Raw genomic sequence first — 72089 nt, forward strand, 5'->3', positions numbered from 1 at the left:
TTTAAACACCCTTCAATATATGCGCGTCGTTAATTTCGCAACCAAATAAAAAAGTCAATTTTTTTTATATTTTAAATGAGTTCTTCTATATTTAGGCATTTAATTTAATTTAGTTTAAGTATAATTATGTACGGTTACCACATTATTGTATTTGTATGTTTACATTTGCTTAAAATGTATTGTTAGTTTCTTGAAATTTAAAAATATTTGCTTAAAATTATAATTACAGTGAAGATTACAAGAGCGTAGAAGTACATGAGCGATTTAGTTTCAGTTTTAATTGTAAAAAATATATATATTTATTTATTAATCGTAAAATATGGAAACATGAGTGTGTGTGTGAGTTTGTAATTAATTTGTGGATAGTTAACGAGCTAAATTAATAAAAAAGCAACAACAAACACTATGCGTTCAGCATATTTATTTGCCATTTGTTTACACATACAACTATTATTTATTCATATATAACTGTAAATCTGTATATATTTTTTCCAGTTCAATATTTCTACAGTTGAATTAGAAAGCTCTAGAACTAAACATAATCTTTACGAATATAATACTCTTGGACTTTTCGGGGCAATTGTAAAGCACTTTCACAATCGACACTATTTTCCACACATTTTGGTTTTTGTTTTTCCGCTTATTATTGTTATTTTGCATATTATTATTTTTGTTTTTGTAAACTAAACAACAACTACGGCACAACACGCGTTTACTCCTTTTCGCTGCGTATTTGCATGATCTTCTTCTTCACCAGCGTGCGCACCTGTTGCGCGGTCGATTGCTGCACAGTTTGTTGTTGTTGTTGCTGCTGTTGTCCACCACCAGCACCGCCGCCACCACCACTGGACGTGGCTATCGTTTGGGTGATGGTCATCACTTCACCTTGCCCCGCACCCGATGAGTTCGCTATGCTGGATGTGCTCATACCTTGTTGTTGTTGCTGTTGTATGCTTTGTTGTTGCACGACTGCCACCAAATTACCGCCGGCCGTTTGCAGACGCACCGGACTGGCATTTTGCCGTTGGCCCTGCTGTGCAGCCACTTGTTGTTGTATTAGATGTATTGTCTGTTGTGTCTGCGATTGATTGCCACCGGCGGTGCCCACCTTTATGGTGCCGGCAATGTTTTGGCCGCTGGTGACATGTGCGCGCAAATTGCCGGCAGCGAGTGCTGCTTGTGCGGAAGCGGCGGAAACCACCTGTTGTGGGGGGGGGACGGGAGAGAGAAAGCTTTATTAATTTTTTCAATTAAATTTATTTTTTTAATAAAATTTTATTTTAATTTTTATTATAATTTGTTGTTGTTGTTTTCTGTTTGTTGGCGTATTATACTTTTGTATCTTTAAAAGTGAAACTTATTAAGGTGTGGTAGTAAATTATGAATTAAAACCAAAAAGCTACAATGTCGCCACCTGTTTGAAAATTGTATTAAAAAAATGTATGAAAAAATAGTAGAATACTTTACAAAGGAAAAATGCTTGTGGCAGTTAAATATAAATTAAAACCGAAAAGATACAAGGTTACCACCTGTTTGAAAATTGTATGAAAAAAATGTATGAAGAAGAAATAGTAGAATATTTTACAAGAAAAAATACTACGTAAGAAATGGTGGAAATAAAATTCCAAAAACATTGTTCGCGGCGTTGCCACCCACTTGACAAGCTTAATTTCATAAAACTGAGTTGCCACATGTTTGAAAATTTAATATCAATTTTTTTTTATATAGACAATTAATAGCGTTTAAGAAAATTGTATGTACCAAAATTTTATAATATATAGGATAAACTGATTGACGAGCGTTGCCACCTATTTACGATTTTTCATTACATTTAATTTATAAGATAGAAGCATTATAACAAAAAAGTATCAAACTAATATTTTTGTTTGGAAAACTTGTTTAAGGTGTTGCCACCTGTTCGAAATCTTATATCGATTAGGTCTTAGTTGCTGATTTTGTAAACACCAAACAAAAAACATGAGAAAAAAATTTTAAGGTGTTGCCACCTATTCGAAATTTTAATTCAATAAGGGTAGAATTTTTGTTTTTGATCTCGACCGAATGCCGTTCCTGGCATATTTTTTCTAGTAATACTTTTTAACTACTTAATTTTTTAATAATTTCTAGTGTTCTACATATTATATAGATAATAAATTATGGAAAAGGTGTTACCCGACTTCCTTTCATCGCTTCGCTTACATTTCTTCTCACCTGAATGGTTTGGCGCTGATTCGACTGCGATGCCACCGACACAGGTATTACACGCCCCACACTGGTCTTGCTCAACACCAGGCCCGTGGCGGCCAGCGAACCCTGCTGACCTTGACGCATCACATGCTGTATTTGCTGCACTGTGACCGAACTGGGTAGCGATTTCGTATTCTGTATGTGCACCAATTGCGTCTGTACGCCACCAGCGCCCTTCGGCTGCTGCACCACGGTTGCGCCGGATGACGATTGCCCCACTGAAGTGGTCACCTGCTGACCACCCTGCGCGCCCGTGGCGATCTGCGTCATGCGATTGATTTTGCGCGGCATATTCAACGGTTGCATGTGCAGCTGACGCATTTGCGCCTGATTCGCCATAGATGTGGTGACCTTTATCTGACCGCCGGGTTTGAGGTGCGACAACGCCATATTTACAGTGGTGCCTTGTTGTTGGCCACCACCAGTGGAGACGGTGACGCCGCCGCCACCTTGCTGCACTATACCGGCGCCGGATGAGGTCTTCACCAGCGTTGCTATTTGCTGCGCGGTCACTTGTTGCACCTGTTGTTGCTGCTGCTGTTGCGCTTGCAGTTGTTGTTGCGCGCCACCGCCTTGTGTTTGTTGCTGTTGCAGTTGTACTGTGGTGCCTTGCGCAGTGGTGGCCGTCGTATTGAATATTTGGCCCTGCTGTAACACTTGCGCCTTCTGATGCGCGCCGATCACCTGTCGCTTGACCAGCACCATGTCGTCGCCCACTTGACGTGCGATAGTCTGCTTGCCGGCCACCTGCTTAATGAATTGCGTGCGTCCCTGGTGCGCCACTTGTACTGTGGCCACGGAGGCAGCAACGCCGCCACTCGGCGCGGCAACCATATTCGATGAGGATACCGTGGCAACGGCGACCTTTTGACCTTGCACCTGCATCGTGGCCTGGCCACCGGCGGTCTGTACGAGACTGCCTTGTATAATGGTGCCGGCGGCATTAACGAGCGCTGTTTGACCGCTGGCCGTTTGTACAAGTGTTTGACCACCGCCTTGTCCGGACGTGGTTTGCAACACCTTGAGCTGTTGGCGCTGGCGATAGAGTTGTATGTGCGGCGGTGCATTGCCACCCACGTTGCTTGTAAGTTTGGCGCTCTGCTGCAACGTGCTGACCGGCACCTTGGTCACCTGCTGCGTGGTGCCTGGCATGGATGTCAGCCGTAACTGCGCAGCTTGGAATTGTGCCGCCGCTACGTTGGGACCCAAATTGGACATGGAGACGATTGTTGGACTGGGATTGCCGCTGCGCTGTTGCAGCACGACATCCTGTAGCGCGCCAGTGGTGGCGGCAACAATGCGTTGTGCGCGCAACGCCGACGTATTGAGCGTTGTCACTGTCCCGCTCGGCTGTAAGTTGGCCGACGTCGTGAGCACGGTTCCAACTGTGGCCAGCTGCGATACGGACACCACTTGCGGCAACGTTTGTGACGGTATTGTCTGCACGATGCTGCCGCCGCTCTGTGATGCGCCACTGGAGACTATGGTTTGCGGTGAAATCGAGACGATTTGCGCGTTGGAAGACTGCACATGTTGCTGCGCCGATTGTACGCTGGAACTTAGGGTTTGCACGGGCGTGGTCAACACGACCGACACGGTCGATGAGGAGCCAACATTGCCGCCTTGCTGCTGCAATTGTACGTGTTGCGCGCCTGCGGCCGCCGCTTGCTGCGTCAACTGTTGCATTTGGCCCGCAGTTAGGAGACCCGTTTGTGGTGCCACGATCGCCTTAACGATTTGCGTATTACCCATACCGGCGCGTAAGATTTGCTGTTGTTGCTGCTGCTGTGATTGTGCCGCCGCATTGCCGGCGGTTTGCTGCTGGTGCGTCACCGGTAAAGCGCCCGCATGTTGTAGCACAATGGCGGTGGCGGTTGGTTGCTGTGTGACGCCCTGTACATTCCCGCTGGGTATATGCTGGATCTGCAGCTGCTGCGTGTGTAGGCCGCCGGCTTGTTGCAATGTAGACGCGCCGCCAGCGCTAACATTTTGCTGCTGTTGCACAACCATTTCCTGTATTTGCACGGCGGTTGTTTGCTGTTGTTGTTGCACTTGTTGTTGCTGCTGTTGCACTGGCACAGCTTGCGCGGGCACCGGTGGCGGCGGCGGTGGACACTGACTGCGCTGTTTCTCTCGTATCTTGTTCGCTTTCATGGCGGCGATATTCAACGGCGAAATCGGTTGATCGTAGTTGCTGATGCCGAACTCCTGCAGCACTTCCATGTGCTTGGGATTCATGAGATTCGGTGTGCTGAAGTGGCGTTTGGGTGGTGGCGCCTTCTTCAGATACGCCGCTTTGATGCAATCGAAACGCGAACGCATCAGCTTGGTGAAGCTGGTGTTGTTGTCGTTCGCATAGAGTTGTGTAGTGCGTAGATAACGCAGTGGTCCTTTCAGATATTCCGATTTCAGCATTGCCTTCATCTTCTTCTGCTTCTTTGGACTCTCTACAAATTTACCTTCCTCACGCGGCTGTATAACCATTTCGTAGCGCCAGCGGCATTGCTTCGCCGAGCGGAAGGTTTTCGCTTGGAAATTCACAATTTCCGACACCAGATCCCAGTTTGGCGTGTGTCCCGGTGAGAGCACCATTAAATTGCACGGTAGCCCTTGTAGATTCACCAGAACATGCAATATTACGATATCTTCGAAGATGGTCCACTCGGCCATGCCTTCGGGTTCCACCAGCTGCTTCTGCGGTGTTTGTGGTTTGAGTCCGGGTATTTGCACGTTCGGCTTGAATACGCCGCGATAACGTTGATTCTTTAGATCGCGTCGTATGCGCGCTATTGCCGCCGATGGCCGATCGAAGAGTGAACGTGGCGCTACGTAGTTGTCTTCACGCCGCATTTTCAATGGCCTACGACTGCCATCCATGGCGAAGCCGGCGTCACAACGCGAACGCTTGTAGTCCTTCTTAATGTAGACTGGTGGTAATTCGACCTCCGGTATTGGATTCATCTCGTACATAAATGTCAACGAGTAGTCGATGTAGATGTCGTTGTCGTCTTGCGGTGGCGTGGGTGGACACCACATCTGTGCGCAGAAAATTAAACAATAATGAGTGAAGAAAGTCAAAATTTAATATGTAATTTTCGAAGTTCTTTAAAGTTAGTAAATTATGAGAAAATACGAAAGCGATTAATAGGTTAATCTATATTTCCTTTCAGAGCGTGTTCAGAGTTTAAAAGTACCGAATTAGGTCAATAGGATTTGGGGCGAAGAGTAACCCGTGGAGATTCAAGAGCTACAATTTCATCCAGATAAAACTACGGTTTAGGGTGGTTTATGAGCCGGTGGAATCATCGGTTCATATTTCTTCAAAAACGATGCCGGTGAGAACGTCAGAACGAACCGTCAATGACGACCGTTATCGCGCCATGATAAACGACTATTGGATGCCTATAATTGAATCTCGTGATCTCGGCGACATTTGGTTTTAACAAGACGGCGCCACTTCCCACACATCGCATCAATCAATAGATTTATTGAGAGAACATTTCAATGAGCAGATAATTTCAGGTTTTGAGCCAGTCGATTGGCCACCAAGATTGTGAGATATCGCACCGTTACACTTTTTCCTTGGGCATTATGGAAAGTCTCTAGTCTATGTGGACAATACCGCAGCGATTCAGGCCTTGAAGCAAAACTTCAAGCGTGCCAATCATGCCATTGCCAATTATCAGTCGAAATGCTCGAACGAACCTGCGATGGACCATCTGAGGTGTAGGCCGCTACCAACATTTGAAAGAGATAATCTTCAAAAAATAAATGTCATTCGAATTATTATCATTCGGCATTCCACATTAAACTTTAAGGTTCTGTGGTTTTTCTTCAAAAAGTAGGGAACCTCGAAATGGATCATTCTTTTTTATCAGGAAAGGACTCTCATAATTTTGATTATATATCACACACACATTGATTGATATTTTTGGAAAAGTCAGTGGTAGGCTCTAGGCTCTAAAATTCCCATATCTGGGAATGTCAATATAACCAAGTTTGAATGATGTTGGTCGAATAGGTCTGGAGATGGTGTTGTTGTAGCGGCAGAAAACATTTTTGAAGTTATTTTCAAGAAATTACAGAACTATAAAAAAATTTAATATAAAATAATGAATACAAAAAACAATATAATTATAATATATTTTTAATTTTTTAATATAAAAAATTAAAAAAAAAATTAATAAAAATTAAAAATTATAAAAAAAAATTAATAAAAATAAATTAAAAATAAAAAAAAATAAATAAAAATGAATATAAACAAATTAAAAAAAATTAATAAAAAAATTAATAAAAATATTTATTAAAATTAAAATAAATATTGCAAAAAAAATTAATTTAATACATGCAATAATTGGAAAACTAATACGACAAAGATTTTGCAAAAAAAAAATTAAATTCGAACACAATTTCTAAAATAAAATTTCAACTTACCGGCATTTGTTCCATGGTATTATCCGAAATCCAAATCTGTGAAGTTCGAAACAAATATCAAGCATGGTAAATAGAAACCACACACGTGACCGAATACAACAGGACGCCGCCAAAGTATATCAGGGATTTTTTGGAATTTTTTATTTATGAAAAATGGATTGCCGATTTTTGGGTTTTAGTTTGTTTGTTGTTGTAGAAAATAGTGTGTCAGATTAGTGTATGGATGCGGAGGACACGTGTCAGTCGCGATTATTGAGCAGCGTGCGAGCAGTACGAATGAAAAGAATAGAAAAATATAACGATAAATATTATTTTCTCTTCAATAAAATCTGTTTTGGTGGTGTTTAAGTTGGCTAAATGCTATTTACGTTCAAACTTTTCTCTTTCAAATAACTTCAAGCAGCGCAGAGAAGAGCTTTTTAGGCTTAGAATAAACCAGAGTGTAACACACACATGCGAGTGTGGTGTTGGTTTTTGTTTTTAGACAATTTTTAAGTAAAAAAATTGTTTAAAACAAATTTCATTTTTGCTTTGCAATGTTTTAGGCTCGTGTTGCAGACGATTTTTTCGCATATTTGCGTTTTCTCTCTCTCCCGCTCTTTTTGTTTTGCGAAAATTTAAGAAAATTTTTTATTTTAATAAAAATCTGTGGCCGTTTGGAAATGGCAAATGAAATTGTTATTATTTTTTAGCTGCGAAGCACCGCACCACACACATTAATCTTTAATTTAGCATTAAAATTTTTTTTAAGTTTTAATTAATATCGTAATTTTTTTAAGTATCTGCTATTCCAAATTAAAAAAAAGTAATAATTAATTTTAAATTTAATTAAAAAAATTATTATTTTAAATTTAATTAAAATAATCTATAATTTTAAAGATAATATATAATCTTTATAATTATATTTTTTAGGTAAAAATTATTATTTTAATTTTTAATATAAAGAAATTTTTGTTTTTACTTTAAAAATTAATTTTTTACTTTAATTATTTGTTTGAATTTTAGTATAACAAATTTTTATTATTATTCCAATTTATTTTAATTTAATTCCTGTTTTAATTCTTTCAAGTGATTTTTATTTATTTAAAATGTAAATTATAAAGTTTTAATTTTTAATTTTTTTCACGTTTAATTTTTCAAAGTTTAATTTTTTCCAAGTATTTTTCCCTATTTAAAATGTAACTTTTTTTTTAGTTTAGTTTTTTAATATTTAATTTAAATTTTTTTTACTTTAATTTTTTTAATTTTAATTTTATTTAATTTAAAATTTTTTTTAATTTTTGCAAAAAATGTATCTTATTATGCAGTTTGTGGTGGTGCAACTGTTTTGGTGCCCAAGCAACACTAAATTAGGGTGTATGAAGTAATTATGCTGTTGATCAAATAATAACCGTTATTTTATTTTATTTTTTTTTATTCTTTAATTTAAAGGCTTTTAAAAATGTGCTCATAACATTCTACAACAAATGCTGCGGCATCTGCTTTTGCCATTTACCAAACCCAACCTTTTTCATAATTATTTTCAATTATTTTAGCTGACACTGCTCAACATTTTTGTATAATTTTTTTTTGAATTATTTTACTTTGATTTTTTTAAATTATTTAAATTTTTTTATAGATCAAATTTTTTAGATTCATTTGTTTTTTTTTTTAATTTTTAAATTAATTTAATTTTTTAATTGATTAATTTTTTTAATTTTAAATTAATATAAATTAATTTTAAATAATAATTTTTTTTAATTTTTGTAATTTTAAATAATTAATTTTTTTAATTTGAGTAATTATTTTTTTAATTTTAAAATTGAAAAAATTAATTTTTAATTTTTAATTAATTTAATGTTTAAAATTTAAAAAATTTTTTTAATTATTTAATTTTTTAATTAAGTAATTTCTTTTTTTAACTTTAATTTTTTTTAAATTAATTTAATTTTTTTCTCCTATTTCTAAAACTCTTCTATCATTTACGTTTTCTAAAATCTAAACTTGAAACGCGCCTAAAATACAAAAAGTATACGCCTCGCATCATTTAAAAAAAATACAGACACCAAAACAGATATTAAAAAATTTGCAAGCAGAAAATAATATTTATTTCAGTTACATTATTCTTTTGCTGTCATGAACCGTCTACTCTTCGATATTTTTTCTTTTTGCTTTTGTGTGGTTTCGTTTTTGTTGTCGGCGCTAAGTCAAATACATAGCTGAGACGGCGAAAGTTGTGAGGGTGCGTACATATAGCGTTATATATTTATATAAATAATTATTTCCAAACGTTTTTTGCGCTTATTTAGGGCCAAAGATTTGTTATTTTTCATTTCCTTAAACTTTCGACAAAATCAGCAAGGCAGAAGTGTGAGAAAAAATGGCGGATAATTCGCTATACGAAAAAATCGACGACGACAAGCGACAACATAGCGGAAGCTGAATAAAATTTGCAATAAAACCACGACAATTTCTTGATATTTGATTATTAATTTTTTCTTTGTTTTCTTTAAAAGCATATAAATAATTAATATTTTTGTTTATTCTTATTATTTTTGTTTGTATTGTTTTGTTCTTCATCTTTTCTCTTTCGCTCTTTTAGTTGTTAAATGTTCGTTACTACTACTTATATATTATATAAATACAAATACATACATACATATATAAATATATATAATGTATGTTCAATTTTTATACACTCATTCGAATTGCGCCCAATATAACAACAACAACAATAAAAATTGTTGCCTGGAAACTCATATTACTCATTTACTTCTTATTCATCATCATTTTCGCTTGCGAAACTTCTCCCAACTTGAATTTCAATATTCATTTCACTTTTCGTTTTTGTTGTGGTAGGAAAATATTTCCTTAATAAACGTTATATATTCAGAGTCACTGATTTTCGGTAAACTAGCTTAAGATTAAAGGCTTAGAATTTAGAATTTAAATAAAATGCTAACTAAAGTTTAGTTATGAAGTCATATCGATCGGGTAGTTTGTGTACGTGTGTATGTATGTACATACATGTGTAGGAGATGTGATATGCAAAGGAACGTTTTGTGTTGTTTTTGGGTTTTAAAAGAAAATTTAATATGAAAAAAAAGTTGAAATATATTTATTTTCTTTTTGCCAACAAATTTAAATTTTTTGCCACAAATATTAATGCAAAATTTTAATATTTCGAAATTTAAAAAATTAAGCAGCACAAGAAAAGAAAACATGGAAAATATTAAAAAACAACGGCTAAGAAAACAAAAAAAGAGACACTTAGCAATTTCGAATTTTTCGAAATAGCAATAAGTTTCGAATTCTTTATGCAATTAAGTAATAAAAATAAAAAAATGGAAATTAATGTAAACACTGGCATTTGAACAATTTCGAATTTTTTCGAAATCGCAAAAACTTGAGTTTTTTATACAAATAAGTGATAATGTAAAAAAATTTATTTAAAAAATGGAGATGAATATAAAAACGGGCATTTGAACAATTTCGAATTTTTCGAAATTGAAAAAAGTTTAGTGTTTGTATGACAACTAAATAATAATGCGAAAAACGTAAAATAAACTGGAAAAATTACATATAAAAAATTTCGAAAAATTCGAAATTAAAAAAAAATAAAAAAATAAAGAAAATAATTTAAGGAAAAAGTTGTAAATAACTTGGAAAACAATAAAAAGTAATAAATTAAATCAAATGATGAAGAAAATAAAAATTAAGCAAAATTAAAAGCATAACCCTAAAAACTTGTTGGCAAAGGTATTGATAAATCAAATAACGAAAAATCAGTGTTGGTCTGAATTAACTTAAAATGTATTTATAATTTATGAAAAATAACTTCATTAAACGGAGCAACATCGGATGAAAAAAACAAAATGTGAACAAAATCTAAAAATCTGGACCCGATATTAGATATGATTGCTTGTAAGCTAAAGCTTTTTTAATTATTCACTTCTTATTGTTGTCTTCCTAATCTATAGGTGTGTAGTGTATGAAATAATGTTGTTTACGCTTAAAACACAAATTATATTAATAATAATCATTATTTAAAGTTGGAACTATGGAACGCACAGCGGTCGTTATTGTTACGGATTTCATTAGCAAACTAGTTTTAATAATCATTATAATTTCTTTGCTTGTTGGAGAGTACAGCACATTTTACTACGAAACGAAACTAATTTGATTAAAAATTGTTAATTTCGAAAAAAAATCACAGCAAATTTTTGAAAACACTTACAGAGTGAATAGAAAATTCTGCGCTACGTCAAGTTTAAGTTCAAATTTTTGCACCGAAAAGAATTCTTGTGAGCACAATTTGTAGGAAAATTTAATTCGAAGAAATAATGTAACTTCGAAAAAATTCGAACATCGAAAAATAATGAACATTTGAAAAATCTTTAACTCTGAAATTTCTTGTGATCACAATTTGTAGGAAAATTTAATTCGAGGAAATAATGTATCTTCGAAACAATTCGAACTTTTGAAAATTTTTAAACTTTGAAAAATTTGCACAAAACCGTAAAATAATAGTTATGGATACTTCCAAACACTTATGAATCCATTTATTGTAAAATAATTAAAAGCGATATTTGGTTTTACCGACACTAGTATGCATAAAACTGAACTTTGTCGAAGAAATTATCACCTAGTTCATACTAATGTTAATTTTTTTCAATATTAAACATAAAAAAGGGCTGGTTGTTGTTGTGATAATAGATTTTTTATCCGGTAGCGGGAAAATGGATTTATAAAATGCGCCTATTAACAACAACAATAAACATAATTGAAATAAAATTAATTTTTTCTTAACTTGTGGAACATAAAACCTCACTTGGGGATTAATATTCCAACGCATTAGTATAATTCGTTTGTATATACATATTCAAAACTCAATAATACGTAATTTTACAATTTTAATTTTCTTAAAATCGGAAAAAATTTGTTTGCTGTCAAAATCTCATAGTAAAAATAACCGTACTTTTCAATGCCCACGATATCCTGCCATGCCTACCACTTCGGCTGCAGCTCCACACACCAGCTAATGCTAATATTTAGATCAACGCTAAAAGTAATTTATTTCACTTCTTATTTGTTAATTAAAGAGAGTATCCCCTAACTACCTAGCAGTTAAACATACATATTTACAGGGTTGTTTTTTTAGTCTATTTCATACGCTTATGCTAAATATAAGTTCGTTTTCTATACATTTAATTGCATTGAACTGTACCTAGTTGTTTTATTGTGTTACACGCAACTGTACTTTTGTGTCTGTCCGCCGCCGTTTGCCGTTCTTCAAACGACACACACTAACCGCGTGCCTGCCAAGGGTAGCCAGCGCTGCTACAGGTGGACGCGCTAAACTTTCTGCGTTGCGACGCCTGCGCGCACTTGACACTCATTTGTTATACAGATGAACGCGCGCGTGCGCACTCTTTAATGAAAGTGTTGCGCGTCGGCACCGTGCAGCGTATGCGCTTCATCAGCAAGCATGCTAAATGATGTACGGTTTAACATCCTACTAAAAAGAACATAACATACGCACAGCAATGCACAACAGCGCCAGATACAGTGCGCGCCTATAATACTGTCTCAGTAATTCGTGTAGTTAAGATAATTAAGCGCGTCCGACACGCGGTCACATGACATACGCACGCGTGTCACTTGTAAGTTACAGTGTATTAACCAAATCGTCTCACATTGCGTTTACGTTGCATCACGTCGGTCCATTGCTACTTCTATTACCCGACTTATGCGCCGCTGCGGTATCGACGTTGGAGAGCGTGCTATTATCGGCAAGCGGATCAAGTGGATCGTTGACGTTTGTAGCATCATTATCGTCCACATCGGACGCGCCGCCCATGACGGCAGCGCGCGTCGTGCTGCTCTTGGGCGTTTTGAGTAGCCAACGGTGCAGCGTTGTTGTGCCACTGCGTATGCTGGTGGCAGCAACGCGCGCTTTCGGCAACCGCTTACGTTGCGCCAACGCGCTGGGCGTTTTAGTTGTCTTCGTCATGTGCGCTTTGCTAATCGGTGTACTAACCGCTGTTGTGGTTGGTGTAGCGTGCGCTAATTTAGTTTTATGATTGCTGGTGGCATTCTCAGCATCACTGTCCATCAAATGATCTTCCTCCGCGGACGCAGTCATATCTTCCGGCTCCTCCAATTGCGCTTTGGCATCTTTCGTCGCACTTAAACGGCTGCGTCGCTTCTTGCTCATGCGCACCACTGGCGGCAGCACCGGACTCTCATCTAAAGTCCACAGATTGATTTTGACTGCACCGCGTGAACGCGTGCGCGGACTGTTCACATCGACATGATTCTGGTGCATGGCGATTGCGCTGGGCGTTGCCGCTGACGTTTTGCTGGCGTTTGACATGTTACCCATAGCGGCCGCGCCGCGTTTTGTCGCCGATGCTGCTGTGTGATGCAAACGCGCGAGTGGCGTTTCGTTCTCTTCCGAGTCCGTTTCATCCGACACATTGTAGTATGTTGAATTCGTCGTCGTAGTGTCGTGTATTTGCGTGTGCGCATTCCACACGTCCAAACTGTTGGAATTTGTTGGCGCGTCCGAGTCGTTACGTCGTCGTCGTTGGCGCTGCTCATTGGCGTATGCATGCGCGGAGTGTGCGTTGTTGGCTTTCTCCGTTTCGCTTTCGCCGCTGCCATTGTCCATGTCGTGTTCACCCTGCTCGTCGTTCTCGTACAACTCGTCGTCGTCAATGTCTTCGACGGTGTCAAGCACAGTTACATAGCTAGCCGCATCCTCGTTTTGACTGTCGTCCTCCGCAGCGCCGTCACTGTTATTTTCCTCCACATCTTCGGCTGTTGCTAGCGGCGGCGGTGATATATTACTGTTGCGCGAGTTGTACTTTCGGCGCGGTGTGTAGTATTTAACCGTTGAGTTTTTACGTAATGTTGCCGCCTTTGTTCTTTTCGTTTTGCTCGCGACCTGTGCGTGTTCGTCCGCCTCCTCTACTTCCTCGCTCTCTGCCGCTTCACTTTGCCCCCCAACATCGTCGCTGCAATGGCTACGCGCGCTGTCGTACTCGTTTTGCCCATTCTCCGTGCCATCGTCCTCGCTCACTGCAGTATCGGCTGCATCGACTTCGGCTTCATCGGCGCTCTCTTCTTCTTCGACGGTTTCTTCTTCATTATCACTGCGCTCGCTGTCGCTTGCCGTTTGCTCCACCTCTTCCTCATCCTCCTCGTCATTGCTGGCTGTCGCTGCCGCCTCTTCCTCCTCATCAGCGTCTTCCACTTCTTCATCTTCTTCAGCCTCTTCATCATCATCATCCTCATCTAAGTCATTCTCTTCCGCGCTTTGCTTGTGACTGTACGTGCGCAATCGCGTCTTATTCGCATTCGTCTGCTGACTGCTGCGCAATTGGCGCCGCTTGCCCGCGCCCCGCCCTAACGCTCTCCTCTCCGCCGCTGCTTTTCGCTTAGCGGGCTGCATTTTCGCCGCTGCTGCTCCATCACTTATCTTGCGCTTGCGCTTAGTCGCCGCTGCCGTAGCGTTGAGCTGTTTGCGCTGCTGCAGCAGTCGTCGTCGATTCAATAAACTTTGATTTTTCACACCGGTCGCATTTCGCTTCGTCCCCACTACTACGCCGCGCTTATTGCTCCGCGCATTATTTGTCTCGACTTCGTCGTCCTCGTCGTTGACGTCACTGTCGTCGTCGTCGTCATCTGTATCCGCATTAACTACGACCGCTGCTGCTGCTGCCATTGAGGTGCGCGTTGTCTTTCTAGTGGATTTCATTGTGTTTGTTGTCGTCATCGTCGTCGCCGTCTCCTCCTCAGCCTCATCCTCTGACGCTGTGGGTGACGACGACGCACGATTTGTTGCTCGCGCATTACCAGCGGCGCTACCCTTGGCAACTCGTTCATGCTCAACACTGTTAGCTCTACTCCTACTACTACCCGTATGACTAATAATATTGTTATTTCTCATGCCGCCTACAGTTCGGCCACGCCAACTCTGGCTGCCAGCCCCCCGACGGCGTTTCACTGGTAAACGCCGGTCTAACACACTATTCTTACGGGCCTCGGTGGCGCGTTTCGTACCCTCAACACTATTACTGTTACCTCTACCGTGTCTGGCGACTTTACCACCACGTCCTAATCTTTGTTGTTGTTGTTGCTTAAGTACTCTTCTATTTGTCTTAATCATAGTTTTTGTTCTAATTGTAGATCCTTGATTTTTATTATTAACCTGATTGCTTGCATCCTTGCGATTGTAGGTGAGCATTTCATCGGCTTCAGCCTCCTTTTTCAGCATCTCCTCTTCCTTTTGCAATGCCGCCAAGCGATTGGCTTCCCATTCGCGCTTTTGCGCTTCGATTTCTTCCTCGGCGGCGCGCAGTTGTTCGGCCGTCCAGGCGGCGCCGGTTTCCTCCACGAAACGCATGGCATAGCGTTCGATCGGCGAGAGCTGTGAGTAAACGAGAGAAAATTGATTTAAACAAGAATCGGAAAGATTGTAAAGAACTTGAGTAGCTAGCGCTGCAGTGTTTGCATAACTGTCCGACGTTGAGTGATATAATCAGGCGTTTACATTCGCTTTGACTATGTCTGAACGTCGTTGAAAGCTTTCTATTGGCACCAAACAACCGTGTTCAAGCAAAAGTGTTGCATTGCACAATTGGAAGTCTAATGCCGTCGTCAAAATTATTATAAAATGCTAAATATTTCCGCGCGACTGTGAGAAGCATAGATGAGAAACTCGATAATTCGATTTCGAGGAAGCCCATCGAAGGATTTTAGGATATCTCTGACAGGTTTTAAATGTCATCTCATGAGAAAACCAGAAAAATCGGGTTAGTTTGACAAATTTGGAGGATATACAGATCAGAGACTTAACCTTAGGGGAGATTATGCATCTGAATGACTACCGGGTCCATGTAATCGGTCTCTGATAGGTTTTAAAAACTACCTTATGAGAAAATCGAGTTAGTTTGACAAATTTGGACGAAGTGCAGATCAGTGGCCTAACCTTAGGGGAGAGTATCCATGACTGCCGGGTCCATATCATCGGAATCGCCCGAATTCAAGCGTGTAAGAGGTCGTAGGTCTTCTTAGAGAGAAGAGTGTTACTTGTATTAAAAAAGTTGGAAAGTATGGAGAACTAATCGATTCCCACAACGGCCGGTTCTGTTATCGTCAAGGATTTTATCCAATCAGAGCTACTACTGTATCTATTACTCGCTACGACAACAACAGCAATGAACAGCTAATCAAATTTGGAACACTGTCGGAATTCCACCTTTTAGAAAATATCCCAAGTCATCGGTTCGATAGCTAAAAGGAATCAAAGTTCTTGCGAAAAAGCAAGATTAAAAAGAGGTCTCGTTATAGCTGCGGCTTTTGTTTATTCCAACGGGGGTTTAGACGATCTCATACACAATTCTCCACAACAGCCGGTCCAAGAGACTGGAATTGACTCGAATTTTATCCGGCCAAGGGCGGTTATTTCGAGGATTTAACCCTTTTTGGAGGGTTAAGTAACAATATGCTCTCATATCGGTCACACGGTAGAAACAGTATTGTTGGACCATAAAAAATTGTGATAGACGAAATAATCTGAGACTAAAATTTGGATTATCAAAAGAGACTGAGTAGTTTCAGGTTGTTGTTGTTGTTGTTGTAGTGACAGAAAACATTCCTGAAGTCAAGCCGAGTTGACGGGTAAAAATTGGAGTGCGTTCCGGTTACTTAGACCCGACTGTTGTGGGAACGGTAGTTTCAGGGTTGTTGTTTTAGTTACAGAGTAAATAAGTCAGAGATGATACACCTCAGCCGGATACACATAAAAACGGATGGCTTCCGATGAAGTAGTCCCGACTTCGGATGGGAACCGATCATAAGCTTAACCGAGTGTCGTGGGAACGGGAGTTTCAGGTTCTTAACCTGAGGTTGAGTTCTTGTTCTAGTTACAGAGTAAATAATTCAGAGATGATACACCTCAGCCGGATACACATAAAACCGGATGGCTTCCGATGAAGTAGTCCCGACTTCAAATGGGAACCGACTTTTATGTTTAGAACAAGTTCATAAGGAACTTGGAATGTCTTTAGCAGTTATTTTTATAAGTTTAAGTTAAACTACAATGCAAGGGTTTATCAATTTCAACACAGCACTCACCTGCTTCACTAGATTTTGCATTTCCAAATCGGCTCGACTCATTTCCGTCGTCGCAGCACCTTCGCCCATTGTCGCCTCATCGATGGGTATGGTTTCATCGAACTCTGCCAAATCGGCGGCAGCTTCGGCCTTAGCCGTCTTGGTGGCCTGCACATCCTGCTCATCCTCGGCAGCGGCCAAAGCGCTCTCAAACGCACGCAAAGATTGCTTCTCCGTTTCAATTTCACTGCCCAGTTCGCTAACGATCGCCGCGGCAGTACTGGTGGAGCTTGCTGCTTTGTCCGCGCGTGCGCCATTCGCACTTGCGGCATCGGAAGCACTACTATTGCTGCCATCTTGGTCGGCTTGTTCCAAATTGAAGAGATCTTTGATGGTGGAACTCTTGAAATAGGTTGTGGTAAAGTTACCACCCTCGATGGCCATATCGCTGAGCATACGCTTTTGATTGGCCTTCTTCAGTATGTTCACCTCGATGGTTTTCTCCGATACCAGGCGATAGATGTGCACATCGCGTGTTTGCCCGATACGATGACAGCGATCTTGCGCTTGCGCATCCATTGTTGGATTCCAATCGGAATCGTAAAATATCACAGTATCCGCGCCGGTTAAATTAATGCCCACACCACCGGAACGTGTCGACAGGATGAAGCAGAATATGCGTTTGTCACCATTGAAGCGCTCCATCAGCACTTGACGCTGTTCGACACGTGTCGAACCGTCCAAACGCAAATAAATGTGACCATGATAGTTGAGGAACGCCTCCAAGACGTCCAACATTTTCGTCATTTGCGTGAAAATGAGCACACGATGTTGCTCGGATTTTAGCTGACGCAACAGCCGATCGAGTGTCTGCAATTTTCCGCAATCGTATTGTATGAGTCGCGGATCTGGGAATTGTGTGGTCATTGCCGAGATCACCGGATGCAGCAGTGCCAGTTTCGGTGAGACATATTGCGTGACGCGTTGTTCGATGGCGCGCTCGCGTTGCAAACGCCCCGATGTCAGGTGCTGCACGAAGAAACGTATACGCGGCGCACAAGCCGACGGCACGTAAATCACGAAATTACCGAATGTTTGTCGCAAATCTTCGACGCGCTTCTCATACGACTTGAGTATCTTGCTGAGCGTCCAACTGTCGCGACGCGTCATGGCCGTACTACAATTGGTGTGGCTACGCGTTTGCCACGTGGTGTACTCCAAGGTTTGATTGGGTCGCACGCATTTCACCAGCGCATCGCGACAGTCCTCACCGTAGATGGGCACACCCTCGATGCGTCGTCGGTTGACAGTCGACAGCAACTTGAGACGCGCAACGCGCTGCTCCTTACGCTTCTCCAATATCTCTTGCATGTTGTATATGGGATCGCCTTCGGATGTTTCCGTTGCTGTTGTCTCTTGCTCGTCTACGTCCATTGTTGTAGCATCGTTCGTCGCATTTTTCACCTGCTGCGCAATGGTACTTAACAATTTCTCCGCTTTCGGTTTAATGCCGACGTTGGCTCTGGCGCCGCTTACAGCTTGTATGTTTGTCTGTCCACTGCCACTCTTACACACCAAAGTCAAACGATTGCCCGCCGCATTACCACTGCCGCTTATTGTGTCGCTCAAAGCGCTGCTCCCAGCGGAGGAAGTAACAATAAAATACTCCTTACCGCTGCCATGTTGGACGAGCTTGGCGATTTTCGCTGCTGGCGGCGCTAGATTACCGCCTGCTTGCGGTGTAACTTGCACACGCGTCACGGATATGCCGGTGGCGGTGCGTATACTACCAATGCCGCTGACACCAGCGCTGCCACCACCGCTAGCTGTGCTGTTGGTTACCGCCATGGCCGCTGTGGTCGATGAAGTTGAGGGCGCCATTGAGAGTGCGGGCATTTTGGACGTGTTCACCGGATTTATATTGTTCAAACGCTTCACAAGTCGTATATTCGCGGTGTTCGTATCACGCAACGGCACCAGTTTATTGCCTTCGGTGCGCATGGCGGGACTGGCGCCGACGCGCACTGTCGCCGTGTTGTGCTGGCTCAAATTCTCCTGCACTTGTTGATCGCGTACGCGTATGTAGAATTTGAATTTGCCACGCGGGCAGGATGGCGGGGGTGCGGGCGCGCTGTCGATTTCCTCAATCAGCTTACGTGGCGCTTCGAGTACGCGTGACTTGTGCGAAACATAAGCGGTGAGTGTAAGCTCCAAATCGATTAGCAATAAATTGAGCGCATGCAAATCGACGTGCTGCAAGAAGAGAGGGGGAATATTGCAATAAAATGTATTATATACATCAAATGTGGGATTTGCATCTATTAGCTGTGGTCATTGGTAACGCGTTGCATTCTAGGTTATCTATAAATAAATATTTTAATTTTATGACATTTTGCCTGATCTTTTTGCCTGATCTTTTTTTTTCTCTCATTTTACTTTGCTTTGTTTGTGCATATATTTTATTCACGACGATTTCAATTAAAAAAATTATCGATAAATAGTTTTAGATATCGATAATATTAATCGATAAAACTATCGTTGCTTTATGAATTATTTTATTCTTTAATAATTATTTGGGATTTCCTATTTACGGATAGAAAAAAATTAAACTTGACGTTGAAAATATCGATAAATTATAATCAGAAAATTTTTATTGGTAGAACCACGATAATTAATCGATATAACTATCGATTTTTGTGGAATTTTTATTCCTTTACAATTATATGGGATTTCGATTTCGCGGATCGTAATAAATGAAACTTGAGATTGAAAATATCGATAAATTATAATCGAAAAGATATATTCATAAAAAACGATATTTGCTAAAACAAAATAAAAAAAATAAGATCGGAAGAAAAAAAAAAAAAAAAATAAAATAAAAAAAAATTAAAATAAAAAAAAAAAATTAAAAATAAAATAAAAAAATTAAAAAATAAAATAAAAAAATTAAAAAAAATAAAAAAAAATTTAAAAAAATAAAAAAAATTAAAAAAAAAAAAAAAATAAAAATATAATTTGTATCAAACAAATAAAAAATTGAAAGTAACGTTATTTTTGAAAAATAACCGATAATTTGTTTATCTATCAATAATCGTAATTAAATTTAAATTATCTAGGATTCAATTTAATGTTCAGATTAACTTAGCACTGAAAATATCGATATGTTAAAGTCGAAACCCTTTTGTTCGATAACTTTTATTTAAAAGATTAAAAAAACATAATTTTTAATCAAACAAACAAAAAATTAAGAGTACCGGTTATTCCTGTTAATTTTTTTTAAATAAATCAACTTTTAATTTTTTAATTGTTCTCTTATTTCAAATTCAAATTTCGAATTAATATATAATTTTATTTGCCGATAACATTTATCGATTTTATTCATCGAAAATAAGATAAAATAACCGTTATTTTCGAGAGAAATTTTATAAAGAAAACATGATTTAATCAAAAAAATTGTAGTTCTTTTATGTCAAATTGAAAAAAATTAAGAATAACGGTTATTTTCGATAAATTTTTAAATATAAATCATGGTTTAGTTTTTTAATTAAATTTCTATTTGATCGATATCCGGTGCTTTTATTTCAAGTTCATTTATAATGGATATATTATTTTAATTTCCGATAACTTAAATCGATTTTATTCATCAAAAATAATATAAAATATTCATTATTTTCCAAAAAATTTTATAAAGAAAACATCATTTAATGACAAATTAAAAAAATTAACTATTATTTTAATTATCGATAATATTAATCGACTTTATCAATCGATAAAAATATCGATTTTAATTTATTTAATTTTAATAAACAATAAAGAAATTTAAAAACATCGATATTTTTAAATAAAATAAAATTGGAGTTGAAGTTTTCAGGTTGCAATAAAAAAACTCAGCGTCAAAAATATCGACGAGTTGTAATTGGAAAAATTTTAATACGAAATTTCGCAATTTGGATAACATTTAAGTAAATAATATTTTATATAAACTTGGTCTGAGAAAATTTTGTATGATTACAACAACTATGTTACGTTCTTGAAACAGTCCACAAGTTGTTGTTTTTATTTTGGTACATTTCTGGGTCTAAGACCGAGGTTTTAGACAAATGAACCTTTTCTCACTTACAATGTCATAAGAAGAAATATTTTATCTTTTTCACTTCGAATGCAACGCAATAATTACCAAAATTGATCAGACAAATGCCTCGCAAATGCGAACATCCTTTTTATTCCGAACCGCTCAATAATAGATTGGCTCAGAATGTCAGTGACAATTTATCATCATCTCAAAATTGGTAGTACCGAAAACTTTCTATTCTAAACAAACCTACATTTAATTTTTATTACTTTACATACCGTAAATGGATCGTATTCCAGCAGATCGTAAGCAATTCTCGGCGCCTCGTAGGTTATGCACTCCATTTGAAATGGCGATATTGTTGGACGCACTTCAAACATATTTGGATGATTACAGACTTTACGCAGCTGCATGAGCACATTGATGACGCTCAAAAGACTGCCGGTCTGCAGCGTTTCCTTGGTTCTAAGAAGATAAATGGAGGACATAATATTAGTATAGATTCAATTAAATCAAGGAATGAAATTCAAACAAAATTCTTTGGCTACAAACTCACTTTGCGCGGCTCATAAAGTCATCGTACAAGTAGCGCTGGCGATTGGACAAACGACACATTACAACATGTTCGTATTTTTTCGGCATTTGCTTTTCGACTTCCTTTTTGAGGCGACGCAGCAAGAAGGGGCGTATGACCTGTTAGAAGAAATGCCATAAATATAGATTATTTTAGCGGGGTTAATACAAGCAGGTTGGTGTATTGTATTACATACCTTGTGCAGGCGACTTATGAGCGTCTCATTGTACTCCATATTGCCTTCGATCATGCCGGTCATGGGATTTGAGAACCATTCTTTGAACTCGCGATGCGATGAAAACACATAAGGCATAAGGAAATGCATAAGCGACCACAGTTCCATCAAATCGTTTTGTAGGGGCGTGCCGGTAAGTAGCAACCGTCTGGAAAATTAACAAAATTATTAAAGAAATATAAAAAAAATTATACAAAATAAAAAATAGATTAATCAAAAAATAATTGATTAAGAAGTTAAAAACAAAATAATTGATAATAAAAAAAATAAAAAATAATTAAGAAGTTTTTAAATAAAAAAAACCAACTAAAATAAAAAATAATCAGAAAAAAAATAATTAAATCAAAAAATTAATAAAAAAAAAAATGAAACCAAAAAATTAATAAATTGAAAATATTAATTATTAAATAACAAATAATGATAAAATAAAAACAATTAAGTAAAATGAAAAATAAAATTAAAATTAAGAAATAAATAAGGAATTGAAAAAATGATATAATAATTAAAATATTTTAAATATTAATTTAAAAAAAACTAAAAAAATATTTAATTAAAAAATTAAAAAAGTAATTAATTACAAAATTAAAAAATAATAAACGAAATAAAATTATATTAAAAAATTATAAACGATGAATAGTAAAAAATCAAACAGTAATAATTAAAACCATTTACATAAAAAAACAATTAAAAATAAAGAAGATAAATTAAAAAAAAAATTAATTAGGGAATTTTAATTATTAAAATGTTTTAAAACAAATAAAAGTTTAAAAATATTATATAAAGAAAAATTAAATTAAAAAGTGAAATTAATTAAATTAAATAAAAAAAAATAAATAAAATAAATAAATAAAAACAATATTAGAAAAAAAAATCAATTAATTAAAAATTTAATTAAATTAATTTATTATAGTAATTAAATAAAAAAATTATAATTAATCACAAAATTAAAAAGTAATAATTAAAAACAATTAGATAAAATAAATATAAATAAAGAAGACTAATAAATTATAAAATTAAAAAATATATAATTAATTTGGAATTTTAATAATTAAAATACTTTTAAAAGAAATAATAAGTAAAAGAAATTAAAAAAATTAAATAAAAATTATAAATTTAAAAATATTAGAAATTAGAAAACAATAATAAAATGGTTAGACAATTTTGAAGCAAATTAAATTATATTAAATTAAAAAAATTAATTAATTAAAATTAACTAAAATTAAACCAAAAAATTGTAATAATAAATTTGTTGAAAAGAAATAATAATTATAAAAATAAAAAAATAAATAATTAGAAATAAAAAAATAATAATTAATAATAATATAAAAATAAAAAGTAATAAAAAATTTCATTATTTTTAAAAATTAATCAGAAAAAGTAATAAAAAAATGTAAAAAAGCGGTTAAAAACATTTACATAAAAAACCGTTTAAAAAAAACTATTAAAAAATTATTTAAAAAAAATTATTAAAAAAATTAATAATAAAAATTCAACTTAAAAATAATTTAAAAAAAATTAATAATAAAAATTCAACTTAAATAAACAACAAAAAATATATTTTTTCTTGTTTTTTGTACACAAAGCACTTGACAAGCCAGCGTAGTGGAGTTTGCGCAGTCTCTCTGAGAAAGCAATGCTTTGAAGTATTTGGTTGCTTTCAGCACCCAAGCGTAGTTCTTATTCTAGTTTAGCAATCGAATAAGCACTGATTATGGTGCTGCTGGTTTCTATAAAATCAAACAAACCCGCAATCATTCACAACAACAACTCACCTTTCTGTGGAGAAGTTCAGCAGCAGTTGCCAGCGTTGTGACTTGAAATTTTTTATATTCTGCGCCTCATCCAGTATCAGATATTTCCACTTTTTCCGCCGAAAACTCTGCTGATCCTGCACGACCAATTTATAGGACGTTATGCAAACATGAAATGCATTCGGTTTCGTCCAGCCGACGCGTTTCATCTTACGCTCTTTCTGCGTGCCATAGTAGGTGAGTATTTTGAAGGCCGGACACCACTTCTTGAATTCCATCTCCCAATTGAGCATCACCGACGACGGCACCACAATTAAATGTGGTCCCCAATTGCCTTTGACACAGGCCAAATGCGCCAGCAAGGCAATGGTTTGGATGGTCTTGCCCAAGCCCATTTCATCGGCGAGTATGCCGTTGAGTTTGCGCTCATTCATGGTGACCAGCCAATCCAAGCCGATGTGCTGGTACTCGCGCAGGGAATGCTTCAGCAGGAATGGCACCGGCGTCACCACATTTGTGGATGACAACGTATTACCTTTGGGTTGTATGCTCTCAGCTAAAGCGGCAGCATCTTTAATCATATCATCCTTGCTGTTGCCCTCAGTCTAAAAAAATAGTAAATGTAAAGTATTTTAGTAAGCCCGGCATTCTGGCTTGAGCGCGAGGTCCACACTTACATCTTCTAGCAGACTTTTTAAGCCGTCTTCCTGCTCATTCTCTTCGCTCTCGTCGTTCGACGTAGGCGCCTCCTCATCGTTGGTGTCTTCGCCGCCCGACTCACTCTCCGTTTCGACCACCGTGCCATCGCTGCTCGCATCGTCAGCCACTTCGTCATCGTCGGAATCGATTTCGACTTTCGCGCGTTTCTTCGCCGGCGGCGTACATTTCTTGTTGCGCGCCGTCGTTGCCGTTGTTGGTTCATCGATTTTTCCTGACTTGTACTTGGCCAGCAGTTGTTCGACCGTCAAGTCATTGTCTGCTTCCAAATCATCGATTTCCTTCTGATGATCGATATCCATTTCGTCTTCTTCTTGTTTGCTAATTGTATTCTCATCGTCATCGCTCTCTTCATTCGCTTCGAATTCGGCATCATCGGCATCGTCTTCTTGGCTGCTAGTGGCCATTTTGGAATCTTCTTCTTCCTCTTCCAGCATGATTTTATCGCGATTTTCCAGATAGCCTTTTGGTAAATCTTTGAGAAAATCATCTAGATCCATTTGGGATTCTTTTTCCAATGCGGCAACTTCCTCCTTAACGTCGGCGGCTTCTTCCTCCGCTTTGGCAATTGTTTCCTCATCATCCTCGGAACCGGATTCTGGACGGAAATCATCTGGAGCGCACAAAAAATGTATACCGTTAATTTTTTTCAAATTTATTTATTTAAGTTCTCTTAAACTTACCATCGGAGCCATTGCCCGCCGTCGCCTCGCGCTTCGGCGACGATATTCTGCTCGAGTCCATGCTAGGCGCACCACTGGCACCGGCCGTTGCATCCATGATGCTCTTATTCATACCCTCCGCCAATTGCTGTGAGAATTTCTCCGTCTGATCGACAATGAAACTCAAATGTTGATCCAGCGCCTTCTTGCGCTTCTCCTCCAGCTTGGTATGGTGTTTGTACTCCACTAATTTCTCCACATTGGACCAAAACATTTTCACCTCCTTCGACAGAAATGCGGCTATGCGCTTCAGATGCGCCTCTTGCGCCTTCTCCGCTTTCTGCGCCGCATTCGCCTTGTCCTGGAAGTATTTCTGCACCATTTTGGCGCATTTCTTTGCCGCATTCTTCTTCCATTTGCGCTCTTGCGCGAAATCCGCCGCCAACCAGACCATCTCCTCCAGCAAATAGTCCCAATGCGCCTTCGGACGGCTGGGCTCTTGCAGTTTTGGCAAACGTTTCTCAGTCCATAATCCCTCTCGCTGTAATTCGGATACGCGCTGGAGCACATAAACCTCTTGCTTGGCTTTGAATGAAAACTCCTGCACGCTATTCGACGCAGTGGGCGTGTTCAGGCTGCTGGTGGTGCTGCTTAGCGCGACACCACTGCTACAGCCGGTGGACGCAGCTGCAACTGCGCCGCCGCCATTTACAGTCGCCGGCACCAGCACGGCATTGGGCGTCGCCGGCGTATTGGTCTGTAAGTTGCTGCTTCCAACTCCGGCTGTGCCGCCAGGTGAGGCAGCTGCGTTGGCGCCGTTGCCATTGCGCCGCAAAACTGCTGGTGAGCCGCCACCAACACTACTACCGATAGCAGGTACGAGCGGTGTGCCACCTGAAGGAGTAAGCAGTTGTTAAACAAATTATAGTCGATTATAGTGAAATTTGAGCAAAAATTAATGACACAACGGTACATGCGTTGGTGGGATGCAAAAATCATACGAAACCAACAACAAGCGTTAGGCGTTACAGGCAAAACCAATAATTGTCTAATTTTTTCGTTAGAAAACCAATTAATCAATTGGGTATTAGTGCTTAAATACTTAAACAAATAATAAAAAGGAGCGAAATGAGACGATGATTGGGTACTGAGAACTTAGTAGTAGATAAATAAAGTAAATAAATGTGTTGCTTTTAACCACAAATGCCTTAGCAAATAATACCTGCACTTAATCTACAGCTCATTTAATTACTTTCATAATTGTTTGCGATAATCTAGAATGATTAGGCTTCTGGATTGTAAGCAATCAATTGGCAATATCGCAAAAACTATTTCTATAGCACTTTATGACGAGAAAAAATCCTGTAAGATAAAAATTTCGATTTTACAGAACTTGAAAAAGTGCGAACGAGAAATTACAGGAAAAGTTATAAAAGGAAAAAAATAAAACAAAATTTTTTTTTTTTTAATTTTTAAATATGTAAAAATACAATATAAATAGAAATTATATGCAAATAAAAAATGTCAAAACAAATTAATTAGTAAATAAAAATTATCAAAACAAGAAATAAAAATTGAATTTTAAAAAATTTAAGAAAAAAAAATTAAAAATATTACAAAGAAATTATTAATTTAGAAAATTTCATTTAATTTAATTAAAAAAATTTAAAAATAATTGTAAAGAATTATTAAAACTTTATTTAAACACTTATTTCAAATATATTTTTATAAACCAGAATTAAAAAAAGAAAATAATATGAAATATTAAAGTAGAAAATTTAAATAATAGTGAATAAAGAACAAGATTTAGTTTAAAAAAGTACAAAAAAACTAAATAATGAACACACAAAAAATAATTATAAGTAAAAAAGTTAATTTTGTTTGTGAAAAACAGCTTATTAAGCCTTTATTTAACACTAATTAAAAAATATATAAATAAAAACCAGACCAAATTAAAGTAAGAAAATTAAATAAAAGTTAAAAAAAAGATGAAACAGGAATAAATTAAAAAATAATAATAATAAATGACATATTAAATAATAGAAGAAACATTAAATAAAAAATCTCAAAAGAAGTTATTCAAAAATAAAACAATTTGAAAAATTACTGTAAAATTAAAAAGCAATTAAGTCAAAACAAAGAGAAAATCAAATGAAAGTAAAAAAAAATTAAAAGAAAAAAACACGAATTAATTTAAGGAAAATAAATAAGAAAATATCGAAAAAAATTAAATTAAAAAATCCAAAAAAAGATAATTATTTATAAACCGTAACCAAAAAATAAAAATAAAAAATATAAATAAACCAATTAAATTAAATTTAAATTTAAACAAATACACGATTTAATTAAAAAAAAAGCTAAACAAATAAAAATAATATAAAAAATTAAATAAAAATTATTATAAAATATATAAATATATATAAATATATCAAATAGCAATTTTATAAATAAAAAAAAAAAATAAAATAAAATAAAAACTTGAATTAATTAAAAATTTTAAATAAGAAAATATCAAAAACAAAAAAACAATTAAGTAAAAAATGTCAAAAAGAAAATACTATAAACCATAACTCAAAAATAAAAATAAAAAGTTTAAACAAACAAATTAAATAAAGGTTAAAAAAATAAAAACCAAACAGGATTTAATTCAAAAAAATTAAATAATAAATAAATAAAAATTATCAAAACAATTTTTTTATAAAATTAAACTAAAAAATAAAACTATTCGAAAAATTAAAATAAAAAATGTAAATAAATTTAGAATAAAAAAATTAAAGTGAAAAAATTATTAACATTAAAACAATAAAATAAAATTAAATAAAACCAAAAACACATAAGAAATATTATTTATATGAAATAAATATTATAAGCAACTTATTAAAAAAAACCAAATATTTTAAACTATAGAAATAAAAAATTAAATATAAAACAACTAAAAATAAAAATAGCTATTTCTTATTTTATAACATATGTATGCGATAATCTAGAATGATTAGGCTTCTGGATTGTAAGCAATCAATTGGCAATATCGCATTTAGGAATTCATTTAGCACTAATGAATCAAGATCTTGCAATTGCAGATTATACGCACTTAGCAAGATTTCTAGTAGTGCGGAACTACAAGTAAGCCTATAAACCTAAATACTTGCAGGTAACTCTACAAACTGAGTTTAGTTTTTGTTAATACTTCATATGCATTTGAGGTTATGTATGAGGTGGTAGATAAATATTATAATGAAGTTGGTCCTAAAAGTATCAGAAGCCCGGAGAATGCACTATATTAAATTCTCTATAAATTTGTATGATATATTAATAGTGTAATAAATATTATGGAGAACTTGTATTGATGAACACATTTAATATAATAGTCACAAATACATATAAAGAAATTATTAAACAATATGTAGGTGGTGGTGATTTTTTAATACCTGTACTGCAAAACAAAAAAAGAAAATAAATGCGTTTAAACGATTATTGGCCAACAGATAAAAACAACTTAAAACCTTTAAAGTTCATTACGCTTTGAGAAAAAAAGAAAAAACTATAACTTCGGTTAGGCCGAAGCTGTATTCCATACAAGTACAGGATTTTGATCGTTCAGTTTGTATGGCGTGATTTGATATCGGCGGTTCCCACACAAGAGAAAAAGGGGTGTACAAAATTGCATGTCGATATCTCGGAGACTGACGCTGTTCAGGATATAATGAATGTTTTACATTAACTAGAAACTAGAGGCATTTCTATGCAAAAGGAAAAAATAAGGCCATTATTAACCAATCAGACCGACATAGGACTCAATAATGTTTACACTTCGTATCCTGGTCGTAGCATTAAACTATTAACTCACATTTTTTTTACAATTTTCTTTTATATAATTCTTCCAACTATTCTAATGTTTGTGTTTCTTACTATTTTTTAATTTGTTTATTATTTTTTTATGTTTTACCTATTTTTCATATTTTCATTTTTTTATAAATGTTTTTGTTTTTATTATTAATATTTTTATTTATTATTATTATTTTTATTTTTATTTATTATTATTATTTTTATATAATATTTATTATATATATATATTATTTTCTTAATTTTAATTTTTTATTTATAATCATTTTTATTTTATTCTATTTTTTATTTTTTCTTTAATTATTTCTAATATTCCTTATACGTTATTTATATTTATCTTTTCCTATTTGCCCTATTTTATTCTTATGTTTTTAATTTATTTAGTACCTATTATTTTATTATTTTTAATATAATTTTTCTTTTAATATTTTAAATTTGTTTAATTATTTTCAATTATTTTTTTCACTTTTTATTGCATTTTATTTTGCTTTTTATATTTTATTTTATTTCCTATATTTTATTTTAATTTATTAATTTTTATCTTAATGTTAACGTTAATTTTTATTTAATTGTATTATTTGAATTTTATTTTTATTCTCTTATTTTATGTATGTATGTATTTTTTATTTTATTTTTATTTTATTTTTATTTTATTTATTTAAAAATAATTTTTTTATTTTAATTTTATTGCTTTATTTTTTTATTTTATTTTAATTGAGGTACTCACAACGTGTCATAAAGTATCGTAAAATCATAAATTTTTATACTAATTTAAAAAATTTGTTGTTGTATTGCATACTAAAATAAGCTTACGCAAATACAACTCTGAACGCTATGCTTTCGGATCGTTATAACTTTAAGAGACTATATAAATTCCCTAAATTTTTTCTGTGTTCACTTTATTTTTAATCTTTATTTTTTTATATTTAAATTTTTATTGTTTCTTTAATTATTTTTTAACTTTATTTTTTTCATTTATGTTTAATTTTTTATTTCTTTATTTTCCTCTATTTTTTATATTCTTTTTATTGTTTTGTTAAAAGTAAAATAATTTTTGCTTCATTTTTTATCTTTTTAATTTTATTTTTTGTAATATACTTTTATCGATTTATCTTTCCATTTTATTTTAATCACTTTTTTATTTATAATGCTTTTTAATTTTTCGATTAGCTATTTCTACCAGCGAACTGAACTCAGCACCTCAATATCCACACTACACTATTCAGAAAAACAAACTCGTGGCCGGAATTGTAAATTGAAATTATACTAAATAATCACATGAATATTCTATATGTTTGTATATGTATTTGTAAGTCAATTGTGGCTTTAAATCAAATTAAAAAAAAAATAAATAAAATATTTTGTATGCAAAAAATCAACAAGTTAAAACCAATAGCCGATCCAATTATATTTAATTTAAAAAAAAAACTTTATATTTACGAGAAGAAGCATGAAAAAGCAATAAAAGAAAAATCGAGAATATCTGAAATAAAGACGTACATACAAGTTTATGCAGCAAATTGCATTTAGAATGCACACTCAAACTATGCTACCTCAAAAGGAAAACAAGAACTAAAGATTGGAAAAAATAAGTACGTATTTATGTTGTATGGTTATAGTAAATATGAAAATCGACACAATTTAGCTAAGTAATACGCAATTCAAAAACTATGAAGTCGATCATAAAGTAATAAAAAAAATCAAAATTGAAATGCTTATTCTGAGTAAAACGATAAGCACCTGGCACCAAAGGTAAGGTAGTATTTCCTACAGCTGGTGGGGCGGGTATTTGACCAAATACCATCCCGTGCCGACCTCCTAAAGGTCTACCGGGTATGTGACCTATATAATGATACAATGTAGAGATGATACACAACAGAATACAGTGAGCGAGTGTGTGTAAATGTGTTGTGAAATAGAAGTTAGATGGTTGTAATACAAGAAAGAAAATATATGTATATACAGCTAAATTAGATAAAGTGGCCAAAGATATCTAAATGTTATTATTATTTATACAAATGTATATGAGAAAAATTATTTTTAAACAATTTAACTTGTAACGTTCTTCAAAAACTCGAAATTGCGCCAATTTACAATAATTTTTAGTTGTACACAAGAAAAAACAAGTAAAGGCTGGTTAATTTTGTTAGAAAATGTTAAACAAATGTATAAAATATGTTCTTAATAAAAAGAGAAACAAAAACAAAGAAGACAGACGGAGAGCGGCTCGTGTGAGTGTGTATGTAGTAGTAGTATGTTGTGCACGGTTAGGAAAGCGAAAGAGGAAGTTGCAATTAAATTTTCGTTTGTTCAATTTTTATCTTTAGCTTTTTGTTTTTGTTATTTCTAGGGAAATCGTATGAAATGTTATCAACAAAGAATATCAACACTATGAGATTGAGTGGTGGATGCATAATACATTGGCGTACATACCTTGTTGGGTCAGTTGTACAACAGCTGCTGGTAGTTTTGTGGAGACTGCCACAGGCGTTGCACCTACGGCGGGAATTTTGATTTCAGCACCCTGTGGCAGCACGTCGCCACTTGCATTGGTGGTAGTTGAATTACCACTGACACTCGCGCTACCAGGTGTTGAAGTTGTTGCTGTCGCTGTTGTTGTGGTTGTTGCTGCTGCCGCTGCTGCTACTGTAGCATTAAGCAAATTACTAGCGTTCGATGTGGCAGCTGCTGTTGTGGGCGCACTGCCGCTGCCGCTGCTGTTGCTATTGCTACCACCACTACTATTACTATTACTACTATTTATTTCTGTGGCTATTTGAGATTGCGTACTCTGTGGGGGAAAAGCGCAGTAAACAAAACAAAATTAATCAATGTATGAGCGAGTATACGAATTCGAAGTTGTTGCAGTCAATTTTTTTTTTTAATTTACTAGTTATGAATCAGACAAATGCCTCGCAAATGCGAACATCCTTTGAAAGCCAACATTCTCAAAAATAGAGGCCGTTGGCTTGTTCAGTGACATTTTATCATCATTTTGAGCGTATACATATGTAACTAGCTGACAACAACAAATTTTATGCGTTTGCATGAGGGTATGTGTGTATTGTTTATACTAACCGTTTTATTTGTAATTGCGGTCAAATAGTCTTGTGTTTGTTTTTGTGTTTGCAATTGTTGTTGCTGCTGCTGCTGCTGATTGCCGCTGGCAACACCAATTATAGTTGCTATGTTATCAGTTGATTTTTGTTGTTGTTGTTGTTGTTGCTGTTGTGCTAATGCAGCAGCTTTGTCCTCGTTAACTAACTGATCTAGACGATAAGCATTGCTAAAGGTGACGAATTGTGGGGTTGGTGGTTTCTTACGCCACGTTGGGTAGTCCATCATGTTGCCACCGCTTTGTAAATAGAATAATTCGGCGACATTTTCTGTGTGTCTAAACAAATCGTAAAAACAATAAAAAAAAAATGATTTAAGTATTTATTTTCCATAAATAAATCGTTTAATTTGTGTACCTTTCTTTAAGACTACGCAAACGGAAATACTTTTGCTCCACAATGCGCTTCTTGAGCGCATTTATATCCTGTGGTGCAGACACTGCCGTATTGCTGTTATCCGGCGTACTCCCACTTGCTGGCAACAACGAAGCAGTCAGGCTACCACCGCCGATACTATTCCCCACTAGTTTCGGACGCTTGGCCAGCGGTGAACCGCTGTACGTATCTTGTTGCGCCGCCTCTCCAATTACACTTGACGTACTTGTTGTGGATATAAAACTATTAATAAGACTACCTGACGTTTCCGTCGTTATAACGCGTTGCGTATTCTGTGCACCAGTTATACTTTCAATTGGATTTTGTGCTAACGAAACAAAATCACTCGCTGTATTTGCTGTTACCGCGATAAGTGATTTTTGCGGCATAGACGTTTGCTGCGCCTGCGCCAGTTGTTTTTGAAATTTCTGTTGTAGCGATTTGTTTTGAGAACTTTGTAAATTTGTTGAAGTTATTCTTGTTGTTGTTGTGTTAATTTGTTGTTGCAATTTTGGCAAATGTTGCTGCGTGAACGCTTGCTGAAAGCTGCGAGGTGTAACGGATGTATCAACAAACGTTGTGGCCACTACTTGATGTGCCTCAGGTGTGGCAACGGTTATAGTTGTTGGTGTAATTATACCCGTATAGGTGGTTGTAGCCACCGATGCTGTTGTATTTGTAGACGATAAAACTGATCTATGGTCGGATACAGCAGGAGGGGCTGGGCTAGCCCGTTGATGCCCCCCTCCTGCTGACTCACCTTCATTCATGTTTGATGCATCTGTGAGAAGAAATTCAAAATGTTGTCATTGCTTTGCAATAAATTTAAGTAAATTTATATCGAAATATATTTTAATTTTAAAAATTCCATTCTGCTATGTATATTGCGAGTTTACAGAGTTTTGTTACAAAATTATATCACTTTCGAATGAGGTACGTAATTTCAAAAGTGTAAAGCTAATTTTGTTTTTCTTTAGCAAGGTTACAAATTGTTTTATCACACAGTAAAATGATAACACAGAGTGCCCTTGCTTATCAAATATGCGGTACATGATCATTATACTTGTATGTATATAAGTTGGTAATATAATTAAAATATTTGATTTAGCAACATTGATTAATTTACAAAATCAATAAATTATATGTGAACTTAAAAATAAAACGATAGGCATGAAACATATTAATCTATTTATAGAAGTATATATCAGAGAAAATAAATAACGATTATTGTTGAGATTTTGAAATAAAAAATTATAATAATAATTAGAATAGAAGATCAAAACACCGATAAATCAAAACACCGACAAATCACAATACCGACAAATCAATAAAAGATGGCGTTGTTCGTTCGAGGCCCTGCGGCCCAATCAGTAGAATACTCTTTATGTGCTTCAATATAAATAAGGGCGGACAAGGTAAAATATTTTTCACATGTCGGCATTTTGGTTTCTTGGTGTTTTGATTTGTCGGTATTTTGATTTGTCTGTGTATTTAAATTTTGTAGGTATTTTGATGTCTCGACATTTTGAACTTCGGTATTTAAAGCGTATCCCCACAAATAAGCATTACTTAAGGATTTTTTTCGCTCATAATAAAACTAAACCACTTCCAAATCAAAATGTTTATTTCAAATGACAAAATCAAACAAAACAAACGAAAACAACGACGAAGCTATAATGCTTTTCGGTACCAGAAGTTTATTTTGCATGGCAGTTACATTGTGCGATTTCGGCTGTTCAATTTGGCCGACTCGACTCTTTCGGAAAAAAGTTCGTATTGAAATTTACAAAAAATAAAATCGAAGTTTTTAACACCAAGGTAAAAACACTAAAAAAAATTAACTAAATTTCATAAAAAAAACATTGAGGATAAATTATGGTAGTTTGACATTAGTACGGTAAAAATTTTTCAAAACATTGAAAATCAAAACATTGAAAAATTTTTTTTTGCTGTTGTAATTACATTAAACCCTTAATAATAATGTAGAAACCTTTCTTTAAAGTTGGTAACGGAAAGTTTTTAAAAATGAGATCCGAGTAAGGTGTCGTGCGCTCGACTTTGTACAGCTGGCGATCTTTAAACGCGTTTTTTCGAAACAGTATTTTTTGAACTGGTACCCACGATTCCATCCAATCTCCTTGGCCGACTTGTCCAATTTTTTTTTGGAATTGTCAGAAAAACTTGGCTTGGAGAAATCGTGGGTACTACTTTTAAAGATGGCGGCTTCCAGTCAACCATATATCCACCGGATATCAAGAAAAATTGAGAAAAAAATGTTTCTCAGTACTATATTACATATTGAATAACATATGAAAAACCTGAACACTCATATAAAAATTTGTGTGGAAAAAAAAATTGTTGAAAAAGAGGTTGCTTTTACCATACTACCCCCTTAACAAAAGAAGTTTTGTACATTAATTGAACCGAAGAGGGAGGTCAGCAGTTGAATCGCAAATATATTTTCATGATGCTCCAAATGGAAGTGGTAACGTCTTCGATTTTTTCTCTTACAATGAACAACTTAAGATCACGGAAGAGGACATCGTTTCCAATATAGAAAGAAGCACCCACTATGCTGCGCAGAACTTTATTTTGAAAAGCTTGTAAAACTTTTAAACTTGAATTCGCTACACTTCTGTTAGGCACGATTCCGATTAAAATTTAGAAAACTAGATGCCAAACATAGTGGGATTTTTTTACAATAAATACTATAATTTAATATATAAAATAGTATATCTTTACTAAACGCCTTTTTTATGACAATAATAAATGCATATTCAAAATGTGTTTAATTTATGTGTCTACGTACTACATACACATATAACATATTAGGATAAATTTAAATGAACTAGATTGTAATTTTTTTACTTAAAGAAGAAAATACTAGCGCACAATTTCTCATTTTCCTTTAACATTTTGTAAGTTTATTGTTCGAAATAAAAAAAATTGTAAAATTTGCACTTTAAACGCATGAGTTTGAAACAGACATTCAAAATTCTTAAAATTATAAACATATCAATAGTAATAAATTTGTTATACTAAATACAAAAAACAATTGCAATTTGAGATGTTAATTTAAAAAGAAAATTAAACTTTGATCAGAAATAGAATGTTGCATTTTTTCAAAATTATTTATAAATATCAAATAATTTATAAGTAAATTAAAAATGCTTTAATTTCGCAAGAATATAAATTGTTTTATCACACAGTTTAATGATAACACAGAGTGCTCTTGCTCTTTAATGTGCATGCATGTGTACGTATGTATGTATGTTCCATTATTATAATTCAGCAAATAATAGCGATGTCAACATACGTACATACATATAGCTGCAAATTATCCACACATCGCACAAATAACTCCGCCGGATTAACTTATTGAAAGTATCATACTTGATATAAACCTCCTTTTGTAAGTATATACATATGTATATATTTTGCATTCACTCTTCAAGTTTGCTTTTCTTGTTTTTTCAAGTTTTGTTTTTTCTAAAATTTTAATCAAAGCGCAGTCTTTTACTTAGAGTTGTTTAAAATTTTAAGGATCGTATAAATTCAGAGAGATCTTTGCTTTTAGTTAAAAAAAAAGATAAGCACATCCTGTCGTAAAAAACTATCCAAAACAAACAATATTTTACCGCCCAACCCTCGACAACTGCTAAATTTAGAAAGAAAAATATAATAAACTTTCCAGTTACCAAGCAAATTTATAATTAGAAAATTAAAACACTTGAACAAATTATCAGAGACAATAATTAACATCGATGTGTAAAAAAACATTAAAAAAAAATTATATATATGTATAAAAAAAATAAGAAACCATATATAAAATGCATATTTAGACATACATTTATGTATAAATTATGTACCTAAACTTTTTCAATATAAATTTGAAATACAAGAGGATGTGCTTTGATATTTTTATAAAACAAAATATATTTTGTGTTCAATAATTAATTTTTAATTTAATGGCGAATACAAAAACAAAAAGAACAAAATTATTATAGGCAGATGTTTAGGTTACCTTTTGTAAAATATATTTGTTTTAAATGTTTTTCAATTTAAAGGTTTTTAAATTCAAACAATGGTACATATTCATTTAAAATTTCACTTAAAAAAATTGCTACCAATGTAGCAAATAAAAAACAACAACGACAACACTGTGCTAAGAACGAGTGAGTAACGAAACAACATCGCGCAACTTTGAAACGACTTCCCTGTTTTTATGCGGCGGCCATATTGATATTTCATTTGCCGAATGCCACATTGAGGGTTGTCAACCATATACACTTTTTCGCACTAGTTAATTCTGACGGCAAATCTACCGATTCAATACCTAAGCCCATTAAACAAATATATAGATTTATTTAAAAAATACACAATATTTATTACACAGGCATCATTTTTTTAACTACATGTTTAAACTTCGAATAATTTATATTTAGGTACAGCAAATGCAACACTGCTCTAATCGACTTTTCTCTATCCCGAACAAACGAATGAATAGCACAACGACCATTTCAACTCACCTCAGACAGCTTTTTTCAATCACGAAATTTCTGGTTTTCCTATAGACATCTGCCCAAAATTCAATGACAATTCGAATTTTAAGGCTTCAATTTCAATCGGAACACAAAATTTTTAAATATTTTTACACTATTATCCATAAAAATCACAATTCAAATTCTATGTAAAAATCTATGGAAATTTTCTGCGCTTCACCGGATTTCAGCATAGGCTGTACTCTTCACACGCACAGATTACCGTATGTTCCGTCTCATTCAATTTTTAAATTTTCACATAAACATCAAGCGCACCAATGTGCGTAGCACTTCTGAACGCGCTGAGAACATTACGGAAACTGAAACGGCGAAGTGAAAAATCAGCCAGCGAACCATCCATTTTGCGTTTCGTCCGCTACTTTGTCAGCCATCTTTATGCAGAGTTGCATGAACTAGTATGTGACTATCATTGTCAATAATATTGAAAAATCAAACTGAAATTGAATTGCCGGTTGCGTCGAAATGACACAACTTTGCTCGCAATTTTGTACATTATAATTTAAATTTACACAATAACTTTTAAATTGTAAATTAATTCCAAATCTTTTCTAGCTATTTTAATTACCAATTATTATAAATATAAATAGATATATTACAAAAAAGGTAATTCAATTCTAATTTGAAAAATTGTTTATCGATTTATCGAACGGGTTCTTCATTCAATAGGTTAGCACTTTCAGCTGTTTAGCGCCGAATTTTAGCTTCATTGGCATTCAGTCGCGGAACTTTGAAAATTTGAAAGCTATACAGATTCATGTTTTATAATGACCGATTTGGAGCAATTTGATGGACTTGGCTTATCCACTTATCTCATAAGAAAGTTGCAAAAGAAGTGTATTTTAACCAGATATGAATTGCTCATTACAAGTAATGCGGAATTAATGGAAATTACGGGTCTTACGGAAGCCGCCATATTGGAGTTAAAAGAAAAACTTGGGAAAGACTTCCTCCACCTTCAGCAAAGTAATTTGAATAATTGGAAGGCGTATACCAAAATTTACAACACCGGTATAGAAAAGTAAGTGATTAAGTAATGTGTGTATGTTCATTATCTTCACTGTCAGCAGGTTAGACATTCTGTTGGCTAAAACACCGTTGAGAACCGGCAGTATATGGGAAATATGCGGCAAGTCGGGCGTGGGGAAAACTCAATTGTGTCATACAATTGCTCTCAATTTTGCGGCACAAACTCAAGGCACAGTTTTATACATAGATACAAAATGCGACTTTTCTGGTACGCGCATCATGGAAATGTTACGCTGCCGTCATGTACCCAATAATATTTGCGGGCGTATAATGCAAGATATCTTAGTTGAGCGCACAAGCACTGCCGAGGGTTTATGCGACATACTAGAAAAGCTTGATTTGCAATTGAATGCAGGTGCTGATGCTGACGGCGGTAATACAAAATTAGTTATTATCGATGCATTACCGGCTGTGTTTTTTACATATCGCAGCGAATTGGACCATCTTAAAGGTTTGGAAATTTGAACACACTCTATAAACATAATATAATACTTTACAAATATTATTTAAGGAAAATATTTGCTGGCAAAACTAAACAATTTAGTTTACCAATTATCTAAAGAGCACCATATTGCTTTCGTCTACGTTAATTTGTTAGTCAACATTGAGGAAGAACAACAAATAACTGAAGATTTAGGCAAGTAATAATTTATATTGGTAGGAAAGTGAAAATTAACAAGCTTTAAATTATAGATAACGAAGAAATGAGCGAGCCATATGAAATGCCAGCCGCTCCACTAAATCTCGCTGGCTGTGTAGGCATGCGTCCAGCTCTGGGTGAATATTGGAATCGCGCACCCCATTTACGCTTATCATTGGAAACGCCACTAGACAACACTTCAATAACAAATGAGCGGCTATTGACAGTAATTAGGAGTTGCTACACTGCTGTAGGCACTACGTGCAATCTACATATCACAAGCGCGGGTGTTTCTTAATTTAAAATGAATTATTATATGGAAGCAGCATGCAAAAGTAAGTTGTCTTTTTGTATAGCAACTCACATGTATGTTTTTCCGAAATCTTTTAAGACTACCCGTCTGCCAGAAATTAATGTTACTATCTTAGAGATTAAGATAAGAACTATTACCATAAAAGCATAATAATTAGTTCGTATCAGTAAACACAACGGTGTATGTAGATTGTGGCTGTGAATTAAACATAAACGTAAAACGGAAAGTAAATCATTTCTAAGGCTTCTTGGGTTACGGTTTCGTACGTCGCACTCTTCGAGGTTTTATGTAGGCTAGTGGGCGATTTGTAATATGCATCCCTAACAAAGAACTGCGGTCCACAGCTACGGCTGTTTACACAAACAAGACTCGACAAATATAAAGATTAGAGGCACAGCATATAGAAACATCTCAAAATAGTTTATTAGTTTATAGTGTTGTTTGAGACGTACTTGTGGCTTGAATTTTATAGTTGCAAAGGTAATGCTCCACATAGAGTACATATTTATATTATCTTGTACATTTAGTGATTTCGTCTAATGCTTGGTGTTTGCTGCGCAGTTTTAGTCATTGTATTCTAAACGTTCGCGGCGGCAAGTTATGCGCTTTATAGCAGCACTCTCTTATTTGATTTAATAACGGTGGAGCAGCAGTAGAGTGTGGAATCAGTGAAAAAAAAAGAAATCTAATTTCTAGATAGCATTTTAAAGTAATAGTGTTTTCAACTTTCAAATATTTTTTTAAGTGTAAGCCAAAATGTCGAATGCTATACCGCAATCAACGGAAAATGGAAATGGTTTACAATCCCGCGCACCTCTGAAAGTGGCTATTATTGGCGGTGGTTTGGTGAGTGGGCTTTGTGAAATTTTTGTTTTTTGCGAAATGTGATGCAAAATTAAATGATAACAATTTAATATAATAAATCATCTTGGTTTAATGGCTTCTAATTTGTTATCAAGCCTAAAATGAATAAAATAACATAAAGTTAGTAAAAAAAAAATGCTTGTAATTTTTCAATACACTTCAAGTTTACTAAAAAATTATTTAAAGAATTAAGAATTTATTTTAACCAATTTATAAGTTCCTGAAAGCTTTATTCACAATCAATCTTAAGTGTCCTGCGTACATTTCAAAAACAAAAAAGAAATAGAGTGTACAAAAATCAGAAGAATGTAGCAAAAAATCATTTGAATCGGGAAAACTATTCTCAAACCACAGTGACAAGAAACGATTTTCAGGTTATAGTTGAATCAAAGGTAAAAAAATAATCTAACATTTGAATACAGCCGATAATTATTGTTCGTGTGTGCATAAGTACATATCTGTCGAAGATATAATAAATATATTTGACTTTCATAAATCAACTAACCATTTACAGACATATTAAGTACGCAAGTGTTTATAATTGTTTAATAAATTTCAAATAAATTAAATATGCACGTCTATTACATTGTCATAAACCACTATTACTACGAAACAATCTCAATAATTGATCAGAATATATTATTAGACTTATTTAGCACAAGGTTGAGAAAAAAAATCATTTCCATCTCCTGCCAAGCATACAAGTGGTTGGATTATGCGAAATTATAATAAATTATACATACATACTACCACAAATAGAAACGTAATTCAGGCATGAAAGAACAATTCATACAAAGTCGGCAAACTTATAAGTGATAAAGTCAAATCGCTGATAAGCGCAGTATGGCATTGACATTGTCAAGCGGCGATGCAGAAACATCATTATCATCGAATTTGCACACGTTTTTTCAAAACTTTTTCTTTCTTTTAATATATGTACATACATATGTATTTTAGCTTTTGATTGATAGCTGATTGGCAGCATGTATACTTTGGAACGTTATTCACTAATTTGAATCTAAGCTATAATAATTTTTAAAGTAAAAAATATTATAAAAATATCTTTATCTTGATTTTGATTCGAATAGTTTAAATCGCAGCTGTATTGCTCCGAATTAGTGCCAAATTTTGAGAAGAAATTTTGTCAAATAAGAAAGTTTTCTCTACGATGATTCGAGCTTGATCGGTCAGTCTAATGTTTAGGGTGTAAAAAGTATATTAATTTGTTTTGAAACTATTTTTCTATTTTTCCCGTTTCAGTATTGTTGTTGTTGTTTAGGGTGTGATGCTAATTTAGAAATTAATGGTCCGTTAAAAATTTTATAAATCTTCGAAAAAATCTTGGTCTTATTGACGGCCTAAGAATTTGTCTTCGTAAATACTTTTTTTTTTGAATATAAATTATTCATACTTCATGGACACCACGTTGTACAGTTTAATTTGTGTACATAGTAGACCGTCTATTCATATTAACCACCATCCGATCCCATGATAGTCGCGTCTACGTAACCGGAACGGACCCGAATATTTTTATGCGGTCAAGGCCTGTCAACTCGACTTAACGAGCATTTTCATTTACAGGTCGGCTCATTAGCAGCACTCAGTTTCGCACGACGCGGCCACGAGGTGCATTTATATGAATACCGTGAGGATATACGCACCGCGGAGCTGGTACAAGGCCGTAGCATTAACCTGGCCTTGTCGCAACGTGGTCGCAAGGCATTGGCCGAGGTAGGGCTGGAGCAGGAGGTGCTCGCAACAGCGATACCGATGCGTGGACGCATGCTGCACGATATCAAAGGCAATCGCACGGTGGTGCTGTATGATCCCTGCACAAATCAGTGTCTCTACTCGGTGGGGCGAAAGTATTTGAACGAAGTGCTATTGAATGGTTTGTAGAATTTTTGATTTTTTTAATTTAAAATTTTTTCATAATTTATGTATGTTTTTGATAATTTTTTTTTAAATTTCTTTTTAATAATTTTATTTTTTTTTTATAATTAAATTTTTAATAATTCAATTTTATGTTGTTTAAATACATTTTTTTTAATAATTTTCAAATATTTTTTTTTTTTACATTTTTTAATATTTTTTTTTATATCCCCCACAGCTGGTGAAAAATTTCCTAATATTCAACGCCATTTCGAACATAAGCTGCATTATGTGAATTTGACGCAGGGACGCATGGAATTTAAGCGGTGAGTTGTTTTATTTAAAAAAATATATTATTTTGAAAATATTCATAATTCAGATTCTTTTTGTGCCTTGAAAGCTATATTTTATCACTTTGTCACAATTATGGTAATTTACAGCGCTCCCAACAAAGAAATAGTGGAAGCCAATGCCGACTTGGTTGTAGGCTGTGATGGCGCCTTCAGCACAATGCGTCAGCAAATGGTCAAAACGCCTGGCGTCAATTATTCGCAAGAGTACATCGAACATGGCTATTTAGAGCTTTGCATACCAGCGAAGAACGGCGAGGTATTTACATATTCAAAGCTCTTTGAACCTAATTGATTACTATTTTATACATAAAGTTCCAAATGCCTGAGAATTACTTGCATATCTGGCCACGTGATGCTTTCATGATGATTGCGCTGCCCAATCAAGATAAATCCTTCACAGTTACGCTGTCGATGCCATTCAAGGTGTTCGACACCATACGCACCACCGAAGAATTACTAAGTTTCTTCCACAAATACTATGCCGATGCAGTGCCACTAATCGGCGAGGAGCGGCTGGTTAAGGATTTCTTTAAAATGCCACCACAACATTTGGTCTCCGTGAAGGTTAGCCATAGTGAAAAGTACCTCTCTCTCTCATCTTCGAAGTCTAACCGCACATTTTCTTTTTATGCGCAGTGCCACCCCTACCATTACGGCGCCAAGGCGCTCATTCTCGGCGACGCTGCACACGCTATGGTGCCCTACTACGGACAAGGTTTGAATGCCGGTATGGAAGATTGCACTTTTCTCATGTCGCTCTTCGATCAGCCCCATCTAAGTACCGCCGAAATATTGGAGCAATTCACCGAGCTGCGTTGGCGCGATGCGCATGCCATTTGCGACCTGGCCATGTACAATTACGTTGAGGTGCGTAAAAAATATATAAATTTTACAATTTTATACTCTCTACTTCCCCAATCTCGTACAGATGCGCGATTTGACCAAACGCATTAGCTTCCGCTGCCGCAAATGGCTTGACACGCAGCTATTCCGCTGGTTCCCCAGCGTGTGGGTGCCACTCTACAACAGCGTTTCGTTCACCAGCATGCCGTATAGCAAGTGCATTGCTAATCGCAAATGGCAGGATAAGGTGACAATTGAATTATTTTGTTTATACAACATTTTGAAAATATTTAATCCTTTCCCCCCTTTGCAGCTGCTGAGTAATGTGTTCATTTCTGCTTCAGTGGCGTTTGTGGCTATAGGCGTTTCAACCTATTTTGGCGTTTTTAAAATCAGTTACTTTTAATTTATGCTGTTCCTAGTTTTAATATAAGAATAACACGCAGCTTCTTAACATACGAAGGTATTAGTTGCTCTGTTTTTATTTTGTCTCATGTAGAGTTTGTAGAAAATAGTGCATGTGTGAGTTGTAGTGTAGTTTGTTGACAGTTATATAACATATTTATACACCTAGCATATAGTGGTGCGATCTAAGCAATTTTTACGCAGATTCAAGCGTTTCCTTGAATTGTAATCTATGCGTTTTTTATGTTTGCTTATTCAAACAAAGTCGCTAGCCGGCAGCACATGGGAAAAAGACAAAGAAACATTGTTGGCAACATACAAGGCAATCTGCCGGCCGGTCCTTAAGTACGCCGCATCAATATCGTCGCCTGGATGCAGTAAAACGCAGACGAGGAAGCTACAGACTTGTCAGAACACTGCACTCCGGCCTACGACAGGATGCCTCTTGATGTCTCCCAAAGAACACCTGCAGAGTGAGGCCCGTATGCTACCAGTTAAGGTGCATAATGAAATACCCTTCAAGTAATTTTTGCTGGGGGTGGTTTCTCAGAAATCATCCCTTCAATCATGTGCTTGGAGCGGAACCGACTCCTAGGAGTATGAAGAGGTCCTTGATCAACTACGTCGACAACATAAAACAATACGCTGACCAGACTTCGGACGCTACAAACTTCAGATATGCGTTGACCGCCATTCACGGTGGAGTCATTAACACCTTCAATGTCTCTCTCTCAGTGAATGGTGTGCTTGGAGTCAAAACACCACTCATTGCAGACGAAGAGCTCGAGTTGCCGCGAGAAACGAGTGTGACCCTGGCGCAGCTTCGTTCTGTATACTGCAGCAGGTTGGACACCTACTAATCCAAAATAGATCCTTATATGTATATCAAACATATGTTCAGCGTGCAACGAGTCGTCGCAAGACACTAGCCACCTCTTTGCTTGCCTTGTTAACCCTACTCATCTGACACCCCTCTCCCTATAGTCTGACCCCAACGAAACAGCGCGTTTCCTGAGCCTATCGTTGGATGACATCGATGACAAGGTAATCTAAACCATACAATCTTTACGGATATTGTGTACCCGTTACAACAACAACAACAATATAATCTATACCATCTATAATCTATCTATGTTTAATTCCTACAACAGCCGGTTCTACGTTACCGGAATTAACCCGGATTTTATCCGGCTAAGGGCTGCACTTTCGGAGATCTAACCTCGTTTGGATCGCTGAGTTATAGATTAAGATCATAACCTATATACATTGAAGGACATTTATCAGTTTGTATGGCAGCTATAGTGGTGCGGTATCGCCGGTTCAGAATTTTTTTTTTTAATAAAAACGTGTTACACGTCACGCATTTGTGGTTATTGCTTGCAGTGCTTCAACTTTTTGTGCGATCAGTTCGCTAATATGCCAGAAAAACGCAATAATATTGCCTACTTTTAGGCTGATCATCGCACCGAAAGCACATGCTCAGCCTAATCGCCTCTACACAACTCTTACAAATACCTTCACAGTGTGTGTTGGCACACATTTATTTGAAAGATTGAGATTTTAAAATAAAAAAAAACACAATTATTCCATTTAGCTTAAATAAATATAACAAGTTGCTCACCACACTCAGTGCAATTTCAAACGCTGCTTCACTCAAGTAACTCTCCACTGCTTTTTACTATTAAATTTAAATACTTTGCTCACTACGCACATGTTGCGGCTTCCTCACCTTGTGTCGAAATGACTTTCAGCCGTTTCTGGTAATATGTATGTAGCTTAACTGTCCAATAACCCACCACCACACCACCACGTGGTTTCCAAAACTCTCTAGTTAATTTTTATTTTATTTTTGTTATTTGAGAGTGTGCATATGAGTGAGTGTGTATGTGTGCCACAAATGGTGAGCGCAGAAAACTCAAAAATGCGCTCAATCAGCAAAAAAAGAAAAACAAAAACAAAAAAAAAATATGTCAGAAAGTGTGTGTAAAAAGAAGAAAGTAATATAAAAAATTATCACTTTTGTGGAGCGCAAAAATAACACTGTCACATACATTGGCTCCGCAACTGTCGCCTATTGGAAATTTACCAGAAATGGCTATTTTTGTTGGTGTTTTGTTTTGTTGGCATATTCTTAACAAAACAAAATATGCCGGCCATACATGCCACTAAGCACGAACACTTGACTTATATACAGACATACATGTGCATATGTATGTATGTATATATTAAGTACAGCAAATATTTAATATCTAATAACAGCCTTTAATTTCTTTACTCTAGCATTATACATTGTTAGTTTTGTTGTGAGCGTGCTTTTGAGCATTATTCTACAAAATTTTTTATTTCTCTCAGTTGTTGACCTCATATTGTAGTTCCGCTCTCCCGCATTGTTGTTTTCACTGACATATTATGACTTGCCATATATGTAGTCAATTTATCATATTAGTCAATTTAAAAAATAATCCGTTGATGTATACATTTGAACATTTGTTTAAATATTTTTACATATGTTTTGTTTTTGTTGCTGTTAAACTTGTTTAGACGCAGTTTCGGTATATTTGTACAAAAACAATATTAATACCTTTAAAAATTGTATGAATGCCGGGGATATGTCCGCATTGGTCTAGTGCGTGTATATGTATAAGCAAACATACATACATACATATGTATGTATGTTCCTAGAAGCAAAAATTTAAATATGTGCATATAGTATATATGTAAAGATGTATGTACATAGTTTGTCCATATGTTGTTGTATACATACATATGTATATTCTCCGCTAAGGTCGTTGTTCTTCGCCCATTATTCGCCGCTGTTGTTATTGCTTATGCTGGAAGTATGTACATACATACAAACATATCTACAAACATATGTTCATACAATATTGTACCTATTTACCTATTTTTCGTTGCTTGTAAACAAAAGTAATTTTTAATAAAATAAATTTAATTTTAAGCAAGCAATCGGAAGTAAAATTATTTACATATGTCCGAGGTTTTTATTGTTTTTACATTTATTGTTATAGTTTGTTTGTAAAGTTAGTTTTTTTGAAAAAGTGCTGTGTACATTTATTAGGCTTATATAAACGTAGTTGTAATGGTACAGAAAAAAGCTAAACCACAAATGAAAGAAGAAAAAAAACTTCAGAAATAAAGAAATTTCCATACAAGAACTTGATTGTCATCGTTCAGTTGGTATGACAGCTACTTACATATATGCTATAGTGGTCCGATCTGAAGTATTTTTTCAGATATCATAGCCTTGTTTTAGAAAATATTCCATTCAAAATTTCGTAAAGATATCTTGTCAAATAAAAAAGCTTCCCATAAAAGAATTTGATTGTTATCGTTCAGTTTGTATGACAACTATATGCTATAGTGGTCCGATCTGGAATATTTCTTCAGATAATGATAAATTTGTCTCAGAAAATAATCCATACTAAGCTTCTTAAAAATATGTCGCCAAATAAAAAAGCTTTCCATACAAGAACTTGATTTTGATCGTTCAGTTTGTATGGCAGCTATACGCTATAGCGGTCCGATCTGGAATATTTTTTCAGACATTATAGATTTATTTTAGAAAATAATTTTTGCTAAATTTCGGGAAGATATCTTGTAAAATAAAAAAGCTTTCCATACAAGAACTTGATTTTGATCGTTCAGTTTGTATGGCAGCTATATGCTATAGTATTCCGATCTGGAAAAATTTTTCAGATATCACAGCTTTGTTTTAGAAAATATTCCATCCAAAATTTCGTGAAGATATCTTGTAAAATAAAAAAGCTTTCCATACAAGAACTTGATTTTGATCGTTCAGTTTGTATGGCAGCTATATGCTATAGTGTTCCGATCTGGAAAAAATTTTCAGATATCACAGCTTGTTTTAGAAAATATTCCATCCAAAATTTGGTGAAGATATCTTGTCAAATAAAAAAGGTTTCCATACAAGAACTTGATTGTTATCGTTCAGTTTGTATGACAACTATATGCTATAGTGGTCCGATCTGCAATATTTCTTCAGATACCATAGATTTATCTTAGAAATTAATGTTTGCTAAATTTCAGAAAGATATCTTGCAAAATAAAAAAGTTTTTCATACAGATATCTTGTCAAATAAAAAAGTTTAAATTTTAGAGCGATATCCCAAAAATCGAGGGACTAGTTCCGGCACATGTACACAGACAGACGGACAGACAGACATGGCTGAAAAAACCCAGCTCGTCACGCTGATCATTTATATACATACATACATACATATGCATATCTCTTATAAAGTCCCCGATCTTTCCTTGTGGATGTTATAAACTTCGTGGAAAACTAAATGTACTTTGCTCATTCTATAAAAAGTAGAGAAAGCGATAAGAAAGAAGACTTTGTTGTTTAGTGATCTAAATTTAATCTCCAATTCCCTAACCTTTATCTAGGTGCAATTCAAATACGCGATTCCGCCGATACTACCTGGCTCCTTTCATTTAGAGAACGTCGAGATTTGACACCTGTCATCTCAACAACTTTTCCGTCAGCAGGTACCAAATACAGACGTTAATAGATCGGAAACACCGTCACTCCAGTGAATTTCAAAAATTCTATAAGATCGGTAACTTTCTCTACTACAACCTTAAAAGTAGAAAGTGAGTACTCGACTAGTGTTCGTGGAATCTGACGAAACACGATTAATTCAGTATGATTAAGGCGAGGTGGTTTGAAAGTATTGGAAAACTATCCAATCAACCTCTTTGTTCTTTGAAATTTTGTGTGTAGGAAATAAGTGGAGTTTTATCTGCATTAATATTCAAAACGGAGTCATGTCAAGCTGTCATGTTATTTTTGTTCAGTATTGACTGAATAACGTTGACAAATCGTCCAACTTTATGAAAATTCACATTAAGTAAAGAATGTGTTTCGCGCGCTCCGCTCAACTTATTGTCAACATAATCGGCCTACTTAGCGAACTATTCGCAACACCATCACCCATCTTTGGACCCCGCATTCATTATTAGATAATATTCGACCGAATTGACCACGACCTGCACGCAGTGAAAAAAATATAGCAGCCGTAGATGAGAGATTCGGAGATCGTGGAGAGTCGATTCGGCGCCATTCGCAGCAACTCGGACTGACGTAGGGAACGACTTGGCGCATTTTACGTCGAGATCTTAAAATCGTACGAAATACAGCTTGTACAAAAAGGGAAGCCACTCGACCATTCCAAGCGATATCGCTTCGCTCTCTAGGCTCTTCAAAAGTTCAAAGAAGATCCGACTTCTTCGAGTTAAATCGATGAGGTTCATTTCTGTCTCAAACCTCGAAATGGATCACCCTTTATATATGTTTGTATATATTTCATCTGATTGTAGAGTTCATCTAGGAACCTGATATGTGTACATATGGGATTTAAGGCTTCGATAATTAGATCTCATTATGTTTTTATTGAAATTTATTACTCCATTGCCTTCCAAATATGTTTTAAGCTCTCTCACGAATTAGAACTTAAAAGTCATTAGTATATTTTGAACAGGAAGCTCGCAATGATAAGAAACCAGAAAGTGTTTCCCTAAGAACTTCAATTCTGCTTGCTTGTTTCACAGAAGAACAAAACAATAAAACCGCCACCGGAAGCACACCTCTGAGATATCACAGCTACTAACAGCTAAAGCACATATGAACATACATACTTACATATTACGTTGGTAATGTCTATAAATATGAATGTAAATATACATATGTATACATATGTATGTAAAGCACATTAGAATTCCGCCAAAAAATCGCACATTTTTCAAAAAACGACAATTACGCATAAAATTTAATATACATATGTATACATATCTACATATCTACATGTGGGTATAACATAACAGTGTAGTCATATATTAAAGTGGCTTAAGTTGACTTAAGGGGTTATATTCACTTGTCAATTTACAAAAAAAAAAGATTGTGTAGCGAACGTACAAATAGTTGGGAATATTTTCCGAAAGTTTGAAGAAGATCCTGCAATTCGTTTCGGAGATATGAATAGACATGTACTCGTAAGAGTTTTTTAACTTACTGTAATCGGCTCCCAAAACTTTAAATACGTTTTTCTCTAAACTATGTAGTAATGGTCGAAGGAATACGATTTTTGATAGTAACTTACATTTTTTACAACACACTGAATGGGGGATGGGGCCATTTAGCCAGGAAACACAATTTTATTTAGCCCTTCGATCATTAAATGTTATTCTATAGTTATAACATATTTTTTTATTTTTTTTTTTTTGATTTTGGATTTGCGATCATTTTAAGCTGAAATTCTTTCTTATCGCTAAACACCTATTTTCGGAGATTCTCCCGAAGATCGCCTACGAGGGAAATGCATCGCTGATTATTAAGTTAACATTAAATTCTGTAGATGTATTTTTCCCGCTGAAAATGCAGGACTTTAAAAAGTAAAATTTCGAGATATTTTAAAATATTATTAAATCAGTCCTGAAATTTCGGGATTGAAACAAGAAAATTTTCCATGCAATTTTTTAATGTCGTGTGAAAATCAATACCGCAAATCCAGATTTGGAAATCCCTGTTTTTCGGATTCGCTGCTTAAGGTACAAGTAAACAGTACAAGAAACGAAAAATTTCAACACGAACAGATTTCGAAATTTCGGAATATTAAAAAAGGAGATTTTTAAGATATTTTAAAGTATTGTCAAGTGAAAAATTACAAAAAATTAGTCCCATGATTCGGGATCGGAAATCACGTTTATCGGGATTCATAATTACAGTACTGGACATCTCAAAGAAATGTTAGCAGTGCAAAAAACGCAAAATTTCATATCATGGGAACTAATCCCTAAATTTCGGGATTAAAAAAAGAAAATTTCTTGATATTTTAAAATATTGCCACAATATTTGACTATCATGTGAAACATTAGTCCCGTTATTCTTGATTGGAAATCCCGTTTTTTCGGGACTCATAATCCCGGTACTTGACATCTCCAAACATTTTTAGCAGTGCAAAAAATACAAAATTCCAAATCGTTTACCTAACCAAAACTATGCTTTAGTAATAGCACCAAACTTACACCCACTCCGAACGTGTTTCTTTTTTGTTGTTGATCTGCGCACTTGAACCGCATGACAATTTTCAAGGTGTTATGTCTTTACAAAGCAATTCACGACGGCATTTTCCGGCACGTTGCGTGAGTACTTATTTCTCTTTTCCACTCTCTTTCTATGTTACGCATTAATGCTCATTATGCCCTTTAATTTTTGTTCTCTGCGTTAGTGTGCTATTGATAAGTGCGAGTATCGAAAATTATTGCGTTTGCGGATGAAATTGAATTTAATTTGTATTAGAAAAAATAATTTTTTTTCTTTTTTTTTATTATAATTGTTTGATGATTTGGCGAAGAATTCAGATTTATTAAAGGGTGATCCATTTCGAGGTTCCCTACTTTTTTTTAAAGAAAAACCACAGAAACTTCAAATTTGTTGCGGAATGTTTATTATCATTTTGAAGATTATATCTTTTAAATGTTGGCCGCGGCTACGTCTCAGATGGTCTATTCGTTGAGTCCAATATTCGCTGATTCGTTCGAACATTTTGACTGGTAACTGGCAATGACACCTGTGACGTTTTCTTCCAAAGCCAAAATCGAAACGGGATTGTCTGCATAGACTTTAGACTTAACATATACACACAGGAAAAAGTCTAACGTTGTGATACCGCACGATGTTGGTGGCCAATCGACCGGCCCAAAACGTGAAATTAACTGCTCACTAAAGTGTTCTCTTAATAAATCCATTGGTTGATTCATCGGCATCGTTCTTGAAGAAATATGAACCGATGCTTCCACCGGCCCACAAACCACACCAAACCGTTAATTTTTCTTGATGACATTGCAGTTTTTGAATTTCATCTGATTGCGCTTCGTCCCAAATGCGGAAACTTTGCTTGTTTATATATTTATAGAGCTGGAAATGGGTCTCATTTCGCTGAACAAAATTTAGCTCGGAAACGTCGGATATTTTTGGAATTTTTCAAGAACCCAAAGAGCAAAGCGATGTCGCCAAGTGATGTCACTTGGGAAGGTCGAGGGGTTTCAGTTTTACACAATTTTCCACCTTCTAGGTTATGCATAGGTGAGGTTTTACTAGAAGGTACTTGTGATGCACGAAGAGTCACTCAACAAATTAATTTTTTCCTACGAAATATTGTACCTAACGCACCTACTTATCCTTTTCACTGACTCCATTGAAACTATTGCTCAATTAAGACACTTCCTTCCAGATTTTACATCGGACAAAAAAAAAATTGGCCATTATCCCATAATAAATATGACCCCTTATGTATTGACCGAAACGTCTAATTTCCCAAGCACTTGTAATCTTTTCTAATAATTCATTGTCATTAACGACCGCTGCCGAAACGTGTTGTTCCCCAATTTTACCCCTTCTATCTATCTTCCCCGCACGAGATCGCCTCTACGTACCTCGTTTGCGTTTGATCTTTTCACGCTCTCTATTAGTGGGAGAAATTTGTGCTTTTCTCTTTTTCGCAAGTGTATTTCCTATTTGCTCTTCTAAATTTTACCTTTCCCTAGCTGTATCTTGGCCTTCAAGGCACTTCATTCATTTCATCTTATCTGTGTCACTACATCGCATTTGCGCTTTGCAGCGCGCGCGCTCATTCTCTCTCTCTCTCTTCGCTCACTCTTTTTAGCCGACTCTTTTAGGGGACACATCAGCAGTGTCACCTATTTAATTGCTTGTGTATTTGTACATATGTATTCGCGATTATATGTACATTGTTGCTAATTTTTGTTCTACGAATATGGTAAGTAAATCTTAACGTAACGATTTTGTTGTTGTTGCGGCTTTTCTATTTTTTCTTGCGCCCACTTTTGCTCTCCACGCCAGCCACATGTAGACATGTATAAGTTTAATTCCGTATTGGCATTTGTTTATGTATTTGTACAGTGGCGCTAAAAATAATAGCATGTGATGCAGCTTAATGAGATTCACGTCAGCAGGAACAATACAAAAAAATCGAAAATATGAATAAGTGCTATACTCTTTGATTCCAAATGGATGCCTCCAAGACGTTAGAAATAAAATTATAAAAAAAATTCCTGCAACTCGAACCCCTTCTTGCAAAGTGCTTGAATTGAGATCAGACAAGTGAGAAAGCTTCGTCAACAGATTAAATGGTCGCAAAACACTTTTCACCTTTAACATCTCTATCCGGATGGGAATCCATATAACATTTATTTTTCCTCAACGTAGAAGAATTTGGGTTTTTCGCTGGGTTTGGGACATACTCCAATCACGAAGAAAAAAAAGATTTTTTTGATCTCGAAAGGAAATCAAGTGCAACCTACTTAAGTGTAGGCTTAATATTTACGAGGGGTCATTCAATATTTTGGGGTATTTTCTTGTAATTTCGACAAACATTATTCCCATGCTACTTGATATTGTCTAGGCTGCATCATTTACAGGCCGAGTTATCTTTAACGAACTTTAGATGATTTTACTAAGGTTTGGTTGTATTTAATAACATTCCCTTACCCAGTTACGAACAGTTTTTAAGTATAACTCTAATCAAAGTAAAATATCTGTCTAAAACGGTCCAAGGTCATTACATTTTAAATTAAAACTCGATGCTTAAGCGAGCTTAATTGGTTTCCTTAGGGTCGTATTTTACGTTCTGAGGATTTTAACATTGTAGTGTTAACCTGAAGGACTTCTAATATAGTATCGACTATCTTCATCATTCTAAAGAACACCTATTGTTGTTCCTTCACATAATATTACTCTATATGCAAACTATATGGCTTTTCGTAATGTCTATATGTACTATATCTTTTATATGCTTAGATGTTAAGGTTTGGAAGTTGTACACTTCAAATTTTGAGCTTCAAGCTATCGTCGGAACTTCAAATATACTGAAAAATTTTGGGTTAGGCCAGATTGGATATACATATCTTGGTCATTAGTAACACACAACTGGCAAATAAACTGACATAAATGTAATAAAGTGGTATAAATGAAATAATGTGGTGTAAATAAAGCAAACTGGTGAAAATGAAATAAGGTGGTTTAAAATACAAAAAGTTGTATAAGAAAAGAAAGTGGTATAAACTAAATAAACTGGCATAAATAAAATAAAATTACTTAAATTAAATAAACTAAATAAATGACATAAGTGGTGCGAATAAAATAATCTGGTATAAATAAAATAGAGTGGTATAAATCAAATAAATTGGTATAAATAAATAAAAATTTCATAAATTAAATAAACTGGCATACATTACATAAAGTAGTGTGAATAAAATAAACTGGTATAAATAAAATAAAGTGGTATGAATCAAATAAATTATCTAAAAAAAATAATAAGGCATAAGTACATTAAATAAACTATAATAAGGTATTTTAATCAAATAAACGGATATAAATAAAATGATTTTTTAAGAAGGAACTGGTTTAAATAATTTTTTTTATAAATCTAGTAAATTGTTTTGACAAAAAAGTGCTTTAAATGAAACTGTTTTAAACTGGTATAAATTAAATAAATTTTTTTGATAAAAAAGTTGGTTTAAATCAAATGTATTTATTTATTAAAAAATTGGTATAAGTCAATTAAATTGTTTTGATAAGAAAAAGTGGTATAAAATACTTAACATGGCATAAACTTTTATCTAACCAACGAGGGCAGCCGAAACAACATACAACTGGTATAAATTAAACTAACTGGTACAAACTAAATAATGTGGCATAAATCTAATAACAAAAAAATATAATATCAGCCAGTTATACCACTTCAATGAGATATCTACATATATAATATATTTCAATGAATTGAGCTGCTTAACGTTTTTATTAGTCCCAAATAAATTTGTTTTCAAAAAAACTGGTATTAATCAAATAAATCGCTTTGACAAAAAACTAGTATAAAATATTTTATATGGCACAAACTTTTAACTAACCAACGAGAGTAGACGAACTAACAAACAACTGGTATAAATGGTATAAAATAAATTAACTGGTATAAGCGTAATAAAATGGCATGAAGCTAGTAACAAAATATAATATAAACCAGTTATACCAATTGAGGAATCTATATAATATATTTTATCAAATTCAGTTGCTTGACTTTGTTATTAATCCCAAGTACATATGTATTTTTTTTGACAAGAAAATCAAGCTTATTGTACATACTGCTATTTTTTCACCAACACTGTTTACCTTCGTCGCGCTTGCTCATGTATGTAGGCATCGGTGTGTATGTGCCGAGTATGTCATTCTTACCCATTCTTCGCGTTCCTACAATTTGTTGTTTGCCAGCTGACTTACTACTTTTGCTGAGCTTGTAGAGCATGTCAGGGATTCGCAACGTTTGGCGAGCGGCGGCAGCGACCACAGTTTGTATATGCGGACACATTTCGGCACACGGACTGCTTTCGTATAGAAAACGTCTTCGTTCGCACATCAGTTGTTCGTCACATGTTCGACGTGAATGAATATCAACCCGTACATGTCGTCTGATACGTAACGAGTCAAAAGAAGAATAGAAAACTGTATATTCCAAATTAGCTAATCAAAGAAACGAAATATTTTTTGTATAATTCCTGTCTTTTTCGTGTGTTTAGTGCAGGCGCAATTCCACTGTGCCACTTAAGCGTTCTCTTTCGTGCTTTTACGCTGCATACATTCTGCATAAAACCGCAATTCTCGAAAAGTCAATGAAAATTGCAAATTGGTGCAAATTTAAGTGCTGGTGAAAAGTGTTAATGCGTAAAGGCAGCGCTCAAATCCACTGGGCGAAGTGAAAGGTGCATACATTGTTTATATGCTACATAGAAACACACTCACATATATGTGTAAATGTGTGTTTGAAATTCCTAAGCTGTGTCTGTGCTGTGTTTCATGAGTGAATTGGAAAATTCGTAAAGAAAAATTATTCGCAACAAATCTGTTCAGTGCGTATGAAGAATAATATTTCCGACCACGTTGTGTTGAATTTGTCATAGAAAGAAGCAAAAATAACAATAACAAAAAACGTGCGCGTGCTACAACAATAACAGCTGGCAAAAAAAAAAACGACGAAAGCTACCAACAAACGCTCGAAGTTCAGTTCGGGCGCGCAAAACATAACAACAGTAATTCGTGTCGCTGGCGAAGTAAACAGTGTGCTTGAGTGCGTGTTGTTGCAGCAGCGAGTTAACCTTCAAGGAAAAAGTATGTGCAATTCGTTTGCTTATAATTACATTTTTTTAGGATTTAATTTATGCAAAAAGTCAACGCAATATTGCCACCAATAATTCACTTTAGTGTTACAACAAGTCGTTTGTATAAATTTGCCGATTTGCCTTTGCCACCTTCTTATCGCCTCGCTTTTTGCACACGTTTTTGCTCTACCGTTGCTTATCAACGCACACTCTTGTTTCTTTTGTTTTCCAAATTTATCAATTAGTGTACGCATTTCGCTTCTTTTGCAGTTTCTTGTTGATTTAGCAAGCTAAGTAGCGTTTACTAGAATCCACGCTCGTATTTTAGTGATGTCTGGAAAATTCTGGAATTTGCACTTTACATTAGACGCCAGAAGACAGGGCGTAAATACCACCTTGTACGTGCAGATTATTACATTAAATTACATTTGGTGGGGACGTTGATTTGGAGTAAAAATTTTGAGGTTAGTGTGTGGCATATTCGAAAAGCCAGAAAAGAAGAAAAGTATTCGTGATCTAGAGCATTAGAAACTAGAAAAAAAACATTAAATTTGGTGCACAAAGCTATAACACCCTACACATATGACAGGTTACTTACCGATCCATACATGGTTAGAAATAAGAGCCATTGGCCCGTTAATATCCGGGTCAATTGCGGTATCGTAGAACCGGTTCTTCTTCTTTTCCTTGGTAGTGTTTTTTACGTGACGGGTCCCAAACCCATCGTACAACCCTGTAGAGGTGATGTTTCTCACTTTAGCTCGCCTTCAAACGCATGTTTTTTGGCTATCCAGGAGATACTTGGTCAAAGACCGGAAGTCGTGAGCTGCTTAATCCATATGTAAAAGTATCGTTTCGGGTCACTCCCAAGTTAATGGCAATCAGAGAGCTTTCCTCACTTGCGTGAACTTCTACACTTGGCTTCATCCTCCAAAGTCTGAAAGTATTCGACGCAGTACACGCCGGGGGAAGCAGAGGAAGAGGACCTCCAGTCCGCTGGAAAGACCAGGTGGAAAAGAACATGGCTTTGCTTGGAATTGGCGCCAATTGGCGCCACGTTGCGAAAAAAAGAAACGACTGGAGCGCTGTTTTATCGGCTAAATTGCGTAGGCAGTATCTACGCCAGCAAAGAAGAAGAACCGGCTGTTGTGGGAATAGCAAATGGACCCTAGCGCAACTACGTTCTGGCTACTGTAGCAGGTTAAACTCCTACTTATTCGAAATAGACCTTGCCGTACAAAAATTATGTCCTGCATATATGTAATGTGAATCTGCATGACACTAATCATCTCTTTGCATGCCCAATGAAACCAACTCACTAAAAACCTCTCCCCTTGTAGGCCGAACGCGTCGAACCCGCTCATTTCCTGGGAATACTGTTAAGTGATTTCAATGACAGCTCTCCCGAACAGGGTTGATAATCGGTATAACAACAAAAACCACCCCTCACAGATGCATTCATTATAAGAGCGCTACAAAAGTTTTTTTTTAATATAAGAAATATTACTGTGAATTTTTTTCCCCAAAATAATAAAGAAATTTTTTATTCCTATGGAAAGTACATTCGATACCAATATGTATGAAACTCAATTTCTTTTGCATGACCACCACGGGCACGCTGGCAGAAGTCCAAACGCTGAACCAAATTTTCGACGATTTTCAAGCAAAAATCGGCTGATACTGCTGCAATTTCGATATTCGTTCCATATTCATACGACGTTCATCAATCGCCAATGTAGGCATAGGCCATAGACTTGACGTAGTTTCATAGCAATTAGTTTAACGACATCAAATCGCACGACCGATGCGGCCAATTCACTGGGCCATTTCATGAGATAACATGTTCATTAAACTTGGTTTTCAATAAATCGATTGTGACATTCGCTGTGTGGCTTATGGCGCCGTCCTTTTGGAATTGCTGCCTGACTAATAACGCATATTTTGCTTGTTGACGAAGGCATTCAGCCAGAAATGAGCCTAATCGCTGACGATGATTTTTCGATGAAAATCCAGCTCATTTTCAAGTTGTTGCTCAGCCCAATTCACGAACATACGAAGATTCCGGTGGTCAAGCGGCTTCAGTTCCTGTGTCAATTTGATCTTGTAAGGATGTAGGCCAAGAGCTTTTCGCAAAATTCTTAGCTCGTCCCGTTGATCATTTATTTGTATATTTTTTTTTATAAAGTCCCCGACCTTTCCTTCTGGGTGTTACAAATTTCGTGGCAAACTTTATATGTATAACCTGTTCAGAGTATAAAAATATTACGTCAGTTTAATACTACTTTTATTGTTTTATTATTTTTTTTGGAGTAAGTTTGATAGAAAAATCTTTTATTTCGTGTCGTCATGAATGGCCTTGTTTACAGTAACGAGGAAAGTTTGACAGTTTTACTAGGCTGTCACTTCCAATTCTCTGACATTGCCTATCGCAATCTCTGATCTGATAAGTTTTTGTTGCAATTAAATTTTTCTTTTATTTTGCTACATTTTAGAAATATTTTAATCTTAGCAAAGGTAATAGAGAGCCTGAGAGCTGAAAGACATTCTCTGTTTTGTCCGGCTTTATTTAGAGCTCGGCACGTTTTCAGCTGTTGAGTGGTTTATCCCACTAATCTTATAAATTTATCAAGATTTCGCCATACAAAAATGACAGTTCGAAACCACTTCATCGGAGTGATTTGAAACTGATCCACGCTAAATCTCTCTGTGCGACTCTGATTTTGCGCCATCTACTTGTCAGCATTGGAAATCTATTACATTATCACAGCTGATTTAGACACTACAAAGGGAAAAAATGTAAACAATCAATTTTTTTTAAAGCAATGAATCTAATTTCACCCGAAAATCGACTTAAAAAATGAAAAAATGCGTCCATTATTTCCATTATATGGAAAATATTTAAAAGAAGACGCCTTTTATTTCAAAATACTATATGAAAATGTTTTTTTTTTTAATAAATATTAAGCGATGTGAATTCTTGAATGGCAAAAACAGCTGTATTTTCATCTTTCCAACGGCAGTGAGAACGGGCTGATTAGTGAATGTAATTAAATGTAATCTAATCCCTTTAAATTTTCGGTCTGAACATGGTATTAGATATCTAAGAGCTTCGCAGTTCTATGGACGACGTAAACTTCAGCCCGTACTAATAATGAACCTTCATCTGGCATTGCAAAAGACTTGTATGTGTATGTTGTATGCCAGCCAGTGTAACCCAACCAAAAAAACAATTTAAAAAACGCTTCCAGGCAAAAAACTGGTACAAGGTTTTGAAGTCCTGTTTTGATAAAGCCAATCCAAAAAACGTTGCAAAGATCGGTACAAGGAATAGTACCAAGTTTGGAGAATATCTTGGGTGTGGTAGCACATCGCATTCAAGTTGCAAAAGCATTTGGCATGTCATTAAACCTGTATGAGGTTTCGCATTACCCTTGTGGAACACAACACCTTTTATATTGATCAATTCTGGCCGCTTCTCTTTGAGTGCATCACTGAATTTGCCCAGCTGGTCACAATACACTTCAGTGACTATCGGCCTTTTTTAGTGACTATCGGCCTACGAAGTAGCTTGAGCTACTTCATCCTTTTAGACCATGATCTCTTGTGCTTTACATTTTTTGAAAACTATCCATGTTTTGACGTTTGTTAAACAAATTACAGTCGTTAATGTGACAAAGCAAACTTTGTTCTATAAGAACATGAGGAACCAATATCATTTCATAAGCTTCGAAATTAATCCAAGACGTTGCATGTGCTTGTGTAGGAGCATGTTGGACAAATTTAATCTTCCATTAACCTCGATCAACGTGTAAGCTTGAAAAGTCTTTTCGGAACTTAGTGCATACTGAAGATCGAAATTGCCGCAACGAAACCAAGTTTGACATTAAAATTCGGTCAACACATCGCATAATTTTCTTCGATAAAGCGGTTGAGTGCGAAGTTGGCTGCTGAAAAATTCTTTAAGATAAGCTGTTGTCATCAAACGAAATTACTTAGTGTACGACCCAAAATTTATTCTCCTAATAGCCTTTTTGTCATATAGTTAGGCTATATACCACCATGGTATATGGTATATATTTGGTACCTACAGTGGCGAGCAAAATTGAGTGCATGTTTACGACGCGGAATTTCGTCGCCTTTAAAATCATAATCACACAAGCAAATCCAAAAATATTTTTTGTATTACTTTTATTATTTAATTCTTAATAAATTCTAAGCAAAAGCAACGATGATAGAGATGAATTCGAAGGACTTAAAGTAAAAACGAAAAATAACCGCATAAACTCAACTTTGCGCGTTGCACTTTTCCACCTATTTTCGCTTTTTTACTTATTTTCTCTTTATATCATTAAGGCGCATTTAGTCAAACTTTCTTTCTAAAATAGTTTTCGATGTCATTTTACAATTAAGACGTCTTTTTTCTTGCCAAAACCATCCTCAAAAGAGCATAATTTTCTCCATTGCTTTTAAATACTTTTTCAATGAATTGCAAATTTGTCTCGTCTAATTTTCATATTTATAAAATATTAGTGGTATGTATACCTCTTCAGTTCTTTTTGCGTTTTGAAAGTAAAAATAATTAAATAAGTATTACAATGTGCCGCAAGCCTTTTTTACGCATCGGTTAAGCTGGTCTTTGATATTTGGTGTAGGTTATCATTATAGTCAAAAATGTCTTAGACTTTCCTTTTTCCAAATTCGACCACTTTATCCCCTCGACTTTCTAATTATTTTTCTCTTTTCTTACAATTCGTTTATGTCGCTAGCGAAGTATCTCAATTGCCGATTACCGATTTTACTTAACCCTAAAATCGTTCTTTCATAAAGTTGGTTGTAAAAGTTGTAACCTAAATAAATATGTATAAGGATTGGAAATAAAATGGGAGTTTACTTAATCATCAAAAAATATCGGTAAAGGCTTGAACAGGTCGTTCCTGTTACGTACTACTTTTCTTTTACATTTAAAGAATTGATCATTGACTTATTAGTAACTTCCGTTGTAATGACGGTCTCAAGCTATTTTTTTCTGTTTGAATAAATCTATATATAGACTGTACTACAAAACGAACGTGTTGGATTAATTTTTTGTACCTAATTTTAACAAGTATTATAGGCGATTGTCTTCTAAGTAATAGAAAAGGAAAACAAGCTGAGTTCGGGTGCAATCGAATATAAGGTTTGTTGGAAAAACCGAAATTATTAACTGTAGTATATAGGAGTTGAGGTAGTACAGACCCGATTTCATCTATTAACTATTATGATGCCACCTACTAAAAGAATTTTCCCTGGGTTTCATTAAGGTACCACACATATGTAAAATCACCAATCATATGGAGAAAGTCAGCCGGATGTTCGAGAATCCTGATATTAGTTATGTATATGTATGAGATTCTCTCTGAATTTCAATTGAATATCCCATACATTGAACGATATTTTCAGTCAAAAGGTCAACTATGGATAATGGGGTCAGAATATTAGGTACCTAGGAGCTTGAATAGTTTTGGTTGGATTTGGGCAATTTTTGATCATAAGGATACTTTAAAGGAATTATTAGTGCAAACTTTTATCCCGAAAGAATCAAATGGAATTTAAAATTGTGTTATATGGGAAGTAGGCGTGGTTGTACTCCGATTTCGCTCTTTTTCGACACTGTGACGTAATAATATAAGAATAATGCCACATACTAAATTTAGAAAGCGGTTGGTCGTGTCTCGAGATATGGGATTTCACCAAAAAGTGGGCGGTGCCATGCCCATCATCCAATTTTCACACCGGCTCCGATAAAGTAATCTCATACCATCTAGGGTAAAAATTTAATGCATCTGTCGTATTTAGTTACTGATGTATTGCTTTATTAGTAGTTTTTAACAGTACCGTTATATGGGGAGTGTGCGGGGTTATCTTCCGATTACATCCATTTTCACACACTCGGTAGGAGTTCTAATAATATTTGCGCTAGGCGAATTTGGTTGTTGTAGCTTAAGTAATTTAAGAGGTAGGTACATTAAACTTATTAGAGGGCGGGGCCTCGCCTATTTTTTCAACATTTTTTGCCTACAGGTGCCACCTGATACTCTGTGCCAAATAAGTGCTTGGTGTTGGAACTTTATAGATTTTCAGTTTATGGCGTTTTGTGGGCGTGGCAGTGGTCCGATCCACGAACTTGTAATTTTTTTTATACTAAGGAATCCACATACCAAGTTTCATCAACATATAGTATCTCAATTTTTACTCAAGTAACAGATTGCACGGATGGGCGGACGGACAGACAGACAGTCATCAGGATTTCAACTCGTCTCCTCATCCTGATCAGTTATATACATATGTATGTACATACATAACTCTAACATCTATCTCGATTAGTTTTAGGTGATACTTACAACCTTTAGGTGATCAAAAGCATTATACTCTTTGGCAACATGTTCAAGAGTATAAAAATACTACTGTCCTCACAATATGAATTTTATATCGATCTTTCATCTATCAACACATGCGAAAATCGGATATCAAATTCAATAAATTATATGATACAGTTTTCTAATTATGTCACTAGGTGTCACTCAACGTAGAGTGCAGGGCATGATTTAGAAAATACTAAATTGTCAAAGCTTTCTCCACATTTCCTCGAAGAAACAATGGTTCTTGAAGTTTCAGAAAAACTGTGATCGGTCGAATCTACATACATACATACATATGTACATACTTACGTCCATCCCCAACCTATTTTGTTGAAATACATATGTAGTAGTCTCTCGAGCTGAGGTTAAGTTTAAGTTAATAAAGCTATTTCAACGAAAAATGGGCGTGTTCGTGGTTTTTGGTATAGTGCAAAATATTATACTTATATGTATGTACATACATACAGGCGTACATACCGCCTAGTCCACGCTGCCTTCACCTGACATTGCAATTTTGTTTGTGCTTTCCTTATGAGCCAACGAACAGCCTCTAAAGTAAACCAATTTTGCGACGCATTTTTTTATTAAAAACAAAAAAAGAAAAGCAAAAAAGCAAGAAAAACAGAAATAGGTGTGATAAGTGTTGCCAAATAATCTTGTTGGTAGTTGCTGGGCTGATAAAGAGAGCAAACAAAATGCGTACTTAAAATGCGCTGATGAGCGCGTACACTAAAAAATTTAAATGCCATACATATCTACTTGTATATAAGTACATATGTATGTACATTAGGGTGATTCATTTTTTTTTTTTTTTTCAATTGGTACTCGCAAAAATAATTTTTTTTCATTGAGTTATAAAATTAATAAGAAATAAAGATTTTTTCCAAAAAATAGTCAAATTTCAACCGTTAATATCTTTTAAACGGTTGGGTTTACGAAAAAATCATAAGAGACCATATTTTAGAGCATTCAATTTCCTACAAAACCTAATTAACAAGATATTTTTTCAAGTAGTTGGAAGCGAAATATTAATTTTTCTATCTGATAATAAGAAAAAATAGAAAACCGTTAGGCGGAGGACCTTCCCGTTACAATTAAAAACTCATATTTGGAGAGGCTTTCTTAGAGGTGTCTAGGAACCTATTTTTGCGAGTACGAATTGAAAAAAAAATTTTTTTTTGAATCACCCTAATGTACATGTATGTATATATGTATGTACCATATATGTATATACATATGTATGTACATATGGTATTTACATATGTTTGTGCGTTCGTACACACCTAGCAATTCTATAAATCAATAAAATTCACCATTTTTTTTTTACTTTTGCGCGCGACAATTACTAAAAAGACAATCCGCAATACTTATATCACAGCAACAACAACAATAAAGAATATTCAATATATTTCCTAGCTAAAGAAAATATTGAAAATTTTCAACGCAAACAAAAGGTTAGAACGAAATGTAAATAAATATTCAAAAAGTCGCGACTTTACTATCAGCCAAAGAAAAAACAATAACAAAAACAATAGAAAATCGAACTGTAAAAGTTCAATTAAAATGAATATGCAAGGAAAGCAAGCGTAGAAAAACTGTTTTTCATTTGCCTTTACAAATGGTTGATTATAACATACAAACATACATACATACATATATACCGTACATACTGACAGCTATATACATACATAAATATATTTTTGTAGTACAGATAGTCTTATACAATTTAACTGCTGACACAACGTCTCCATTTAGTTCCTTCGCTTTTTCCGGCTTTTCCTTACATTTATTGTCCACTTACATACATATGTACATATGTATGTGTATGTGTGGATATACTATTGACTATTTCCACGCTTGCCTTTCCACAAGCTTTCCTTAAGCTACTATTTTTTATTATTGGAATTTTTTTTTATTCAATAATTTTTATTTTTTTAATTTTGCCGCTTTTAGTTGTCCCGAACCCATGCATTCATTTGGCGTTGCAGACCTTATGTCTCTGCTTTTGACACTTTTGCTTTACTTGCATTCGCGTGAAGAAACGTGTATACAGTGACTTACGAAAATGTTCATACAATACTTCTCTAGTAAATATTTATATGTATATTATAACGTTACAAGTATACATTTATACACTATGAGAATTTAAAAAGTCTTCCGAGACTACTTTTAGAATTTTTTTTCAGCATTCTTTGTCTTTGTAAAAATCAAGATGAAACTGAAAACAAGTAAGGAAAGCCTAAGCAAAGGGTGAAACCGATCATTTTATGCCAAGATCAAAGCCAAGGAAATGCCTTAAGGTGCACAAAGCCTTAAGGATAAGTTATGTCGTCATTTAAAATGTAAAACAACGTGGTATTATAGAAAGAATCGAAATTGAATTTTTTATTCCTTAAGATTCGCTACGTCATATTACATATGCATGTAAATGTAGGTAGCATACATTTTTCAGCTTCCCCTATCAGATATAACCTATATATTGGTTAGTCGAAAAAGGTTTTCGTATATCTTATCAAACTTCAACTTATTTTTTTATATTTATACTAATAAATAAATAAACAAATAGGTAGCATAGTTTTTGCTATTTTTCCGCTACAGACACTATTCCATCAGTGTAAAATTTTCAGCAGTGTAAATCAAAATTTCCGGAACGGAAGCGAGCGAGCAATTGTTGTGCTACACGAACTGATACAGCATCGTGTCCGTAAACTTCACAAATTTCATTGGTGGTTTGCGTGGCATTCTTCTCTTTTGTATGTATACAAAATTTCAAAGTATAGCGAATTTCTTCATTATTTTCACTCATTTTTGAACAGCTGTAACTTTTTTTTCAACTTCCTCGAATTTAATTTATTTTTGGTTAAATGAAGCTCACCTTTGCAACACTATATAATAAGACACCATGTGATTGTGCATACGACATCTATTGACAAAATACGAAAAGATTTTTTCGACTTGATTTGTTGCGCTTTTAGTAGTTTTTAAGAAAGCTGTTATATGAAAGATAGTGGCGTTATAATCCGATTTCATCTATTTTCATACGACCGGTAGAGATTCTTATAGGATTTGTCCTTAGTGAATTTCATTAATTATGTAGATTAAACTTATTACAAGACAGTGTCCTGCCCATTTTTTGAAAAATTGTATAATACTCAACACTTTCCAGGGTAAAATACAAGTCGTTTAATGATTTTACTAATGATAATTAATAACTGCGAGAAAATACTAGGCACATCTTCATAAGACTGTTCTTATACATACATATGTACATATGTATGTTCAATTTATGTGACAAATAATGTCCGAAGTCACTATCACTCACATATTTACTTAACTATTTCCATACATATACACCTATACTGGAAATTCCTTCATGCTCTCTTTCGTTTCCATTTTCATACAGTTCAATTAAGATCCACTCTACGTGTCTACGTGGCGTCTGCTGGAGCAACACCAAAGTGCCACTTGAGTATTTATTATTGATACACTTACTCATGTATTGGTTAGTAAGGCCGATTACCCATCACACGATACATAGACCGGTCAGTCTACCACATAAATACGTTTTCCTACAATGACATAACACGGTAGAAGCGGCTCTGTCAATAATAGAATGAGGAATGATTGGTGTTATTGAAGAAAAATAAACAATTTATAGTTGAGGCAGTTTCAGAAGCTTGTGTTGGGAAGAACATGTTTGCAGAGAACCTACTTTGGCTAAACTTGAAATTTCGCTTGTAAAATTTTCAAAACATTACACTTATTCAGACCTTCAAACTGAAAGCTAATTTGGCAGTTGTTCAGTTGCAACCCTGCAATTAAAAAAAAACGATGACAATGATGGCTATATAAAGAGTGATCCATTTCGAGGTTCCCTATTCTTTTAAAGAAAAGACACAGAAACACGAAAGGACATTCTTTGACATTTAGTATTTGAAGATTATCTCTTTCAAATGTTGGCCGCGCTATGCCTCAGATGGTTCATCCGTTAAGTCCAATTTTCGATGACTCCTTCGAACATTTCGACTGGTAACTGACTAATGCAACGCATGACATTTTGCTCCAACGTGTTGAATATTCTTGGAATTTTTTAATAGCCCATATAACGAAGCGATGTCGTTTGGTAAGGTCGAACAGCTTCAGTTCTTGCTCAATCTGTATTTTATATAATATGTTTTCAAGTTAAGATCTCGATGTAAAATACGCCAAGTCGTTCCATACACCAATCCGATTTGCTGCGAATGGAGCCGAATCGACTCTCCTCGTGAATACTTTTAGCTACGGCTGCTATTTTGGACGTGGTTTATTCGGTCTCAGTAGGCCGATTATGTTGATCACGAGTTGAGCGAAGCGCACGAAAGACATTCTTTACAGAACGTGAATTTTCATAATAAAGTTGAACGATTTGTGAACTTTGTTCAGGCAAAAGTCTTTCCATGATGAAATGCCAAACAAAAAAGTACCACTACTTGGGTCACTTGTTATTTATCGGTGATCAAGTTTTTACTCTATAATTTCCGGGTCACAAAACTTACTTCCGTGTTTATTTCTGTCAAAACTGCAATTTTGATGATTAAGCTCAGCAATCAAGTCTTGAAATTTGTATTATATTTGCTTTGCTAGATGATGTGAAATATAATAATTAAATATACTAGATACGCGGTTTTGCAGCCGATTTTTATTGTGTTGGTCCCGCTTGATCCCATTACTCACGTATTTACCAAAACGGCTGATAATTCATATCAGTTGCTACTTATTTAGTTGACAGGCTACGAGCACACTAATCACACCACTGCTAATTATCAATAATTTATAATCAGATTAAGAAGTGCTGATAGTTAGTAAACAATATTTATATGTGGGCTGATACTGATCTTTGGTAGACCTAAAGTAAGTAATAGTAATACCTAAAATATATTATAGGGATCCGATCTGATAATTTTATTTGGATGTTAGGTAGGTTGTCTTTTGTTTGACGGGATTTGGCAACGCTAGTGTTGCAATTTGGCAGCAACGTTTATTTTTTTTACAAATTTTGACGTGGCTTAACTCAGCAACAGTGCTTTGATTAACTTATTTTAATTTCTGCTGATAAAGCTCCATCAAAGACGAGTGCTTATTGATGGGATATGGTGAAACCAATCGAGTTCATATATAACTCTCTGATGAATTCCGTGAAGGTCGGGTATTCGTTGATGCCAATAAACCATAAATTTTCAGCAGATCCTTTCTCTTGAACACTGCTAAGGTCGACTCTTCATGATGTCTTGTCCATGCCTCTGCACCTTATAGCAGAACGGGAATGATGAGGGACTTGTAGAGTTTAGTCTTTGTTCGTCGAGCGACCAAAAATTTTGCACACGTCCGTTCCTCACCAAGAAGGCGGTCATTTGACGGCACCGCCGATATCGGATCGGATTAAGTTGTTCTATTGCTAGACATTTATTGTGAATTAAGAAAATCACTGTGTGAATATCAATGCCTCATGGACGTAGCTCAAGCATTGACTTAAGCATCAGCTGATGTCAGCTGATCTATCCCATGTAGGTTGACGTTAGTCGACTTTTCAAAAAATCCATCTTCTCATAACCGCTCTTAATTGGTACGTCGGAGAGTCGGTACATTGATTAAATACCGTAGTTTGTCGTCGGGCGGTCCAGGTGCGAAGGAGAGGAGGATTGTTTTGTTGCGCGGAAAATTCCATCTTGCTCAAGCAATGAAAACTATTATTATTTTTTCAAGAAACTGATAATATTTTGTAATAAATACAACAACAACTGTTCAAATGTTTACAACTTTACAACAATAAATGTTCTGATTACAGTTTTGTACTAATTATACATACATACATATCTATATATAATCGTATTCGTCCTTAATCTTATCTCCAAAGCATTCTCAGCTGTTTAATATTTTTAGACGTTTGCTTATTGTTTTGTAAGTTCATGTATACCAAACATATATGGATGTATGTACATATATATTTTTTTATATGTAAGCATATTTATGTAAGTACATGTGTACTTGTGTAGGTGTAAGCGCATTTGATTGCTGCGCTGCTGCATCTGGGTTAAACCTGTTTATATTAGCCGGCACATCATCATTGCCATCCAAATATGTTCATTAGAGCGGGTCGATTTAGTGAGAGCCAAAAAATCGAAAAAATTTTCCGACGCGGAAAATGTTCTACGAATCATTCTAATAAACTTTGCCTAAGAGACTATGGGTCTAAAACCGGCTTCAAGCCAGCGTTATTTAAGGCAAAGTTCTTTAGGAACATAAAAATTTGTTCATCAGTCTTTGAGTTAACCGAATGAAATTTAGTATGTAAGTGCGGTTTGATCGATATGATCAATAGTATCATTTGTAGGAATCGGCCATATCGGGCAACTATCTCCCTTACAACCGATTATTCATATTTTTTAAACCTATGTTAGGTAGGGAGACGAGTCATATTTTTTCAAGTAAGTAGTTGGAAACGAGTTTTGAATTTTTCTATGTAGTAGTGAGAAAAAAATACGCAACTATCCTTTTTTTCAGAGTACTAAGCGAAAAAAAATATTAAATTTTTTTGACCCACCCTAGTGTATATTTAAACAATGTACAGAGAGCAAGCAAATTACCGCGTGAAAAATAATAGCATTTAAAGCAGAATTTCATTACCAATTTGCCGGCAACTACTCGTACTTGTGGCGTTTTGGTTGTTGTTGTTTGTTGTTCTCGTTAATAGCCATTCAAATCGGTGAATTATTTTCGCTTTTCATGATTTCATATACACATACTTATGTATGTATGTATTTATGTGTACATATTGCAAGTAATTACCGTTAAAAAATTAGGAATTTCCGTTTTGATTTAAATAATAAAGTACTTTTTCTGAAATATTTTTATTACTAAGTATGTAATGCGAATTCTCTAAATAAATTTAGACGTCAAGTTAATGCTTCTTTTTGTGTTAATGCTGATTCCGAGATACACGAAGTTATCGACGACTTCGAAGTTATAACTGCTAACAGTAACGTGGGAGCCAAGTCGCCAAAGCGACGACTGTTTTCTTGAAGACAGGAGATACTTATTTTCACTTGCCTTCGTTCACAACCTTATCCAGTCTAGAGAAAGCAAAACTAACGGCGCAGTTGTTAAGGCCAATGATATCAATATCATCGGCGTACGCCAGCAGTTGTATACTCTTATAGAAGATTGTATATTCTCTCTTGAGTTCCGCAGCTCGAATTATTTTCTCCAGCAGTAGGTTGAAGAAGTCGCACGATAGGTAGTCACCCTGTCTGAAACCTGATTTGGTATGGAACGGCACGTAGAGGTCCTTCCCGATCCTGACGGAGCTTTTGAGATTGCTCAACGTCAGTTTACACAGTCGTATAAGTTTGTAGGGATACCAAATTCAACCAAACCGGCGTAAAGGCAGCTCCTTTTTGGGTCGGCCTTCAAAAGTAGCTTTAAAATCGACAAAGAGGTGGTGTGTGTCGTTCCTCTTTTCACGGCTCTTTTCCAATATTTGGCGCATGGTGAATATCTGGTCGGTTGTTGATTTTCCAGGTCTAAAGCCACACTGATGTGGTCCAATCAGTTTGTTGACGGTTGGGTTTAATCTTTCACACAATACGCTCGATAAAACCTTATATGCGATGTTGAAGAAGCTTATCTCACGGTTGTTGGGACAGATTGTGTGTGTGATTGGGTCTCCCTTTTTGTGGATTGGACAGAGCACATTTAAATTCCAATCGTCGAGCTTGCTTTCGTCCGACCATATTCTATAAAGCATATGATGCATGATGCTTATCAGTTCTTTGCCGCTGTATTTGAATACCTCGGTCAGCAATCCATCGGCCCTCGTCGCTTTGTTGTTCTTCAGACGGGTAAATTCTATTTGAACTTCTTCATGATCGGACAATGGAAAGTCTGCTCCATCGTCATCGATTGGGGTATCGGGCTCACCATCTCATGGTGTTATGCCTTCAGTAGGCTGGAGAACTGTTCCCTCCATAATTTCAGTATGCTCTGGGCATCAGTCACTAGATAACCTCTGGGGATTCTACTGTTGAGTCGAGCCGCTGCTTAAAGTTTATACGCAGAAAACTTTCTATGAAAACTAAACCTGAAAATCCCCTAGAGAACGATTTGCAACTTAATTGAAATCTAAATAACATTCGCTACCCACTATTTTAACGTTTTAATGACAACCTATGATTGATTGTATGATCGATGTTTCGTAGTCGATCGTTAGGGATCGTTGCAGCCCACATGGGTTTTAGCATAGTCGATTACATAAAACTGTAAGTTTTGTTGTATAATTCATTTACAAGAAACATTATATGAAACTGGAAAAATATGTTAAGAGAGCCATATTCTTAAATATATGTTCAAGTATTTCTTGCAGGCAAACTAGTATCAGTAGTTATCAGATTAAATTGCCATGAAGTATCTACCAACTCCATTTTTGCCTACAAGCGGGTGTAGGTTTTTAGAGAAGGGCTCAAAAAATATTTTTCAAATATCATTTTCCTTAACTTTTTAACTTCGTTGAGATTCTTCGCTATTGCAAGAAGATCTCTCACAGGTAAAGAAATTCGTTGTTTCCTCCTATTTGCCTCCAGCGAATACGGATCACCTTTCACAACGACAGCGCGAGCTCTCACATATCGGCTAAAACAACTTCGTTTTTGAGAGTTCAAAATATTAATTTGATGAGCCATTTACCGTATAGTCCTGACTTGGCATCGAATGACTTCTTACATAACTCTCAAATAGTATTCCTTGTTGACAGTTTGGCCATTCGGAAAGAATTCGGAGTGCACCATACTGCGATAATTGAAGAAAACTGTCAACATAGCCTTGATTTTTGATCTGCTTTGACTGTTTCCGCAAGCATATGTATATCCGAAACTCATCGCCAGTCGAGCATTGTTTCACTGACGTTGACGCTACGCTGTACTTTCACCAAACGTGTTTTCACTTCTTAGGCCCAAATTATCTTGCCAGTAAGACATCTGACTGTTAATCCTCGATTCTCAAGCTCCAATTACTTCATTTTATTGACGTGTTGATCGTCAGTTGATGTTGATGGCCGTCCTGGACGTGGTTCGTAGTCAACGCATTCTCGACCCTCTTTAAATAATTTGTACCAATCAAAAACACTTGCTCGCGATAAAAAATTATCACTAATTGTTTGTTTAGAGGTTCAATTATACTTGTATAATAAGGTTCTTAGTTAGATTTCAGTTCGATAATATGAATGGTTTAGGCAATTAGAATGAAGAAAACACATGAGAATATTTTCTGGTAATCTGACAATATTGTTTGAGAATTGTGCAGACTTTGAGACCTCCATATCCAATTAATTAGGCACCACGCGTCTAAATGGGAAACCCATTGCTACAAATTCCCCTTCAAAGTATAATACATACTTATGTACATACACTATGCGTCAGTAGCTAAATCCACGCTCGTTACTTCTCTGGTCAGCAATGCAAATGAGAAAAATATATTTTACATAATTGTCATTTATTATCAATTTGTTTATTAATTATTTGTTTCACTTAGGCGGTTTTATAAATAAATATTTCTACATACATTGGCTAAGCCGTTGTATTGTCGGCATGATAAATTACCAAGTGGCAGCAATTGAGAGTGAACACTCTGTGTTTGGATCGCATGACAAGAGGGGCATTTCATTTATACTCACATATGTATGTAGATATGTAAAAGTTGAGAGCGAACTTGAGTTAAGATTGTGACAGCTGCTGATGACTGTAAATTCAACGATAAAGTATGACTAACTGACGGGCTAACGGACGGACACAGAGGCAGACAACAGCATTGTATGATAGTCAAATAATTACGAATGATTACACTTTCAGTCACTTTTAAAGGGTGATTCATTTCGAGGAAACCTACTTTTTTAAAGAAAAAACAGAGAAACTTCAAATTTATTATCGTTCGAAAGAACATTCTTTGACACTTACTTTTTGAAAATTATCTCTTTCAAATGTTGGCCGCAGCTACGTTCGACCATTTCGACTGGTTACTAGCGAAGGAATGCTCCAAGGCCTGAATCGTATTGTCCGCATAGACTTTGGACTTTACATATCACTCCAGGAAAAAGTCTAACGGTGTGATATCACACGATCTTGGTGGCCAATCAATCGGCCCAACACTTATCTGCTTTCCGAGGTTTTCTCTTAATAAATCAACTGATTGAAGCGATGTGTGGGAAGTGACACCGCCTTGTTCTAGTTAAATGTCGCCGAGATCACGAGCTATAATTTCAGGTATCAAATAGTCGGTTATCAAGGCTCTAAGTATTCCAAGTACCCGTTATACATATGTACTTATATGTTGCATCCATCTAGTCAACTTAGCTACATTGAGAAGATTAGAGGATACTATTGTACATTGATAATGAGATAATTTAGCCAAAACTATGAACCCAAAGGAAATGAAAGACTCCCAAGCATTTAT

The 72089-nt window shown here is 35.2% G+C and overlaps 3 protein-coding genes and 3 non-coding genes across 8 annotated transcripts in view; 2 read left to right on the top strand and 4 right to left on the bottom strand.

The window, feature by feature from the left end:
- Window positions 1-406: 406 nt before the first annotated feature.
- Window positions 407-44709, bottom strand: LOC120770475 (helicase domino). 3 transcript variants are annotated; one of them, XM_040097978.1, is made up of 15 exons: window positions 44627-44709; window positions 32110-32908; window positions 31715-32030; window positions 31070-31427; window positions 24815-25687; window positions 24092-24744; window positions 23436-24019; window positions 21625-21811; window positions 21411-21547; window positions 21133-21319; window positions 16804-19035; window positions 14876-15094; window positions 6682-6717; window positions 2200-5283; window positions 407-1201 (listed from the first exon to the last, which is right to left on the bottom strand). In XM_040097978.1, the coding sequence occupies exons 2-15, from the start codon at window positions 32895-32897 to the stop codon at window positions 713-715; spliced, it is 10143 nt and encodes a 3380-aa protein (XP_039953912.1). In that variant the 5' UTR covers window positions 32898-32908; window positions 44627-44709; the 3' UTR covers window positions 407-712. The 3 variants fall into 3 exon arrangements, with proteins under 3 accessions (XP_039953912.1, XP_039953913.1, XP_039953911.1); XM_040097979.1 differs by lacking the exon at window positions 44627-44709 and adding an exon at window positions 36657-36972 and having other exon boundaries at window positions 2212-5283; XM_040097977.1 differs by lacking the exon at window positions 44627-44709 and adding an exon at window positions 36657-36972.
- On the bottom strand, window positions 20962-21067 carry LOC120773150. Its single transcript, XR_005705133.1, has one exon. It is a non-coding gene; the product is annotated as a small nucleolar RNA Me28S-Am2589 (small nucleolar RNA).
- LOC120773151 lies at window positions 31530-31636 on the bottom strand. Its single transcript, XR_005705134.1, has one exon. It is a non-coding gene; the product is annotated as a small nucleolar RNA Me28S-Am2589 (small nucleolar RNA).
- Window positions 33029-33160, bottom strand: LOC120773156. Its single transcript, XR_005705137.1, has one exon. It is a non-coding gene; the product is annotated as a small nucleolar RNA psi18S-841/snoR66 (small nucleolar RNA).
- LOC120770476 (kynurenine 3-monooxygenase) lies at window positions 39232-43069 on the top strand. Its single transcript, XM_040097980.1, has 8 exons — window positions 39232-39514; window positions 41114-41423; window positions 41643-41730; window positions 41845-42013; window positions 42070-42321; window positions 42394-42624; window positions 42686-42847; window positions 42914-43069. Exons 1-8 carry the CDS (start codon window positions 39425-39427, stop codon window positions 43004-43006), a joined length of 1395 nt encoding a protein of 464 aa, XP_039953914.1. The 5' UTR covers window positions 39232-39424; the 3' UTR covers window positions 43007-43069.
- Window positions 44710-54484: 9775 nt separating the features above from the next.
- The window catches only part of LOC120773102 (terminal nucleotidyltransferase 5C), a 309654-nt gene continuing 292049 nt past the window's right edge, over window positions 54485-72089 (top strand). Inside the window, exon 1 of the mRNA XM_040102073.1 lies at window positions 54485-55222. The gene's annotated coding sequence lies outside the window, so the exon portion shown is untranslated. The remainder of the gene's footprint in view (window positions 55223-72089) is intronic.

The sequence above is a fragment of the Bactrocera tryoni genome, chromosome 3 (assembly GCF_016617805.1).
Source record: "Bactrocera tryoni isolate S06 chromosome 3, CSIRO_BtryS06_freeze2, whole genome shotgun sequence".
In the NCBI taxonomy this organism is placed as follows: Eukaryota; Metazoa; Arthropoda; class Insecta; order Diptera; family Tephritidae; genus Bactrocera; species Bactrocera tryoni.

Bases quoted from the DNA above. Each gene is read 5' to 3' on its own strand.
- LOC120770475 (XM_040097978.1), bottom strand. From the start codon at position 32,897: ATGAATGAAGGTGAGTCAGCAGGAGGGGGGCATCAACGGGCTAGCCCA. The intron at 25,688-31,069 runs GTATGTACGCCA...TTACTCCTTCAG, and splicing joins TGTACAACTGACCCAACAAG to GTGGCACACCGCTCGTACCT. The intron at 21,548-21,624 runs GTATGTAATACA...TTCTTCTAACAG, and splicing joins TCATAAGTCGCCTGCACAAG to GTCATACGCCCCTTCTTGCT.
- LOC120770476 (XM_040097980.1), top strand. From the start codon at position 39,425: ATGTCGAATGCTATACCGCAATCAACGGAAAATGGAAATGGTTTACAA. The intron at 41,424-41,642 runs GTTTGTAGAATT...TATCCCCCACAG, and splicing joins GAACGAAGTGCTATTGAATG to CTGGTGAAAAATTTCCTAAT. The intron at 41,731-41,844 runs GTGAGTTGTTTT...GGTAATTTACAG, and splicing joins GGACGCATGGAATTTAAGCG to CGCTCCCAACAAAGAAATAG.